Source organism: Amblyomma mixtum, chromosome 9, assembly GCF_055824585.1.
Source record: "Amblyomma mixtum isolate Tamu chromosome 9, ASM5582458v1, whole genome shotgun sequence".
Classification (NCBI taxonomy): Eukaryota; Metazoa; Arthropoda; class Arachnida; order Ixodida; family Ixodidae; genus Amblyomma; species Amblyomma mixtum.
In genome coordinates, this window is record NC_143020.1 from 47813629 (window position 1) to 47874576 (window position 60948).

Below are 60948 nucleotides of genomic sequence, written 5' to 3' on the forward strand. Positions count from 1 at the left end.
TTCTAGTGTACCCAAGGATTTTGGAAAGCAGAGCTGATGACGGTAGGCTACTGTTGCATATTCACGAGGGTCTAACGTTAACTCTAGAAAAGACTTCGATACTGGCTGAGGAATTTCTCATCACTTCATCAACTGGGTTCGACTCTGACGCAGTTGTTGTAAGTTCCCTCTTTTCAAAAGGCTACATAAAAAGCACTTTCTAAATGCATTTGTTTCGTATTTACGCAATACAGACTAAACTGCCATATTATTCTTAGAGATATGAGTGGCAAGGCAGGGCAAGTCTACTGGAGCGAGTCCTGAGCGGATCATCTCTGAAGCGGGCGCATTCCTTTGTCATCAGCGCCGCCAAATTGTTACTCTGTCTTCGCAAAGTACGTAAAGCCTGCACCCCTAACACCTGAAAAGTGATCATGTCCAACAATATCGGACAAACATTTTGAAAATCGGAAGATGGTATGATACCGCTATGATAATATTGGAGGTAATGGTCCATTGTTCTGGTATATGCAAAATATTTCTTTAAAGTGTAACCATTGATGGTATCGAGCAGTTGAAGACTTCCATAGAAAACCAATGGGGAATGCTTTTGATGATAGCAAAAACGTCAATGGAAAAAAAGTGCAAGACTGCCGCCGGATGATCTGAGGATATTATTGTTGTAGGGAATTCTTCCATATTGTGAAAACATTGCGTTAATAAATCGTTTCCCCCTCAAAAATGCCTTTGTATAGAATTTTTGGGTATGGTTTAAAACAAGGCAGCCGGAAACGCACTCTTTTTCTCTACTTTTTCCCCATCGTGCACCCAAAAATTGTGCTGTCAGTTCTCATTCGTAATAATATAAACCTTACTGCAGTCAGTGCAACCGGTAACACTACAAAATAGGAAGAAATTGTCATAAAATTTCTGATTTTTATAAAACTAGAATACAATTAAGAGATGCAGCTGAATTTTTTTTCTAAATAGCCAGTGAATTCCTACTCACATCTAATATTATTGGAAAATTACTCAACAAGTGAGATCAAGCAACATGGAATCTTATAGTTACGATATGACAGGGTTATCGGCAGGCAACTTACAAAAAGACGTAGGTTTGGCCACAAGTGTTTGTGATAAGTATTTTGCGCCGAGAGAGAAAGAGATGATCCACGCCGCGCCGTGACGATTCGGAAGACACCGCAAGCCTAGATTGACACTCCGATAGCTTTTGGCCTTATTGGTGTTGCCGCACTTGTGCTATGGTTTACTAAAATTTTCTCTGCATTGATGTCCATGGCTCCGCACATGCTTGACTGCCTCCATATTCTTGCCCCTAAAATATATGTTCCCCACTTTTCGTCTCAAAAGATACGCGCTTAAATATAAATCGCTTCATTTTAACACTAGGAGGAGCCTCTGATCTGTAGAACCCTTTATTCCTCCGTTACCTAGAAAGTTTCGCGTTTCGAGCGGAAAAGCCAATTCTCTTATCTTTCGTGGTTCAAGAAAGCACTGCCAATTCAAGCAGACAAGGGAAGCGAATTGAAGGGCTCGCTAATTGTTTGAGAGCAGACAGCAGCCACAGGAACCAATGAACATAAGAGATTTTTTCCTACCTTTCTTTTAATTTGTGACTTTGATCAATAGAATATCTCTTAATATTCGTTAATATTTTTTTTGCCTAACGATAATTCACTACAAAAGCCTACTGTCAATTATAACAAAAAACGAAATTTCCGGTCTAGGTGGGAATGGAAACTGGGCCGCCAGTGTGCCAGACGGCGACGTTGCAACTCTGCCAGGCACTTCGACGTTTGAATCTGAAAAAGTGGCGTCTAGTGGCTGACAGTTCTTGAAAACGTATCTTTGAGATATTTATTAAGGCCTGCATGAGTCATTATGAGCATGTTAATTAAAGATGTCGTAATCAATCGAGTACCAAATTTTCTGCATTTCTGGTAAACCTCCTCCATGACTGGCGTGTAATAGAAGCGCCATCATGTGGCACCCACTGAAAACCCCTTTCGTCATGTTCGGCGCTGGCCCAGCAGATGGCATAGGTGGGGGATCGCGCACACCTTTCGCATTTCCGCACGTAAGGAGACTTAAAGGGATACAAAGGTGGTTTTCGAATCAGCTAATTTTTTAAGGTTTTGAAGTAGTGGCATTGCTGATCACGTCTGTGAAATTATTTTTTCGATTTTTGATAAAATAGTGGCGCAATCACCATTTAAAAACGCGATGTTCAAATCTCCCGCGCCCTGCGTGAGTGTAGGAGAGGAGAACAGCGAAGAGGGAAACCTCGTCCATGTCGGCCAACGTGACGTCACGTTGAGGAGCCGGGGATACTTCGGCGCACCAGAGGGAGCTCTCAGCGCGCGTTGTTTCTCGTGCTGCGTGCGTTGTGACGTACAAAGCGTGTCAGCCGACCTTGAGAACAGATTCAGCACGAGGTACTACTCTGCGTTCGTGTCCATGAACAAATACGGCCGAGACTGTGTCGTCTTCCACTGTTTTTCGCAAGATCATTAGCTCGCAGCGCAAGCGCTCGCTGCTGTGACAAAGAATTCAAGCTGACCAAAGCAAGCCTACTCTGCTCGAAGCACTTTCGTAAGAGCGGCTACATGCAGAGCTGGTCCCTAATGTGACCTCTGGAGATTTGTGTCGAAAAGGCGCGGCTGAACCATGACACAGTTCCTTCGATTTTCTCGCGCATGAGAGGCGTGTCACCATTTCGAAGAAGCGCCTCTTTTAAAAGTAGGAACATGCTCACTTAGCCCCTAAAGAAACCTTATAAACGCTTAAGCATCTGTCGCTCTCCTCAGCTTAGGTTATGGCCAGACCACCTGAGGCGTGCTGAGCAAGGCTCGGTTAGTGATTTTATACTCGGTTTGACGTGTCCAAGCAAGCAAGCAACCAGGCAAGGAGAGCAAAGCACAATAAAGCAAAGCAAGCAAGCATCGAAGCTGTTCATATGCCCATCTCGTTTAATCGTAGCTAAGCGATTAAAATGAAAGCGTTCGACGTTGATTTCGGATGCAAATTTATGAGAGAAATGAATGCCAACCGAGTTTTTGGAAAAAAAACACCGCAACCTTACTCGGTTTCTTCATCAAGTTGTGGCAGCGGGCGAGTTGCAGCTAGTTTGGCTTTTAAATACACATATAGTTGGCAACTACTTCACTGAACCTAAACTGCAAATGTAGGAAGGGCGAACGTTTCCGAGGCAGCGATTAATATTTTCTGGCATGTGCTGAACGCGCCACGAGTGAAGCAGCAGCCTTGTGCGCGTATTTGGCTTGGTTTCCAGCGCACAATGATTGCATCACTATACTGTGGTCACATGCCTCGCAGTGCTTGCCCACTGCGCTTCGCAAATTTTGACATCAACTTTGCGCTCCTTCATCGTTTCCTTGAAATACTTTCTTGCCCCAACCTACAACGGCCGGTACTGAGAACAGGATTTTTTGTACACAGTGCTTTGGGCCTTTTCTTTAGGATGAAGCTCTTCCGGGCGAGCCAGGCGGCGTCCGGTGGCGGTAATTGACTTGAGTATTGTTCGCACCCCTTCCTGTCCGAGAATACGAACCGAGGTTGTCCTGGCACCTTTTACGCATGGTCTGCATCGCGTCTTTGACGCTGGCGTATGCTTGTGCTATGCGTAGAATTTTTTGCTTGTGTCTTTTTTGGTTTCAAGCGATACGTGGAATGAGCAAACTGTAGTATCCTTTTCTTCAGAGGTCAGTAAAGAAAAATAGTCGCCGTAATCGCTTTTACAACGACACGGAAAGCTGCGATCTGCACTCAACGCAGCCCCGGATCCGCATCGGCAGCATATCCAGTCCTCAAAGTGACGTCACGACCTCTCTTGACCAATCATGGGCGTCGGCGCGCCGCGCGGCGTGCCCCGCGGCACAGGCCGCATATTTCGGCTAAAAAAGGCAATTCGCGTTTGTTTTTGCCTTATTTCGATGCCATATTCCAGTATACAGCATGAAAAAGTATAGGACGCCGCTGCCAGCCTGATTTTCAAAAAAAATGCTTCAGTCTCCCTTTAAGTGCACTGCAGTGCTCATCAAGGCAGTGTGTGAAATTGAGTCTTCCGATCCAGATTTAGTTGCATGAAGTCGTCTAGGCTGGCCGAAAGCGTGAAAACGAGGCGAGAAAGGCTAAGCGAGCGGCAGAGATGCCCGAAGAACGAGATGAAAGTCTCGCGAAGAGACGCCGCCAAGCTGCTGAACGAAAACGACGGCGTGTCACTGCCAGAATGTCAATAGACAAAACTGCTTTCGCTGCGTATATTCTGGCCTAGCTGAGCTAAGCCATTGCCAATTTTTGTCATCACCGTTTGTGCAATGAAAATTTCCTTTGTGCACCATTACCAGTCTTCGCCTGCATGCATCTTTTTGGGTTATTTGTGCTACTTGGCTCCCCACATTGCTATTAAACTTTCTAGAGTTACTCGTTTTTTCATTGCTTTCTAAATGCTTTGTTCTCCTGCACTGCTCTTGTTCTCATTGTAGAAGGATGGATAACTGGGCGAGTTTGTACTGATACATCGTGAGAGGGAACAGCGCGAACAAAACGACAGACAAAGCAAGAGGACACAAAGACGAGCGCTGACTCGAAACTGAATTTTTTTTTCACGTGATTTTGATGTATATATGTTTTAGTTTTCAATAAAAAATTCAGTTTCGAGTCAGCGCTCGTCTTTGTGTCCTCTTGCTTCGTCTGTCATTTTGTTCGCGCTGTTCCATCCCACGATGTCTTGTTCTCATAGCTGTTTCTTTTTCTACACCGTTTTCGTTCCTCTTCATCTTGAAGCCCATAGGCATCGACTTTCTTCTCTTGCTAGTTGCTCGCCTCTTCTTAAATTTCCTTTCTCTTTTCTCAAGTCGCCTTTAAAGACTACATTAAAGAAAAAAGTCGTTGCGTTATGATGCGCAGCATGTGGTATCCTGAGAATAGATCGCTAGTTGAATATTTCTCTCTGACCCCATCCCCCCACCCCCTAGTTCCGGACAAGGCCGCACTGCATTCCTACGCCACCTGATGATGAACTTCTGGCGCCCGCATGCATTACGACGCGGTTCGAAACTTGGAGGACGGGGGCGGGGGGGGGGGGGGAAGGGGCTCAGTTACTTATGACCTCGAGAGTACATTGAAAACAAATTGTATCTTTACTACTATGAGAATCAGTTCCTAAAGTGAGGCCCTTCAAGATTTACATCTTCCTTTTCTTTAACAGCTATATGGCGGGGAGCTGGAAAAGAACTTGTACCACGACACGGACCGTCAGTCCGCTCTTGCTATTAAGATAGTGGACGGGGCTTTAGAAATCGTGAGTATTTCTTTTTTGATGGAGTTATATTTCTGAAAGCAAAAGAGTGGATGAATAAAAATTTCCAAAGCCGAAGTGTGGCTGTCTCTGCTATTGCTGACTAAAGCCCAGCTCGAACAGCCAATGCTTAGTCTATAATGCGTGCATGCTGCCTTCCCTTTATTTCATAGTGTTGACCACTTTTTTCTCAACAAACAGTTGCATAATGTAGAAATGAGCAAACTTGTGTTGTCCTATTCCTGCATTAACTCAACAATAACACAGGCTCGACACTTTTTTATATCAATGCAAAAACTAAATATGAGGTTTCGCATACTTTATCACTCCGGAGGAAAAAGTGAGGCATTACTTGCGAAAGCCGAGTCCCTGGGTGTACTATTGCACTCAATATCAGCAATAAAGTAGGAGCTGTGGCCGGAGATCAATTCTTGAAGCATTACCAGCTCAGCTCTGCTGGAAATTTGTGCACTTACCCGTTGATGCTAAGAACTATGTCCACTCAATATTTGTGCGACTTCAGTTCCCTGTATAAGGGCCCATTATTTTACTATGAAGTTGAATCCTGCGCCGCCTCATTCCAGACACGTTGCAAATCATATTGAAGGCGATAGTACAACAGCTAGTCCGGTTTAGCCCGTAGTGGCACAGGTGCCCATTTGTATTGTCCTGCGTCACTTTCGCTCGTTCCAACATGTGTGCTTTATGAACCAACTAGCCGAGCATTTTACTCTAAAGCCACCAGCGGGGCGGGCAGGTCTTTTTTTATTTTGGTTTGTTTCTCGCCCTTTCTTGCTCATCTAATGAAAAGAGGTTCCTGTACCTTCATGATATACCCTAAGCTAAAAAAGTGGCTCAAAGTGGTCCTCTTTTTTTTTCAGCGGGGCATGCTTAATCATCAACTCCGGATTGCTCCAGTTGTCTCTTCCGAACGGTCACATGGTGCTGCTCTGCACGAAGTTGTTGAAATCAGAGACCGAACAGACTTTTTGTCAGATGAATGTAAGCAAGTTGATCTTCGCAACTGTCTTTGCTTGTTGACAACAATATAACTGCAATACAGTAGCTTTTCTTTTGTGCTCAAGTTTGCTCACCCAAGGACCACAATATTTCAACAGCTAAACAGTTCACTACTAAATTTGTTCCTCTCTAGAACACGTCTGAGCAGACAGGAGACTAGACAAGAAGTCTCCCGCTTTTTGATGACGTTCCGGCAGCCAATCAATCCGACACACACACCGAACGTGTTCTTCATTGCATTTATATAGACACTGCAGACCAAGGTGTGAAAAGCGTCGCACCGAACACCTCCCCAGGTTGCACAGAACGCGTGTACAGAGACAGTAATATGTACCTGAAGAGGTAGGCCACCGCTCGCACCCCTTATATATCACCGGTAAACCCATGTGCAGGACTAGGCAGTTGCACTGGCAACGTAAAGTGTGAACACAACACAGTCGACCCTGTATAACTCAACGATATAGAAAACATTGAGCACTACATGTACTTTATTCCCCATCACTTGTAAATATAGCAACACTAACCACTTTTTGCTCACCCTAGCGTCACCTACATCCACACCGGTGACATGCAATGGAGGCGTTTAAATAAAGCGAACTCGATTATGGATCAGTGCACCCGAGATTCACTGCCTTATTACGCCCTCGTTCTCACACATATCGATACAGCATCCCGGTTGGCCGAGCTACATAAAGTACCTCAACATCATAACCACAAGTATGTCCGCATGAACTTAACTTAGCACTCGGGTAAGAACTAAGGGTTCCCACAATTATGGAGGAAGAAAAACTAGGAGGGAGCGTGACGTCACGCGCTCAGCCTCTGAGAGCCATCTTCCTCTGACGCCGCGGCCGAGGGCCCTCTTGCGCCCTGACTCTTAGGAAATAGGCCCTCCACAGTTACCACACTTCCAACCAGCCTGGGTCGTGGTGCTTTTTAGTGAACGTCCGTACTCCGATGTAACGCAGAAGCGCAGCGCCACACAGGGAAAGGGCGAAACCGAAACCGAAATGCGGCTAAGAGCTACCCCTGTCTTGTCACGTGAGGGCCTATTTCTCATGATGCTTTCCATTATAGTTTGTTAGGACTAGGCTTCAAGATTATGACGTCATGCTCTCTCCTAGTTTTTTTTTCCTCCATTCCAACAATCCACCAGCAGTCATGACATTGGCCTTATGCAATAGCGGTAAAGATGCAGTCAATTAAATCAAAGACTCAGGTGGAGCAATTGCCCACATGCCACTCTAAGGCTAATCCCACCTGTACATTTATGCCGCCACCACACGAACCTCCTAACCACGAAGACTCTTCGCATTCTCTACATATTGTAGTTTAAAGATGCTGCCCTCAGCAACAAACAACACGTTACCGTCGCCTCCATATTAACTGTAACTTGTAATTTTCAAGAAGGTGGTTGAGAAAATATTCACAACGACACTCAAGTAACTACACTGACTGGCCGAACCTATTTTATCGCATGCATGAAGGTATCAGCAGACTTCTACAGGTCCGCAGAACGTACAAAATTAATATTTCTGCACCGTCGTCGGAAAGGCGCACGCTACAGGAGATTGGTTAAGGTTTTTGTGGAAAGGAAATGGCGCAGTATCTGTCTCGCCTGAAGCGCGCCGCGTAAAGGAAAAGGATAAAGGAGGGAGTGAAAGAAGAAAAGAAGTGCCGTAGTGGAGGGCTCCGGAATAATTTCGACCACCTGGGGATTTATAACGTGCACTGACATCGCACAGCACACGGGCGCCTTTTCGCGTTTAGCGTCCAATTAACCGCCTTCTTAGCCACATATAACTTCTGATATGTTCGCTCGAGTGATTTATGGGTGCCTCTGGATTGGAAAGCACTCGCAGACTGTGAATAGGTCTTCGGAGCAATAGCGCTTCAACGTTGTGAATAGTTGTGGCCCGACTTTTCAGTGTTTCCTGCCAACGTGGTCAGGAACTCTACTGAGCTTGTGGCCTTCCAGTGTTCCATTCACTTCAACCCCTTTTCCTCTTCTTTTTCGTTTCCTGTCGTTGTTAACTGCTCTTAATAGGCAGATTCAAACTACTGTGTCAATATTATTCTTGCTCACATGTGGGTAAAAATTACATATCGGTAAAACTTCATATTTCAAAAAACTACTAATACTCAATTGCTTTAATTTGAGTTCTTGCCAGGGCACTACTCAGTTTTAGTAGTTAGCGTCAGAGATTACCGACCACGATGCTCAGGCGGTGGGAGTGTAATGTGTACAAAAGGCTGTACGCAAGCAAGCGGTGCCACTCAAGTAAGCTCGTATACTTGCCCTTAACGTTGTTATGATATGCTCAGCTTTAAAATGCAAAAACCATGAGCATGCAGAAATATGAATTCCAATGAAATACAATTTCCTCACTGATATAACTTAATTTATTTATTTTACTTATTTATTGATACCTCAAATGCCCCTGCTAGGGTGTTACATAAGGGATGTTTCGTTACACCATGTTGATTGCTTCAATGAATGCCTTGAAGCTAGCGTCATTAGTGTGGTGAACTTCGTCGGCACGAAGGCGATTCCAGTCCTTGGCTGTCTGGGGAAAGAAAGTGTTAAGATGTGCAGTAGTAGGTGGGGATGGAAGGTAAACGGCTTTGTCTTTATTAATACCATCAGAAAGGCGGTGCGCTGGTGTCATAACTGAACTTCCTTGCGGCGAGTGACAAAATATATTAAAGAGAGATAGTCTACCAATTACGGCAAAAATAAGGTCTACAGATGCATACACATGCATCATTTTGATTACACGCAATCTGAATAAACGAGCCAAAGGCGTTTCATAATGCATGACGAGGCCTCGAATTCTTAGTGAATACACATAGCGCAAACTCTAGCTACATGGTAACTGAGAAATTTTCCACAGCCCGTTGACTACCTATTCCGAATAAACTATAATGCACATTAGTAATACGCATTCGGACAACGCCGCGGTGGTTAAGTGGTTATGGCACTCGGCTGCTGGCCCGAAAGACGTGGGCTCGATCCCGGCCACGGCGGCTGAATTTCTAGAGGCCCGTGTGCGGTACGATGTCAGTGCACGTTAAAGAACCCCAGGTGGTCCAGATTTCCGAGCCTTTCACTACGGCGCCCCTCATAGCCCTAGTCAATTTAGGACGTTAAACCCTAATAAACCAAACCTAGTATGCATTCATAACCGGATCAATCTGCAAAAACTAGTTACGTTTTCGCAGTTTCTCGGAATAAATCTTTGTGTTAGAGCCACATAAACAAAATACCGCTCTTCAGAGACGACCAACCTAACCCTTATAGAGCTCATATTTTAACCAAAAGGCATAATAAGCCTTGTTTTTTATTCCAATGGTTGAGTGACTTCTATGACTACAGCGCAACGAACGGGACAAGAAGATGGACACAGGCAGAGACAAAACACAGCCTGTGTTCTTCTTGTCCCGTACGTTGCGCTGTAGTCATGGAATATCGGAACCAACTCGTCCAAAAACTTACCTTGTCAGATTAGTGACTTCAACACACAATTCTAAGACGTTGTGAGTCATGCTTAGGAGTTCTTCGCAATAAACAGCCGTAAACCCATATCCAGCCACTTAATAGATCGGCCTTAGAAAACGAGATTTGCATTCGTAACATTTCATTTTTTCTTGTACGAAATATTATGTTTTTTTTCGTGGTTTTAAGATATAGCTGGTTTTGATAGACCCAAAAGTAGAGCTCTAGACGCCATGTATTATCTGGAGTCATTACACTTATCAGGCAAATTCGATTCAAAATTATGCTTCCATCATCTTAGTGTATAAAATGAATGTGAAGTTGCAATAATAGAATCTGAAGTCAGAATATCATTGCGCATTATTTTTAACACTGCTACGGATGATGAAAACTTTGCTCAGTTTTCAACCAAGATGACAAACTCTAAACTGTTATTTTACCTTATTTTCATTTTTTTTTATCGCACCGTCTATCAGAAGAAATGGAAAAGGCCGAAGTCCAAGGAGAAAACGACTTTTATCCAGAAGACGGTGAAGATTTAATAAATCTTACTTGGCGGTTTAAATTTTGGTGAGAAAATATAATGCTGCTGTAGCTTCGTGAACCGCATATGTGATGCATTTTTCGTGTTCATAGCAAAAAATAAATACAGCAGACTTGTGTTGGTGTGACTATTTAAGTTCTATAAGCTAGATATTTAGCTCCGCACAGTGACAAAAGGAAGACTTTAGTTTTAAGAAAACCAGTCAGATCACTGACCCGTTTTATTGGTTTTTATTTTTGCACCACAATATCTAGGTGGCGAAACGGGCCCCGCCGTAGTTACGAATGAAAACAGCGTATATTACGCGAGCTTTCCTATTTTCTTATTGTCCTTCATTTTTATACAAATAATGCGCATGACGACACTACGTTTGCATGGTTTGCACAATTACTTAACTCGTCTTTAAACTCACCGTAAAAGGACAAAAAAATAGGTCGCCATGAAAAATTACACTGTTAATCTTTTGCGAAATTTTCTGTGACCCCCACTTATATTCAAATCATTGCTACATATTTGCGAAAGACTACCGAAGGAAAATATGAATCGGGGCATAGAAGGCCAAAGGCAATCGCAACTAAAAAATGGCATTGAATTAAACATAATCATTTCAAATAAGTCATGAACAAAATGTTGCATATGTGTATCTTGACTACACCAAAGTTGCATTGCCATAGTAAACACAATTCTTAGTTTGGCAACACGTCGCAATCGACATAGGACAATAGCATAGTGCTGCAACGACCACGAAACATCGCAACGAATAAGTAAAGAGTGTTGAAACCCAAAAGAAGCGATGATATTTTTTTCCTCTGCCACAAAGAAAGGATCAACAGAACAATCCCCTACCAACTTCGCAAACAAATCTTTGCAAGTAAAGCTCTGTGCCAGAAGTATCTCTAAGCATTTGCGACAGTGTTTCGCATTTGTGACTGACTTCACACGTTCTGTGCAATACATACTCTAGTGCTCCTTAACGTGTTGCTTACTAGATCGGCCCATCAGAAAAACTTTTTTAATGTACGCTGCTGATTAGAACCAGTTGCTTGCAACCGATAGCCATGGAGTGCCTATTATTAACCATAAAAACTGTATCATAAATCCGAGCCTGAACGTTTTGCGGGCAACGCAGAAAAAGAAGCTTTTGTTTTCCTGGGAGCGTAATTTCTCTAGCACTGCTCTAGAGAGGTTCGAAAGGGTTTCATGGGATTTGTTCTCATGGGAAATGACAGGTGAACCATTAGACCAGCATCGAGATGCTTCGGAAACTACTTACAGGGTGTGTCAAAGGCTCTAAAGTGACAGTAAATGCACCACTATACGAGGAAAAAGCAGATGTTATGACCTGGTAACGCGTGACGCAGACTGTAAAAGTGGTCACACAGATGCCACGCTGACAGCTTTAAATATCGCAACCAAGTAAAAGTAGTCTTCCTTAGGTTACTTCATCATCATCATCATCCAGGCTACACCCACTGCAGGGCAAAGGCCTTTCCCATGTCTGTTGCGAAACCGAAACCGAAACAAGACCGTCCCAAGTCGGAAGTCAAGACAAGCCAAGCAAGCTGGGAAAGAGAAACAAAGGAGTGCCCCTTGGGGCGGCAGTCGTGTCATGTAACCTGGAATAAACTGATGTCGTTTGCACCCGCTGAACGAAGTTGTCTATTTTTAACGAACGCGACATAATATAAGCTGGTGCCGAAACCCGGGATATACCCCGAGACCTAACGAAGACGACTACCTGGATGCGACGGCAACGAATAACGAAGAAAAAGCCCATTTCTACTCCAAAGCCGCCGCCCAGTGCTACCGAGTGCAGCGACATAGACAGACACAAAGCGAAGAGATCGGCTGTCCAATCACAGGTGACTAGACTCATTACGGAAATTGACTCCTGCATGAAAAGCCGCACGGGCAACGAGAAGGAACTCAGTGTCTTTTTGGCAAGAATCAGCTCTCTGCAGACCCGTCTAAACGAAGCTAACGCCGCTGTCTAGGCGCTATTGCCAGCGAAAGAAGCGGAGCAGGACTATATCGAAACCATCGAGTATGACGACAAGATCGTTACATACATTGCGAAGCTCCAAGCGGAGATTCAAGAAATCCAAGGAAAGAGGCAGCCGAAAGAAGAGCCATCACCGAGCAACGACGCAGGCGCGGCAACCACGACCTGCCAGGTGAAGCTTCCAAAATTAGAGCTCGTAAAATTTGACGGCAAAGATGTGTCCTGGCAAGAATTTTGGGAACAGTACGAGCAAATGATTCACAAGAACGATCGGCTGACGACCTTGGACAAGTTCGGGTACCTAAAATCGGTTGTGACTGGCGAAGCAGCAAGAACGATCAAGGGCCTTCCCCCCACATCGCAGTTCTATGACGACGCCATCTTGCTGCTGAAAAGACGCTTCGGCGGTGAGGACGCCATCGTGCAAGCGCACATGCGAAAGCTCTTGGACCTTGAGCCTGTGCGAAACGCCGAAGACATACGGTCCCTCCGACGGTTGTACGATGCCCTCGTCTCTCACCTCCGCGGGCTGGAGGCGCTCGGCCAGAAACAGGAGACGTACGGCACGCTCCTCTACCCCGTGGTACAGCGCGCCCTGCCGAAAGAAATATTGCTCGAGTTTCACCGAGCCGTGGCGAGGGAGGAACCCTCCGAAACGTCAACACAGAACACGGAACGAACTGGATCTGCGCTGAGGAGCGACGACGCACCGGGGCAGCCAAAAGAAACAGCTACAAAAGGTACTCCGTCTTTATTCACGAAGTTACTTGACTTTTTGAGGATTGAAGTGCAAAGCCGCGAGAATCTGGTTGCTCAGCAAGGTACTGGCAAGAAGCACCAGGTGTCAATGCTGAAGACGTTAAGCCCAACTGGGAGTTACAAGAAGAGCATCGGAACGAAATTCAAATCATCAGCTGCTGTGCTGCAGCAGTCAGCAAGAACAGATCACTGTTTTCTTTGCAAGGAGAATAACCCCGAATCCGCTTCCTGCCATGCTGGCATTTCTCTAGAAGAAAAGAAGAAAATGCGACGTTTGGGAAGACGCTGCTTCCGCTGCATGAAACCAAATCACCGTTCTAACGAGTGCAGAAGCAGCATTAAATGCGGTTACTGTGCAGGGCGGCATGCGACAACAATGTGCGACCCAGAATTTACTCATCCGAAAGTCCAGGCAAATGCAACCGATGTGACAACAGTCCCAGTGAATTTGCAATCTACCGTGAAAGAAACTCGCAAACGAGAAGTACTGCTACAAACGGCAACGGCGTTGTGTGCCGGTGAAACGAAAGCGGTGTACTTACGAGCGCTCTTTGACGGCGGAAGCCAACGTTCATTCATCACGAAGCGAGCCTCAGAAAAACTCGGGTGTCGAGTTCTCGGAACAGAAACGTTGAAAGTTGGCGTGTTCGGTGGACACCAGTCGGAACGAGACTTTAACAGAGTGCTGGTGTCGCTAACCGCACGAAACAAGAAGATTCAACCGATCGAAGTTCTTGAGACGGACATCATATGTGAACAACGAATCCCGATTCCTGAACACAGGACCAAGGAACTACTTGGACCTTTGGCTGCGGCCGACAGGACCTGCGATAACGAAAGAGGTGACATCGACCTCCTCATCGGAGCAGAGCATTACTGGGAATTTGTAACTGGAAGAAGCAAGCAGCTAGACGGAAAACTCCGAGCAGTCGAGACTGCCTTTGGGTGGTGCATTCAAGGACCTGTAGGGATAAACATGGTTGACTCACAGCAAATGCAAACCATCGCCCTTCGAATATCATTGGCCGAGAGTGAGACCATGAACTGCTTGGAACGTTTCTGGACCCTGGAGTCTATCGGAGTCACGGATAACGACGACTGTATTGGGCGACAGCTACTCGAATCTTTCGAAGACATTATCAGGCGTAGTGGATCTCGATACGAGGTAGCCCTTCCCTGGAAGCAAAACATAGATCTAAGTGACAACAAGGGGACTGCGGAAAAACGCCTGTCCCAACTGACAAACCATCTTCGAAGAAATCCAGAATTTCTGGAAGCCTACGACGCAGTCATCAGACAGTATTGCATGGAAGACATAGCTGAGCCAGTAGTAGAAAAAGAAGAACAAGGAAAACTGATCTACTACATGCCTCATCAGCCGGTGTTCCGAGAAACGAGCAATACCACAAGACTGCGAGTGTTTTTCGATGCTTCTTCGCATGGACAGAAGTTAAAGTCATTGAATCAAAACCTCGAGAGTGGTCCGAATTTGACAGCCGACCTTGTCGCACTGCTACTGAATTTCAGGAGCAACAGAATCGCCTTGGTGGCAGATATTGAAAAGGCATTCTTACAAATAGAGATAAGAGAGAACGACAGAGATGCATTGCGCTTTCTGTGGTACCATACGAAGCCAGGTAAGAGTGGACCAGCAGGCGAGGTGCAGACTTTGCGAATGAAGCGAGTTCCTTTCGGAACCACAGCGAGTCCTTTCTTGTTGACAGCAACTCTTCAGCATCACTTGAAGAATATGGAAGAAGAGTATCCGGACACACCATCACTGCTGGCGCATTCCTTGTATGTGGATGACCTCTTAACGGGAGCCGAAAACGAAGAGGGAGCCCTGAAGATCTACGAAGAAGCTAGGTCCATCTTCAGCGCGGCCTCTATGACACTCCACAAGTGGGCGTCCAACAACCAGGCATTGAACGACCGGTTTGCGACGGATGATTGTCAAGCAAGACACTTAGGATACCTCCCAGGGGTCCTTAAGGTGTTAGGACTGACGTGGAATCCCAGCACAGATAACCTCACCTTCACCCCACAGTCTATCGAGCTGCCGGAGCCAGGAACAAGTACTAAAAGGTCTGTTATGAAGACAACAGCAAGACTGTATGACCCACTTGGATGGCTAGCTCCATTCACAGTCCGGGCAAAGGCTTTTGTCACGCCGCAGCTAGCGTGCGTCGTGGTAAAGTGTGAGGAGTGTCGCGGAAAGGGAGCAGGGGAATGCGCAGACAAAAGGAGAAGGACTTAAAACGGCGTAGCGTGCGAGGGTCGCGCTTCTCTGCCCCAGCGAGTGGGGAATGGTTTCTTCTAGGAAGTCGGTCCGAAACCCGAGACGACGACAGGACGGCTGGGGGGGGACTGGCGCTGTTCTTGGTTTCGTTCTTGCTAGCTGGCCAGAGCGGCTAACAGTGGAGCGTGTGTTTTGAATCGTGTTTGTTTCCTTCTGTTGTAATAGCTTTTAGTTAGCCATGGCTGCTTACAGCGAGGTGTGTGTTTTATATTGTTTACTTGTCTTTTGCCTTGTGACCTCTTACTTCTAAACGACGGCGGGAAAGTCGTCGATTGGCTAAAAAGTAAGTTTTGGCGGGAGGATTGTTTATTGGCGGAGGATGGAGTTTTTGGCGGGAATGTGACGAGATGGGTGCGCGCGAAGGAGAGCGCCGAGGTTGGGTGTGTGGCAGCCGGACAGATCGGTCGTGTGTGGCCGGTGGTGGTCCAGGGGCCGAAAGCGTAGAGTTGGAGACGCGAGTTAGTTGAGCGGCGGCCGGACGGGTTGGCCGTGTGGTGGCCAGCGGTGGTCCGGAGTCGTGGAAGTTTTGAGGTTTTATATTTAGTTAAAGTGGAGAGGCCGAAATCATTCGGCATATGTAAATAAGTTGTATATACATGTGTAATAAATAATTTCTTGAAGAAAGCCTTCCAAGTGCCTCACCATCCGAAGACCTGCACACCTGTCTAAACCCACCAGTCGCAAAGTACGTCCCCCGGGTCACTCACGAGACCCGCCCTCTACGACTCCGCATCAACATCGAAGGAGAGCAACATCAAAAACGTCAACGAGAGAGAGGGAAAAAAATTCGTGACTGGCGCAGCCGACAGGATTCGCAAGGGACCGCTGCTTTGCGACGGGAACGAGGAAGACAGAGGCAACGCAGGTTGAGAAGACATCGATTTGGTGAGCTCACAAGGAACGTTTGCCCTTGGGTGGCGAAGAGAAGTCGAAAACCGGACGTCAAGAAAGAAGAAAGAAGGCACAAGAGACAGCAGACGGATCTTCGAGGATCATCACCGATCATCGCAGCTTCGAGACCAGTGTAGGTGGGAAGAAGAATCGTGGACGCCAACAGAGGAAAGGAGGACGGACTTGAATTGAAGAGGACTTGAGAGTGTGGCGGCGTTGCGTAACAGGACTTGTGGCGTGTCAGCGTGAAGTTCATTGCGAGAGAACTCTGGAACTTGATGTGATTGACGACCTTTGAAGAGAAGGCGGCGAAGGAAAAACGGTGAGCGAACAGCGCTGCTCTCAAACTTTGTGCTTTATGCTTACGAGGGGAAAGAGTAAACTACTGTCGCCAGAGATGGATAGTAACATGACTGGGGAAATGAGCGAGACAAGCACGGAAAACGGCCAATCTGGACCCAATAGGCAAATTGATATAGAAATTGAGAAAATGAGGCTAGAGAGGGCCAAAATTGAGTTGGAGACAGAGAAATTACGCAGGCAAGGCACAGCTGATCTGTCAGAGGGGAAAGAAGCAGTAAAATACTCCACAATGCTGAGCAGTGTGCTACCTCGAATGCCGAAAGATGAGTCGCTTATTCCGGGGTGGTTTGATTCGGTGGAGATGCTGTTCCACTCCTTCAGAGTACCGGAAAGCGTGCAGTCTATCACCCTGATTCCATACCTCACTGACCGCATGCGATCGATGGCGATGCAAAGTGGAACAAAGGAGATACTTGAGTACAAACTGCTAAAGGAGGTAATTTTGAGGGAGTTGCGATTAAGCCCGGCGGAATATAAAAGGATGTTTGACACAGCTAAGAAAGGACCGCAAGAATCATGGCGCCAATTCGGCTACCGACTACGCAGCTATTACTCTTATTACATCAGCAGCAGAAAAGTGACCGAAATTGAGGAGCTGATGGAATTGGTAGTGGTGGACAAACTGAAAGAGGTCTTGTCTAACGACGCGCTCCGACAGATAGCTCTTCAAGAAAACAAAAAGTGGTTGAAAATCGATGGACTTACAGAGGTAGTCGAGGCTGTGGAGAGCAGCCGAGGGAAATCATTTGGGGCTGGCGTTCCGCGCATGAGTACGGCCCGCTGCGAAGGATGTAGAAAAGAGAGGGAGGCCGGGGCGTCGCAACTTCGCGGGGAAGAACCCATGGAGGTGAAGTATGCGCCATTTAGAGCACATACGATGACACGCCAGTGTTACCGTTGTGGCCGACTAGGTCACATGTCTAGGGAGTGTCGGGAAACTGAGGTAAAAATCGGAAACAGAGATATGGGTGTCCGCAATGTTGCTACGGAGGGGCATTCTGCCGGCAGGGAATGGGAGCAGGATAGGGGAAAGAACCCAGCGTCACCCCTCTGTTACCGCTGTGGCCGTTTAGGGCATATGGCCCGAGAATGCCAAGAGACGGAGGTCAGGAAGATTACAGCCAGAGTGATAGAAGTAACCCCTCACAGCGCTGAAATTCTGTGCCAGAATCGGGAGCCAAAAGCCAGCACTCACTTCACGGAGACGCATAAGGTGGGCGATGTCTCCCTCTGTTCTGGGGAATCAATAATCTTGGCACGAGTGGATTCGGGCGCGGACATCACCGTGGTCAGGAGGTCACTACTGCCGCAGGAAAGGGTAGATCCTCGAGGCAAAGTCGCATTGAAGGGTGCCTTCGGACACCAGATTGAGGCTGAGCTCGCGTGTGTGCCGCTGAGAGTCGATCCGGGGGGCTTACCCGTGGGCATCTTGTGCGCAGTGACAGAGGAGCTGGCGAGCGAGATTGACTGCTTGGTAACAGTGAATGATTATAATGAACTGGTAAAGCAGAAGGAACCCCTGAGCACGAAACATGAGTGCAGCGATGTTCGAGGCTCGCCTTGGTGGACTGTTGTTGCGGTTGCTTTCCTTTTTATTTGCATTCGTGATTTTTGTATCATTAACCTTCACTTGAAAAATGTAATCTTGTGGCGTATGGTGTGGTGTGTAGAAGTGTACCTTGCTTTCATGTACTTGCATGCCTGTATTCTTTTTCGGAGTGTATCTCGGAGTGTATCTCGGGGGGAAGCTTTAGTGCTTTCTCGCACTAGAGAGAGAGGCGGCGGCTTGAGGCAGCCTAAAGGAGAAGCATGCTTTGTTCGGAACTGGCGAAAAAAAAAAAAAAAGGTCGGGGGAAAGAATTGAGAAAAAGGGGGGAGGTGTCACGCCGCAGCTAGCGTGCGTCGTGGTAAAGTGTGAGGAGTGTCGCGGAAAGGGAGCAGGGGAATGCGCAGACAAAAGGAGAAGGACTTAAAACGGCGTAGCGTGCGAGGGTCGCGCTTCTCTGCCCCAGCGAGTGGGGAATGGTTTCTTCTAGGAAGTCGGTCCGAAACCCGAGACGACGACAGGACGGCTGGGGGGGGACTGGCGCTGTTCTTGGTTTCGTTCTTGCTAGCTGGCCAGAGCGGCTAACAGTGGAGCGTGTGTTTTGAATCGTGTTTGTTTCCTTCTGTTGTAATAGCTTTTAGTTAGCCATGGCTGCTTACAGCGAGGTGTGTGTTTTATATTGTTTACTTGTCTTTTGCCTTGTGACCTCTTACTTCTAAACGACGGCGGGAAAGTCGTCGATTGGCTAAAAAGTAAGTTTTGGCGGGAGGATTGTTTATTGGCGGAGGATGGAGTTTTTGGCGGGAATGTGACGAGATGGGTGCGCGCGAAGGAGAGCGCCGAGGTTGGGTGTGTGGCAGCCGGACAGATCGGTCGTGTGTGGCCGGTGGTGGTCCAGGGGCCGAAAGCGTAGAGTTGGAGACGCGAGTTAGTTGAGCGGCGGCCGGACGGGTTGGCCGTGTGGTGGCCAGCGGTGGTCCGGAGTCGTGGAAGTTTTGAGGTTTTATATTTAGTTAAAGTGGAGAGGCCGAAATCATTCGGCATATGTAAATAAGTTGTATATACATGTGTAATAAATAATTTCTTGAAGAAAGCCTTCCAAGTGCCTCACCATCCGAAGACCTGCACACCTGTCTAAACCCACCAGTCGCAAAGTACGTCCCCCGGGTCACTCACGAGACCCGCCCTCTACGACTCCGCATCAACATCAAGGAGAACAACATCAACAACGCACTAGAGAGAGAGGGAGAAAATTCGTGACTGCTTTATTCCAAGAGCTGTGGCAAAGAAACGTGGAATGGGATGACATCCTACCAGAGGATCTGGACGCAAAATGGATGCGGTGGTGCGAGGAACTAACCGAATTGAAAAGAGTTCAAGTGCAACGCTGCTACAAAGCAGGCACAGTCGAACCTGCCATCAAAACAGTCCTCCACGTATTTGCTGACGCCAGCCCAGTGGCATACGGGGCGGTGGCCTACATCTGCGTAACAGATGCGGATGGCATCGCAACTTCGAGCATCCTCATTAGCAAGTCGAGGGTCGCCCCGATCAAGGAACTCACTCTTCCGAGACTCGAATTGATGGCGTGTCTCTTAGCGGCCAGACTGAGTCGATACATCCTGAAAAGCCTAAAGGAACCACCACAAGTGACACATTTCTGGACCGACTCGGCAATCGCATTGCACTGGATCACGGGAGAGCCCTCGCAATGGAAACAGTTCGTGAGGAATCGCGTAACAGAAATTCAGCGTCTTACCGACACCTCAGCATGGAGACATTGTCCCGGATCCGAGAATCCGGCGGATCTCATGACCAGGGGAGTGACAGCAGATCAGCTTGTTGAGAGTTCCACCTGGTGGGAAGGAACGCCCTGGATGAAGGCGACTGAAAACAATTGGCCACGCTTCTCTCAACCAAGGAACATTCCGACAGTGGACGAAGAAAAGCGAATTGTGGAAGTCCTTCATACAACAAGCTCCACTGAAGTTCCGAAGCTGTTAGACCCAGATCGATACTGCAATGCAACAAAACTCTTCCGAGTGACAGCTTGGATATTACGATATGTCAACAAGCTGCGACATCTGAGCACTAACAAAGGATCACTGACGGCAGTTGAACTGGATGATGCCGAGAAATACTGGATACGACAAGCTCAGCGAGAAGACCTGAAGAGGGAAATTGAGTGCGCGAAAAAAGGAGATCGCTTCCCAGCGGACTCGCCCTTGAGGGACACTCCAGTGTTTGTTGACAACGACGGTATTCTACGTATAAGCGGCAGACTTCAACAGAGTGGCAAGCCGTACAACGAACGCCATCCAATTGTACTGTCGAGGCGACATCACCTAGCCGAATTGCTCGTGCGTCAAGCTCATCTCCAAGTACTTCACGGGGGAGCACGGGATACTTTGGTACAGTTGAGAGAGAAGTACCATGTTGTACGAGCCCGCCAGCTGGTAAAAAGAATCATCAAAGGGTGCATAACCTGCCAACGCTACAATGCACGTCCAGCATCGGAAGTGACTGCACCGCTTCCACATGATCGAGTGACCCAGGCTCAACCATTTGAGGTCACAGGGGTGGACTTTGCAGGGCCACTTCTAGTAAAAGGAGAAAACTCGCTGTACAAGTCCTATATCACGCTGTTCACCTGTGCCGTGACACGGGCAGTTCACTTAGAGCTTGCGAGAGACATGACCGCGGAGTCGTTCTTGATGACCTTCAGACGTTTCATCTCAAGAAGAGGTGTACCCAGAGTCATCTACAGTGACAACGCGCTTTCCTTCAAGAAAGCCAACCGAGATCTTTTATACCTCTGGAACTCTATCCGGAAACCGGAGGTTCTTGACTACTTTGCAAAGACACGAATCGAATGGAAGTTCATAGTAGAGCGCGCCCCCTGGTGGGGTGGCTTTTATGAGCGACTCGTCGGATCAACCAAACTTGCGCTCAAGAAAGTTATCGCTGCCAAGTTTCTGTCCTTCGACGAGCTAGCAACGACCTTGGCCGAAATTGAAGCTGTCTTGAATTCAAGACCTCTAACTCATGTATACGACGGACCGGAAGAACCGGAACCTCTTTGCCCTTCCTTCTTCTTGACAGGAAGACGCCTCACGTCGCTGCCTAGCGTGGGGAAAAACGAAGATGACCAAATCAACATATCCCTTCAGAGACTGGACCCGACGCCAACAGACCACAGAAGCTTTCTGGCGTAGGTGGACCAGAGAGTATCTTGAGGAACTGCGAAATGTGCAGAGTCAGAACCAACGTCAGGGAAAAGCGATCAAGGAAGGTGACTTGATTCTTCTTCGTGACAGTCTTCAACCACGGCAGCCGTGGAAAACCGCAAGGATTGATAAACTGTTTCCTGGAAGAGACGGGAAGGTGCGATCATGCCTTCTGAGACTACCTGGAGGATCAACCCTCAAGGGACCAATCCAACTCGTGTATCCTCTAGAGTTAACGTAAAAGGAAAAAATGACTGAAGCCATTTTCGGGGGGGAATGTGTTGCGAAACCGAAACCGAAACAAGACCGTCCCAAGTCGGAAGTCAAGACAAGCCAAGCAAGCTGGGAAAGAGAAACAAAGGAGTCCCCTTGGGGCGGCAGTCGTGTCATGTAACCTGTCATGTAACCTGGAATGTCGTTTGCACCCGCTGAACGAAGTTGTCTATTTTTAACGAACGCGACAATGTCTTTACAATTAACCATCTCCTTCGCCAGATGCGGCCACCCTATTCCCGCACACTTCATAATCTCATCCGCCCACCTAATTTACTGCCGCCCCCTGCTACACGTACCTTCTCTTGGAATCCACTCCGTTATCCTTAAGGACCAGCGGTTATCTTGCCTTCACACTACATGCCCCAACCTTGCCCATTTCTTCCTCTTGATTTCGACTAAGACATCATTAACCGGCCTTTTTTCCCTTACCCACTCCACCCGCTCTCAATTTGGTAACGTTACACCGATAATTTTTCTTTCCATAGCTCGCTGCGTTTTCCTTAACTTAATCTGAACCCTCTTCGATACCCTCCATGTGTCTGCATTTCTGACGCATACGTGAGTACCCGTAAGATGGAGCTGTGGCATGTTTTTCAGATATCGGTAAAGAGCCATTCATGATCAGCGGGAACGAGTCATATGCGCTCCTCCCCGTTTGTATTCTTCGAGTTATTTCCCTATCATGATCCGGATCAGCGGTCGCTACCTTTTCTAAGTGGACATATTTCCTTACTACTTCTAGCACTTCGCTACCAACTGCGAACTGCTAATCCCTTGCTATACAGTGGAACATTACTTTGGTTTTCTGCATATTAACTTTTAGACCCATCGATCTGCTCCGCCTGTGTAACTCATAGGCCATTCTTTGTAGTTAATGTCTTAAGTCACTTAGCAAGGCAATGTCATCAGCGAATCGCAGATTACTTAGCTATTCTTCATTAACTTCTACCCCAACACTTCCCAATTCAGGCCTCGGAATGCTTGAATACCTCCTGTAAACAGGCGGTGAATAGCACTGGCGAGATCGTGTCTCCCTGCCTTACATCTATCCTTATTGAAATTTTATTGCTGACTGCATCGAGGACTGTCGTAGCTGTGCAATAGTTACAAATATTTTCCAATATTTTCACATAACACTCCTCTACACCCTGCTTCCTTAATGCCTGCATGACAGCTGAGGTTTCCACTGAGTCAAATGCTTTCTCGTAATCAACGCAAGCTATATATATGGGTTAGTGATATTCAGCGCATTTTTATATCACCTGATTGATAGTGTGAATATGGTCTATTGTAGAATATTCTTTACGAACGCCTGCGTGGTCATTTGGGCTCCTTAGTTGCTTTAAGAGCATACAAGGCTCCGCCAGACATCAGTCGTTTGTTCCTTGCGTGTGGTCTCAGAAATACTGTGACAAAAAGTGGATAAAAAAGCAAGATGACTAAGGAAGAAACCACTCTACGTATGTCAGTTGTTATCAGCACTGAGAGGCTAACCGACAAAATATCAAGTTTGTAACATATAAAAAACGGCTTCATCTCATTATACTACAGGCTAAAAATATAATTGTCAACATAATATAGTTTTTTGGGAAACATAAAAAGTATAGATGGTATTATAGGAAAAAATTCGAAACATGACTTATTCCTCGAAGACGGAATTAGTTTTTAAAAACCAGAAGCGTCAGACCAGATGCAGATAACTGCTCCACCAATTGTTCCACAATATTTGCTGCACCCGTTTTATTGTTAATGGTTGTCCTTCACAAACCGTCTCCATTTTTCCCCGTAAACAGGGGTGCCATTACTCTACATACAGCCGCTATCTATCAGCATTCTGCAGAAGTTTTTGTATTCCAGATACCTACGTATAATTGCGTATGCAAATCATCTAGCGTTTTTCAGCGCAAAGAGGCCCAGCCTGGATAAAGTTGTTTAATAAACTGAGCAGTTGAGCCCCTTTCCGTGTGCCCAAATGGACCGTTCAAAAAGTTGAGGTATTTGCTTTGGACTGTGGGGATCTACGACAGTCGACTATCCTGCCATGGCAACGAGTCGTGTACCACATAACTACATTGACGTCCCATTAGGCCAGTGCAGGCACAGTTAGGGCTATTGTACATATCTCGCATCGGCATCACAGCGCTATACACAGACGCTTGTCCCATACGGCCTGTGAAAATTCGTCAGCGCTAACGACTGCAACACGTTTATGTAAACAAAAACTTTTTCTGTATGGTAGATTTTTCACTCTGCCAGGATTTCTGTGCAGTGCTTCCCCAGAGCTTTGGCAACTATTACGGGGTTACTGCAAGGAACTCAAGCGGTGTAATTATCTTTCCTGACCTGTCACTTCTAGTTGGTTAGGTTTATTTCATATTTATGTGCTGCAGATCGCTTCCCGCTCTATGTGTTCGCACGACACTTCTCTTCCAAGATTTATTGTGTGTTTGAAGACAAATATAGTTGTTTTCGCCCACAGTTAATTTGCCCTCTAACTTTTGTGACCGTCATTAAGGTGTTTTTTTTTTTATGAAGCAGGTATCTTTTTCTGGGTGTTTTCCCTCCTCTTGTTTGCCACTCAATGTGCTTTGCATTGCAGGGACATGGTGTACGCGTATATTCATGGGTGCAAAAAATGCTAATTTCACTGTGCAGTAAGACTTTCTTGTACGAGCTGCAAACGAAAACATTGCCCGTGAAGACTTGGCATTGCCCGTGAAGAGCAATTCTGTGTCAGCTGTGAACTCACTGCCTGATTGATGTTCCTGAAACAACTGAACTTTGCTTCATCAATTGCAAGGGAGCAATTCTGTTCCGGGATATCATACAACGGACCTCAAAGAGCGAATTTATTTTTGTGCTACTCATACCATTCGATACTTTAAGGGCGTGCGATATGTGGATGAACATCTTAATATTTTTTCCTGCTGGAGAACAGAGCTTATTCAGAACCAGAATGATGGACCGACGCTGTGCATAAATTGTTTCCACGAAATCTCATTTCGTCCAAATGATTGTTCCTCTGATGAGATTACAGGTAGAGGCAGACATTAAATCGGAGTGACTCTACATCTTGGTGGCTGCTCAGCGTTAACTCCCATCTAGTGCTGTGGTTGTCGTTTTTTTTTTAAGACGACTTTTGTGTCCTCGCTTAAAAGCTTTGTAAATAGTTCATGTAATGCAACATACTTGCTAATAGCCATCATTTTCTTTTAACTGCTATGAGAGCATATGTCGCACTTGCTATTAACATGCATCCCTTTCTCGAACAATTTAGTGGACCGAAACAACGAAATCCAAATGGCAAAGGACAACGAATCTTATTTACTTTACCAAGACGATTTTTCACCTTCGTCTCCGGGTAAGAATTTCTAAATAGCTGTAATAGAATAAGGAAGGAATTACTGATTGAATACACCCAAGGGCAGCCAGACGGCTGTAGTGTGTTCAGCAGTCTCATGTACACAAAGCCTTGCCTTTGCTCGGCTCATACTTCCACTTCAAATATAAAAACCTCCCGCTTCATGCACAGTTCCTTGAAACCAGTAGCGAGGGGCTCGATGCTCAGAACTGAATCTCGGATCAGATTCAGTGCATAGTCTTCTCCAAAAGCCAAGGGCAGTGAGAAGAATATCTAGATCGACCCGAAGCTACCGCTTTTTGCGCTCCAAGTACTAACAATTCGAACCTCTATCCACATAGGTGGAAGTAGAGACATTCGATAGATGGTTGCAGCCAAAGAAAAAATACATATAAAAATTCCCTGACTACACCGCCTGTTGTACAACGCGCCATTCGTGTGAAGTACTCGAAGTCTCGAGTCACGTACCTGGAATTCTATGGGAACGAGAAAAAAAAAACGAATAACAAAAGTAGCGTTCACGTAGGGCGACACAGCGTCACCCTCAGTTGGGTTCTCTCGACTTGTGTGCTCTTGTGCTTTTTTTTACTTCTAAAATTTAAAGCAATATGTACCGATGGAGTCAATGGGAGTTCTGGAATTATGGCAAAAGCAGAGACAGTGATCAAGCGAATTTCTAAATGTAGGTGCTCTCATTGTATACACTAACCCCCATCTGCTGATGTGCAGGATGCGCTTGCTATTACAAGGTATAACTGCCCTCAGCAAACCAATATTTTTGTTAAGGCATCAAGGCTACTGAAAGAAATTTTACGAACTGTTGTTGAACGATTTTTTTGAAGGCCGTTGCAATGTGCGGTGCAAGTTAAATCCGGTGTTCAATATGTCAGACACTCCTGGTGCGCAGGAAGTCAGGATCCGTTCAACAGCATTTACACCGCCTTATTGTTCTACACTTAAGTAGTTACAAACCGGAATTGCTCTTGAAGTGAAGTTAGTGAACCGCAGCAGGCGCTCCTTGTACACTGGAACGTTTCCTCCCAACAGAAGGTGACGGGCAGCGGCGGCCTCATCGTTCAAAGATATATACTCTCTGCATGAAATCTTTAGATGCACGACATCTGTATCTATGTCGGTGGATACGAGATTATCGTAAATATGTCTTACTATATCCGCTCTCATTAACCTCACTGAAAACATGCCGCTCATCCAGACGCAGGATCGCTTACGTCTCAAAGCTGCGACGTCGAAGCTAAAGCCGCCAGAGATAACTGCAACAACTCCCGCGCAGTCTCCTCCTTTAATTTTGTATTGTGGGCACGCTTTGTTACGCGTGGACTCGCCTTCAAGCGGACCGCTTGTCTTCTACTGAGAGCGAGGAATGGTAAATTCAGCGCGCGAACGTGCAGGGCCCTGGCGCAACGCAATGAAAGAACCCGCCACGCCATCGGTCTTAAGCGTGATGTCCGCAATCACACCAATGCATGCTACGCACACTTCGGCTCTTTACATCAGCAAAAGCTCTACATGCACATTTTAGGCCACGAAAGCGTCCAACTGTTGGAGCGGGGCACAAGTAATTCGATGACGATTCTGGCATAGTAAGTCGAGGTGGAAAACTCTGATGACGCCACGTTCTTCAGACACGCCCAGATAAAATCAGAAAACATACTTGGCTTGGCTTGGCTTGGCTTATGAGGTTTAACGTCCCAAAGCGACTAAGGCTATGAGAGACGCTGTAGTGGAAGGCTCCGGAAATTTCGACCACCTGGGGTTCTTACCGTGCACTGACATCGCACAGTACACGGGCCTCTAGAATTTCTCCTCCAAAGAAATTCAACCGCCGCGGCTGGGATCGAACCCGCGTCTTTCGGGTCAGCAGCCGAGCACCATAGCCACTGAGCCACCGCGGCGGCAATCAGAAAAAAGAAAAACATCACAAAGAGCACTAAGCTAGGAAGAATATGCCATAAAAGCGGTGGACATTTCTTAGCGCGGAAATCAGACGTGGGGATAAGGGAATAAATCGGGCTTAGTACTACAAAAACACAGACACTAGAATACACACAAGAAAGCAACGCGCACAAAAAAAGGCAGGAGAAGGCGCAGGAGGTATAAGGGTAGCCTACAACATCGTGTGGACCTCTAAACATAATCATAGGTGGTATGTAAGGCAGATTTGACGACCACGAACACCAACAAAAATAGACAGCCTCGCACAATGAGTGCGCAAGGTCCCGCAATGCAAGGAAACTTCAGCATACAGAAATTTAAAAATACAAGACCTCATCTTGTAGGTAAGCACTTTTCTGAAAGTGGACTACAGCTATTTATAAACGCCAAGGAACCATATGGACTTATTGAATGACTGAACAGTCTCATCGCAACACACAAGGAAAGGAAACAGTAGCATAATACATACCACAAAGTTGTAACCTGGAGAATTATGAAAATATGAAGCATGAGATGTGCCGAGAAAATAATCTAATGAATATTTATAGATATAAATAACGCACTATCAGCCCTCTTCATTGAACAGCGATGAACAAATCAATTTTGTTCGCTTGGAATGATTAGGTGCCGGATTTCAAGACATTTGCTGGAGTCCGTGCATATCATGGAAAGTACACGCATGTGAATCATACATTCTCTGATGTCCTACTTCAGTTTGTGCCGCGTGAGAACAAGCCAATAAACCTAACAACGATAACGAGTTGCACCATGCATTGCATGACGTTCAAATCATTTGAGATGATCATGACTTATTCCAATCATGCCTTTCAATGGGCATTACATTCACATACCCTGGCATTTCATTCGTTCTTATTAGCTGAAGACACTGACGACAATCCAGTGACAATCGAGGACGAGAAAAATGCAACTAATGGTGAGTTTTTCTGAGAATGCAACTGCTCTTATACATCAGTACCAGTCAAAACAAGTGTGGCAAAGCGCAGCATTTGCGTGTGTAGCGTACCAGAGGCAACACCTCTACACCGGCTAATAACGACCGTTATTTGCTGAAATTTACCTTTATGACAGCTCGAAACGGTATAATGTCGTGAGAGCCAAGAACCTTGTGAGAAGTCAGTCAAACTTGTAAAATTCTCCTCCAGCCTCTCACTTTACTTGCTTCTCAAAGCGGCCCTACTGCCTGTAGCATACAATCTGCACACAAATTAGTGCATGAAAAGCGTCCACATAAAACCTGATTGAGGTTCACAACATTATGAAGTCTGAGCAGTATAAAGTCATACGCGAATCTCAGTTGTTTACAATACGAGCATTTTCAATCAAGCAAGACATTCACTGCGCATTCAAATATATAAGTAATCTGTTTCATTACACGCTTCTGTCTATTCTCCGAAAACGAATCTCTTTGCCCATGTGCTCCTTCTTGGTAGTATACGGTATGCAGAATAAGCCTGTTTGAGCCCTGTATCTAACAATAGCAAGAAGCTACTTTACACTCCATTTAAATAAAGCGAATAAAATTGTACATAGCCGAAGCTGGCCAGCCACCTGACCATGTGCGTTCCTCATGGTACAGGCTGTGTCTGCCGAGCCAATTGTGCTTGGGAAATTTGTGTGGCTGCTGGTCTGATGTCAGGAGCAATCTCCTCTGTATTCAGGACCTTTTCTGCCTGTATATGCATTCCCTCCGAGAGAGGCTTGCTTTCTGATCACAGGATCAACGTAATGGCACGCGAAGAAGATAAAGCAATGTGTGGCGGGTATCAGTTCGGCTGTTTAAGACGTTAGAGCAGTGCAAAGAAAAACCACCCTCATTCTCCCCGCTTTCCTTTTCGCACAGCTTGCTCTGCACATGCGCCCTGGTTATAACACCACGGGCATTGAACAGCGTGGCATTGCTTACGAAGTTACGTTTTACATGAAAATCTTTCTTCCAGGGCATATTCAAAAACTACATATTTATTAGGTGATGAGCAGCCAAAAAAAAAATAAAAGCAAAAATTCCCTTCCCGCACCGCACAACGGGGTTAAGCCAATTTAGATAAATATTGACAAACGAGGAAATTAAAACACTCCGCATAGCGGCATTTCCTCTAATCTGGCTTGAATGAAAGCGCTTCGTTTTGGTTTTCGCAGTCCCGAAGTTTGGCAGTTTTCTGCCCCTGGCATCGAAGAACTCATGAAAAAACACTTTGAGGCCTTACAACACCAGTATTACAAGCATCCAAGACGCAGCACGCTAACGCTTAAGTGTGGTGCTCACCATTGGCGAAGACACCTACCATGCTTGTAAACCTCTCACGCAGCGCAGCAGGAGACGTGGCTCTCTTTGCGTCCATTCTGCCTCCGCTCATTTCTGAGCCTCTCATAGCGGGGCGTCTGCTTCCTCGAAATCACTTGCATTCGAGTTGGTTCCCTGCTTCAGAAATGCCAATAGCTTTGGTGGTTGAAACAGCGAACTACTTGATACAGGGGTGCAGACTCATCATCGTCATCCACCTGACTACGCCCACTGTTCTTTACCAGCTGCGGCCATCGTATCCCCGCAGACTGCTTACTCTGATTGACATAGCTGACTTTCCGCCATTTCCTTCTGCGCTTGCCTTCTCTTGGAATTCCCTCCGTTACCCTCAAGGACCACCGGTTAACTTGCCTTCGCGGTACATGGCCTGCCCAAGCTCATCTCTTTCTCTGATTTTTGACTAGGATGTCATTAACGCGCGTTCTTTCCCTCACCCACTCTGCCCGCTTGCAGCCTCTTAATGTTACAGCTATCACTTTTCTTTCCATAGCTCGCTCCGTTGTCTTTAACTTAAGCTGAACCCTTTCCGTTAGCCTGCACGTTTCTGCCCCACAGCCGAGTACCGGTAAGACACAGCTGTTGTATACTTTTCTCCTGAAAAATGTCTTAAACTGCCATTCATTATCTAACAGAGCCTGCCATGTGCACACCACCCAATTTTTATTCTTTTTGTTATTTCCTTCTCGTAATCCGGATCAACGGCCACTACAAGCCCCAAGTAGACGTATTTCATTACCACTTCCAGCACCTCGCTACCCATTGTGAACTTCTGTTCACTTGCTAGACTGTTGAACATTACTTTGGTTATCTGCATGTCAACTTTAAAACCTTCAGTTCTGCTCTGCGTGTCTAACTCATCTATCGTGCTTTGAAGCTTATCTCATGAGTGACTTAGCCAGGCAAGTTCATCACCGAATCGCAATTTATTCAGGTATTCTCCAGTGACTCTTATTCCATAATGTTCCCAACCCAGGCCTCAGAACACCTCCTGTAAACCAGAGGTGAATAGCATTAGCGACAAGGCGTCTCCCTGCCTGACACCCATCTTTATAGGAATTGCATTGCTGCCTTTATGAAGGACAATAGTAGCTGTGCAGTTGTTATAGATATGGTCTAGTATTTTCACATAGGACTCTTCTACGCCCTGATGCCGCAATGCCTGCATGGCTGGTGAAGTGTACGCTTAATCAAATGCTTTCTTGTAATCCTTGAACGCTGTAATAGTGGCTGGTCATAGTCTGAGCATTTCCCTCTCACATTAGTGATAGTGCGATTACGGTCTATTGTCGAGTATCATTTGCGAAAGCCTGCCTGATTATTTGTTCATTGATGGCTAAGGTGTTCCTGATTTTATTTGCGATTAACTTAATAAATACCTTATGGGCAACGGAGAGTAAGCTGGTAGCTCGGTAATTTTTCAAGTCCTTGACATCTCCATTCTTATGAATTAAGATTATAGGTAATGTCAGCGTCCTTGCAAATTTCTGGTGCGCTCGAGGTTACAAGTCACTGCGTACGCATACGCGGTGCTTAGTTTTCCAGCACAATCTCCTCTCCGTCTTTCAAGAGATCTGCTCTTACCTGATGATGACCCGCTGTTTACCCCATTTGCGTTGCACCTAAGTCTTTCTTTATTGTGGGGATGTCGAATTGCTGTACGCTACTGTCCCTCTATTCTGACGTTCTGATTACATTATCGACTGTATAGATTTGTGTCGAATTATTCGGCTACGGGTGGTTCGGGTCCTAGACTAAAATTCCTTTATGGCTGAGACAAAAATATTTTTTTTCCTCAAGACAGCATGCATGACCTTGGTCAGTAGGTGCTTCCGGAAAAGTAGCGGGCACAGTACCACTGTGTTTTCGCTGTGCATTTTTTAGCGCGAATAAACTATTTCACACAATAAAATCAAACTACAAAGTTTGTGCGAAACTTGACCTTGAGATTGACCTTGGCCTGCCTGCATAAATAAAGAAATGGCTGGTGGTGCATCATTGCTTAGCACGAAATAATGTGCGGAAGCGCAGTTTTTCGCAGGTGGATACCATCGCCACGTACCTGAGAGCTCGTTGGAGCTGTCCACTGACTCAGAAAGCCAATTATGCGCGTCTCCAATTTTTGTCATCATCAATGTTAAATTACCCTGACTTTCGCGCATGATGGCCTAAGAAGCTTATGCGCCAGTAAACCCAACACAAACACAGAGACTATGTCAATGATAATTTATCCGGTGTACACTGACAGCCTATGTTCCAGTGCCGCGCTTGAGAAGCAGTGATGTCAGCGCCAAAGTGTATTTCTCTAGTGCAGTTTTTCTTCCATAGCGTTTTCCACGCCAACGCATGCAACGCACATCTCTCTGTCACTGCCGCCACATAGCTCATACATCGATTATTCGTTTAAAAGTAATATGGGCTGATAAAAAAGACGACGTGCAATGCACAGCTCGATAGCGTGTTGCAGTTTAGCGCGGGGCATGTTCGGCGGCGGCGATAGCCTAGTGCCCTCTCGCAGATGCCAGCGATCTGACCTGTTGGCGCCACTATGAGCTCGAATCCCAGTCGCGGGTATTTATTTGATTTCTTTCTATTTATTTATTTCACTTTGTCAAGAACCCACAAACATCGTGAGATCTTGCAATGCTCTGGGCTTACCCATTAGATTAGTGCTTTCGCACTAATAAATATTGCCGCACTGGGATTCGAACCCGTGGCGGCGCGAACAGATCACCTTCGCTGGTCACAGCACGAGAGCACAATGCTTGAGCCGCAGCCGATCGCACCTCGTACTAAACTGTAGCACACTGTTGTTGTTGTTGTTGTCCTCTAAATAATGCCGCGTACCCACTGCAGGAGATAGGCCAAGACAAAGGCGGCAACTGACAGGTGCTCAGAATGATAAAGAAGTAAATAAATTAGGGGAACAATAATGGTAATAATGATAATAATGATAATAATAATAATTAGGAAATGAAAGAAATTCAGATGTGTAATTGAAATAGGCTAAACAAAGCACACTGTCGCTGTGTGCACTGTACGTAATCGTCTTCATCAACTTCCATCTGTGGCGCGAACAGATCAGATAAGTTTAGCCCCGATCAGAGCCTAACCTGTCTGACATCGTCGTCAGACGTGCTGACGACGCAGAAAATCAAAATCATGAGCTGATCAGGTAAACACATGCTTTTGCATGTCTCCTCGGTTTAACTACGCTGAAACTGTAGCAAGTTTTTTTAATACGTACGGCTCTCTACTTAGCATCGGAAGCGACTCCACGCACAAGCATCAAATCTTTGCATGATCATTTTCTTGCAAGGGCACTCCGCTTATGTGTTCTAAAAAGCGACCATTCGCACTTACCCAAAACTTAATTCTTTTTTGCAGGAACAGAAGCTCAGAGACCACAAAAGCATCCCATGAAGTTCACTGTCGAAACCTGCTTTGTTTTAGACAATGAATATGAGTCTCCATTTGAAACAATGGACCAGCTTATAGAGTACCTTGCTGTTGTGCTAAATGCGGTAGGTACCTCTCTTTTTATTCACAAAGTATGTTATAACTGCCCCTCGTTTCGCTAAACATTTCTGCTATTTATATTTCGGCTCTGTTTGGGCATGTCTTGATGCTGTAGGTAACACAAGAAGGTTCTCAAACATTGACCGCCGTCACCTTTCGATGAGGGTAGCAACCCCTAAGATGCATAAGTCACAACGAAACCTTCATATTCCCCTCCCTTTGTCTGCTTAATACTTTATTAGTGGTGGCATTCGACGCCGTCGCAATGCAGATAAAATGAGTAAACTAAGTTTCATTTATCGCTTGATTCTGAAAGGCTTTTGGGTGCGTGGTTGTATTGGAATAATCATGTCTGAATTCTCAAACAGAAATGGTTTAACAGAAACCTCGTAGTGTTTTTTTCCTGAAACTCTTTTCTTCTTTTGAGTGAAGGTAGCCCTCAGGTTCCTCGACATGACTCAGCCGAAGCTACGGTTCCAACTTAACAGAGTCATAAGAAATATGGTAAGTATTTGTTCTAAAAATTCAAATTGTCAACCTCGCCGGCAGTCAGCTTGCTCGGGCGGTAGTCTTGCAAATGCTACAGAAAGCTTCAGCTTGCTGACAGCGCTCAAAATCATTTCAAGTTTAAACTTGTGAAGATGGCTGCATAAAACAGTTCACTATTCTGGTGCGAGCTCAGACCTCGCATTTATTTTTTTACTGGCGCTAGTTTTTACGGGCAGAGGTGCAAGCGAGCTGGTTGTTCACACAGAAGCTCGTGGGAAAACAAGCTAACCAATCTTTGAGATTTTTTTTTTTTCATGAACTTCAGTGGGAAGTAAGAGCTTGCTGCCATCTCTGTCCGAAAATTTTCAGTAACCTAGTTTCGCAAAAATGGTTTCTCCCTTGATAAAGTAACGGTACTCTTCGTGTTCTGTAGGAACCGTTCTTAAAGCTTAAACATGTGCTAACAAAAGCGGTACGCGTTGAGTCATATACGCATAGTATCAACGTTAACCTCTTTTTAGATAACGCTGAGAATGACGAATCAAAGAAATGCAAACTGTGTCGCTTTGCATGTTTTTTTTTAAGTAGGCGTATTCAGGAAAACCTATTTTCTAGCGGATCGTCACATAGTCTTGTACATTCAACTTTTTTTGTCGAATAGTGTCTTCGCTGTGTATTGGTATTATTTTTATAGCCTTCCTATTTCTCGGTTTTTACATTTAAAAAGTACTCTTACGACTATTATTTCTATTCTAGAGTGACATTATCATCAACAGGACGGATAATGGGGTGGACGTGGAGGCGACGTTGGATAACATGAAAGAACTCGCCGGTCAAGGCGCTTTTAATCACTGTGATATTGCAGTCTTCCTGACAAGGTATGGCTGCTCCGCCTAAAACATTGCCACTGGCGCTTGGTATTAGCGCAAGAAATTGTTGAATGCAGTTTTAAGAAAACTGCGACTTCTGTACATAACACCACCAATGCCTAAACGCCGTTGCGGCTGGCTTTGTTAGCAGGTTACAAGAAAAATATATCTGCGAAACAAGGAATGCGACCTGCACAGACCAATCCTCACAGTTAGGACACGGAGACTATGCTGTTTCCCAGACTCTCTTATCTCACCCCATTCTCTCAGTCCCTCTCCCCATACATGGTCCACCCAGTTGACGGCCCCCAGTGAGGACAGCAAGCCATGGTCCTGTTCGCAATCGTTATTCTAGGCGTCTATATTAAGACGGCCAATAAAGACGTCTTCCTCCTCCTTCTTCGCAGGTGGCATTGAAATATAGATTATAACTGCTGTCAGCCTTTATGGCCCTATACAAGTGTTGACTGTATTGACACTTGGCGCCTGTGCTTGTTAGGGAACGCGAGGGAGACCGTTAAAGGGCAGGTGGGATTGGTCTTAGGGTCATATGTCGGCATTTCCTCCACATGCGTCGAATTGTGTAAACAAAATGCGGCAGTTTCCTTTCATTTGTGCAGGTTTTTTATCATTCTTTTTTATCAGTCTTTAAGGACAGGAAAATACGGCCTTTGCATGTGGATTGTATACCGTGGCAGACAGTATTTTTGTTGTAACAGATAGTTAACATACTTATCGTTTGCTGTTACTACCTCATTAACTTTTTAATTTGTGGCTTTACGGCATTGCAAAATAGGCAGACTTGAATGTCAAGGCGACCACAGATTTTAAAGCTGATGAGTCGGCACTGTGGGTAGTTATGTGAAAAAAGAAAGTGCCTGTATGCGCGCAAAACGTGCCGATGCAAAAAGAGATGTGCGACAGACGCAGGAAGTTATTTAGCCACACCACAAGGGGGGGGGGGGGGGGGGATTTTGGTACACGAAAGAAATCCGCACGCATTCTAAATCATGACAGATGTGCTCCTGAATCGTAGCGTTCCCCGTTAACTGCTCGCGACTCGGCCACTTTGCAAGGCGTGCTTAATTCAGTCCCATGCCACATGGGGTTCCACGGCGTACGTTCCTGATGATTAAAACGTAACAGGAATTAGTGATGAAATAACAGCGCAAGGAACGGGACGAAAACACGAAGGAAGAAGACACAGACACGGGCGCTGACTAACAACTGAAATTTTATTTCGAAGCAGGACACATATATAAAGTGCAAAGAGGGGGGTGTGTCCAAGGCAATCCTGCACAATCACCGAAACAGTGTAGTCACGTCCAAGGGTAAAAACGATAAAAAGGTGAAAAAGCCGAAAGAAAGACATAAGCGATAAAACCACGGTGTAAGAGGCCGGGACGGAAGTAAAAGTGATGAAAACGATGAAAACGGATATGCACATAGCCAAAAGGCAAAAAAACAGCGTTAAACTAACGGTGAAAAACGGGACTAAAATCGCGGCACAAGGTGATTAACAAAAAAGACAGAGAGGGGCATTTAGGAACAGGATTAAGCATTTACCCTGCCCCTAAGAAAGTCCAATTCTTTTTGCGACAGGCGCAGGGAGGGTGCACTCACACATTGTTCCTTTGCGTTGTGGATTTCGAATGCTTCTACGATTTCCCTGGATATCCTATCCCGTCCTCTGGCAAGAATTGTGCAGCGATTGAAATCTGGGTAACAGGTTTCGTCCGGATCATTACGTTTGCACTTTTTGCAGTGCTTGGCAAGGTGCCCAGAAATTGCAATATTGTCTACATTATTCCTGTGCTCTTGAAGCCTAATGTTGAGGCACCTGCCTGTTTGGCCAATGTATCTCTTCCCACAGGATACGGGCAGAGAGTAGACGACGCCGGTTTTGCAGGGGACGAGTTGTTCCGAATGAGTCTGCCCACACCCACGGGCGATCAGAGGTTTGTTCACCTTCGGGCATAGGGCGGAAAGCTTGTTTGGCGCTGAAAAGACAACGTCAACCCCTGAACGTTTCGCGACCTTTTTGAGGCGGTGGCTGACCTCATGAATGTAGGGCATTACGACCACTCTTCTATTCTCCCTGTTGGACGCCTCCTGCGCGTCATGTCGTCCTTGTTTCTTGGCGACGGACCCGGCCACGGACACCAGAAAGTTCAGGGGATATCCGGCGGTTGACAGGCGCTCGACCTGGTTGCTGAAACTATCCTGGAAATGATGTTCACAGGACTTCTGAAGCGCATTTTGAAAGCAGAGTCTTACTATCCCTCTCTTAACGAGTTTTGTATGGGCAGACATAAAAGGCAGAATAGGTTTTTTACCCCTGGGCTGATAGGACCAGCAGGTATGCTGGTTAGAGAAATGCAGTCGCAAGTCCAGAAATCTGATTGAGCATTCATGCGGTGTTTCATGCGTCAAAGCCAGAGGAATACATTGGCCAAACATAGAAAGAATTTCGGATACCATAGGATTAAATGCTTCGTGGCTGCAATTCAAAAGGACGAGATAGTCATCCACGTAACGAAAAATTTTTGCTAGGCACGTATCAGCGATCCTGTCATTCAACATCCTATCGTATCTAGCAAGGAAGAGTTCGCTTAGGATAGGTGCTACGCAAGAGCCTATGGAGACACCTTGCAGACACCCAGGGAGAATAGAAGACTGGTCGTAATGCCCTACGTTCATGAGGTCAGCCACCGCCTCAAAAAGGTCGCGAAACGTTCAGGGGTTGACGTTGTCTTTTCAGCGCCAAACAAGCTTTCCGCCCTATGCCCGAAGGTGAACAAACCTCTGATCGCCCGTGGGTGTGGGCAGACTCATTCGGAACAACTCGTCCCCTGCAAAACCGGCGTCGTCTACTCTCTGCCCGTATCCTGTGGGAAGAGATACATTGGCCAAACAGGCAGGTGCCTCAACATTAGGCTTCAAGAGCACAGGAATAATGTAGACAATATTGCAATTTCTGGGCACCTTGCCAAGCACTGCAAAAAGTGCAAACGTAATGATCCGGACGAAACCTGTTACCCAGATTTCAATCGCTGCACAATTCTTGCCAGAGGACGGGATAGGATATCCAGGGAAATCGTAGAAGCATTCGAAATCCACAACGCAAAGGAACAATGTGTGAGTGCACCCTCCCTGCGCCTGTCGCAAAAAGAATTGGACTTTCTTAGGGGCAGGGTAAATGCTTAATCCTGTTCCTAAATGCCCCTCTCTGCCTTTTTTGTTCATCACCTTGTGCCGCGATTTTAGTCCCGTTTTTCACCGTTAGTTTAACGCTGTTTTTTTGCCTTTTGGCTATGTGCATATCCGTTTTCATCGTTTTCATCACTTTTACTTCCGTCCCGTCCTCTTACACCGTGGTTTTATCGCTTTTGTCTTTCTTTCGGCTTTTTCACCTTTTTATCGTTTTTACCCTTGGACGTGACCACACTGTTTCGGTGATTGTGCAGGATCGCCTTGGACACACCCCCCTCTTTGTACTTTATATATGTGTCGTGCTTCGAAATAAAATTTCAGTTGTTAGTCAGCGCCCGTGTCTGTGTCTTCTTCCTTCGTGTTTTCGTCCCGTTCCTTGCGCTGTTATTTCATCATGGATTACCAACTAGCCCGGCATCTTGCACTTCTGATAGGAATTAGTAACGAACAACCTCACCAGTCACTTTAAGTGGGCAGGCACGCCGGCGCATTTTCGCTGTGCTATGCTGCCGCGCTGAGCACAGTAGGTCTCGCCGTTTTTTTGGTGAAACACTGCAGCGTTTCTCTTGCGTTTCCCCTGTGCACTCAGTACGCAGCCTCAGTTTTTAAGTGCGATATGCTTTTGGTGAAGCTGACAGGAGAGGCACGGTTGGGCATGACGTCCAAAGAACGTTGCGACATTTTTGGGCCCTTAGACGAACAGCCGTGCCTGTGAAACGCGGCTATACAACTTCCGGCGGATCTCGCGCGTTGGTTGCGGTGTCGGCTCGTTTTCCGCGAACGACTTCGCCTTCAATATCTGGAGCCACAACGCCGACGTAGAAGTTGCAGAAATCAAATTCCCCTTTGATTGTGAACGCTTCTAATTTCGCCCAATAATATTGTACCCTAAAACCAAAAAATAAAAAGTTCGTTCGTTGATAACAAAAAACTAATCAGCTTATAACTCGTACTACCTTGGAAATCTTGTCCGCCATGCCGTACAGTCCTGTTGCACAACTACCATTCTCATAACCTTCTGTGTTTTTAAAGATTATTTTTTGATGTTACCATAAAAACAACCCCTATCATTCATCGCACGATTTGATAAGGCAATCATCCCCCGTTCCCGTAATGCTGACAACTACACTGTGTAAAGTCAACCTGCTTCCATGAGCATCCTCATCAGCCTGACTAAACCCATTGGAGAGTACAGGCCTCTCCAATATCTGTACAATTACCCCGGTCTTGTGCCAGCTGCGGCCACGTTATCCCCGCAAACTTCCCGATCTTATCTCCCCACCCAAGTTTCTGGCTCCGGCCGCTAAGTTTGGCTTCTCTTAAAGTCCAGACCGCTACCCTTAAAGACCATCCGTTATCTTGCCTCAGCATTACATGCACTGCCCAAGCCCATTTCGCATTCTTCACTTCGACTAGGATGTCATTAACTTGCGTTTTATCTCTGACTCATCCTGGTGTTTTTTCGTAACCTAACGCTACATCAGTCATTTTTCTTTTTATACCCCGATGCGCTGTCCACAATTTAAGTTAGGACTTCTCGTTTGCCTTCATAAGTCTGGCCCATACCAGCCACAGAAAACTGAGATATAAAGTGCCACTGAAAACGCTAAAAACGTTGTACAACAGCGGAGGTGACAAGACACCTGACACGCGAGCACATCAGCAATGCTTATGAAACTTACGGGCATGAAAGGCACCGCGAAAAGACAGTGCGGGCACAGAAGAGCGGGCATGCTCGGCGCTGAAGCCGGGCTTGTCTGCGGGCCTTTGCGTTCGCCTTCCCATTTTCGCGCTACGTTCCGTTCGCATGCAGTCAGACCAGCAAGCGCAAGCCAAAATTTCAGCTGTTCAGACCATGGAAGTCACGTGCATATGAACATGGATGTACTAGCAAACCTGAAGAGTGAAACTCTGCAACATAAGTGAACCCTATCCTCTATTTGTGACCAGCTATCCTAAGACGAAAAGCACGCCGGGTTACTTCTTATGAAACTTATACAGTTGTGCGAAAAGCAAGTCTTCAAAAACGAATTGAAAAAATAGCCTGGCTAAATACAGAGCTGAATATGAACAATGTAAGAAAAAAAATTATATTAATATGAAGCGAATTAAGAACAAATCGACTGTTCATCTTCAATATCCTTGTACAAAAATTTTTCATTTTGAAACATATTAAGTTATTGTTATGGAAGTATTGAAGGTAATGGTCCATTTTTCCGATCTGTAGCAGAATTTGTCTTTTAATGTATTTCCATCGCAAGCATAGAGCGCTTAAAACTGCCTTAGAAAACCAGTATGGAACGCTTTTGACAATAGTAAAAATGTTAATAGCAAAACAATGCAAGCCTGTCCACAGCAGATGGGCAGACACATTGATTGTAGTAATAAAACCTCACAATATATGATAAAATTGAGTTCATAAACTCTGTCCTTTTCTAAAATGCTTTTGTTCATAATTGTTTGGTATGTTTACAAAATTTGCAACTTGTGGAAATTTTTGGCACAAAATAATAAACGCAAGACAGCGAAGCGCTGGCTGCGGCACTGCAGTACGGCTTTATAGCTTATGACTTTATATCTATAGCTCTGAAAAGGAGAAACCCTGACCTCCATTGTATGCAAGACGAAGTCAAGATATCATCTCAACCAAAAGCAAGCCATACATACCCGCAAGTACCTTACGGTACCACAGACAACATCGAATAAACAACAGCCATTCTCAATAGATGAGAGCGGTAGCAGCTGCTTGTGAGCCAAGCCTTCCCAAGTCGTATATCAAGGCACGGCTTCTTCTACCTGCCTGAGCAATGCCGTGTACCCAATATTGGAGGCCATCTAAGCTCATTATAAACATCACCAGGCAACTGACCGCGTCATTACACTATCCATTCATCCTGCACATCCTGGCCACGGCAAAAACCACCAACGATTTAGTAACGGCTTCTATGCACAAACTGTCAAGCAATAGAAATGTGAAATAGAAAAGTTAAGTCGCATCAGTTTTCTCGTGCGTGATCAGGAGCTCCTGAGTACGTTTCGTCAGTTCCACTTACGCGCACAGTGTGGGAGGGTGTATGGCAAAGGTTCACAGGTGACTGAGCGCTAGCGTAGAATAACAACGGCAACTTACAATGAAGATGATGGAGTACAGAAAAAGAGCTAAGAAACCAAAGCGACAGTGTAAAGGAAATAAATCAGGAAGAAAGATAGCTTTAAAAGCACTGACGCGTTAACTTGCGGTGGCTGGCTCTCCATGTGTGAGCGCTGCTCGTGTTATAAAATATGTTTGTTTAAAGAATACTTAGAAACCCTCCTTCTCTGAATGCATACGATATAGGCGCCTATTCTTTCAGTGACTATTGATAGAGAAATTAACAATACGGTGCTGGTGATATTTTCACATATAGACCGGAAACGGAAGCGTAAAAATGACTTCCTTAATGCAGTTCGGTGATTGGATGATGGTTATTCGGCAAGGGTTCATAAATGTATTATGAATGCTTTTTATTGATTTTATGAAAAACAGCTGTAAACTTGTATATTTTTCTTTTGTTTAGCGATGACCTAGTGCTTGTAGGAAATAACACAATAGGAAGCGACGTTGATGGTAAGTTAAAATTTCGGTTTATATTGGCACTTTCCGGGATCCATTAATTTTTCACAAAAATATTTGCTTTTGCCAGTCAAAAACGACGTGTTGTCACCTAATGAAATTTGCCACCATTTTATAAGAATGAGATTATAGTATCCATGAACCTTCCCTGGTTGCAACAGGTACAGCCTTTGTCAAAAGTTTGGAGCCCATGCGGTTTGCTTCTGAAGCACACTGTCTGGTTCGTAATGCATCTCCAGGGCTCCAAATTTGCTGAACGTAAGAAGATTTCTGGTCCTGCCTCCTACAATGGGTAGGACTACCACAAATATTACAGGAGTCCCACTGCGAGGCTTAGAAGCCAACCCCTGGGCTCTAAACTTTTGACAAAGACTGTACCTCTCGAAAACAAAAGCAGTTATTACAGAGATAGAAACTGAGCATCCCAAAGAACTTCCTTGAGTTCTTTGATCTGAATCGATCAATCATAAACTATTGCCTCACATATTTTCTGTGAAATCTGCCGCAGTTCTTCTTCCTGTTATAATATCAGAAGTATACCGTATATGTAGCAGCATACTATGCCACGTCAAAGAAAAAAATAGAATATTATGGCGCATGAAAGTTAACTTCGGAAGAAACTCATTACAGCCAGTTGCTACACGGGGAAGTTTAACTTTGTGGGTCGTCAGTGTCCTTGCTCACATCTGCAACATTACATTCTCAGTATTTTTACGGCATCACAGAAATCGATACACAAAAAGAGGGGCCATTGGCGATTACTTTATGGGGACTTCCAACGTCAAAAAAGCAATATGATAGTGAAATAAAGCCCAGAACTTTCCACAATTGCAGCTTACATGTATGTAAATGTAAAGTTCTAAAGAAAATACTAACATATTGAAGGCAAACTTCTGTAAACGCAACATAAGAATCTTTATATTAGGGTTAACGGCAGTACTAACTCCTCCGTTCGATATCCTCCCTTGCCTTGGTTCTGAATCGCCCGTTTGCTGGCACTGCTGGTGCATGCTATTACCTGTTATGACTGACCAGTGATGCGTAGGATTATGATACCTGTCATGACTGACAAGTTGCGAAGGCTTGTGATAATGATGTTGTAAAATATTTATTCAGTCAAACAAAAAAGTTGGTCTCATCCGGGTAGGGAGCGTGAGTTCAGGGCTCCTGAAGCGGATTTTGTCGGCCTGGCCCGACTACGTACATTTTGCCGCATTCTTCTCCCTTGAACTAATTAAAATGCAGACCATCAGATTAGCCCCATTTGCAAGCAAGTTTCAGATTGTAGTACGGAATATCGGGAGCTGTTCACAAAAGTCACGAGGAGCCGACAAGGCTCCAATTACCTCAAGGTTGGACTAGTATAAGTACCCTTGATATAACAGCTACACACTTCGACTCGCCCTGAATGTAATAAATAGTGACAACTCGAAAAAAATGAAACAGAAGTTCCAACATAATTTTTGTGCAATGTGAGAACAACCCAGGCATTTCAAACTGAGAAATATCCCATAATATCCACTTTGGAGCCCTTAGGAGAACGTGCGCAGACACCAAAATTGGGCTTGCTTAGCCGATGCCCCATAGGCCCTATATCGTTTTCGGAAGAGCCAACAGAATCCACCTGCCGCATTATGCCTGCAGAGTCCCTCTTTCGTACTGACAAAGACAGTCTGTATGCTGATCTGGGTCGATGCAGCAAAACTTTCGGCAAGCCCAAATGGCTCCCATTACACAATAACGCCGTTGTTTTTGCATTAGCTGTGGCGGTGCTCTACGACCCATCCGATAATTCGCTACATTGTCGGAAGAATTTTTATGCTGGCACTTACTCTCGCGCCTAGATAGACCACAGGTGTTTTTTGTGATGAAAGATGCAGTAATGAAATACCTGAGCTGTTTTCTCAGTACAAAAAAAACAGGACACAGTGCCGGTGTGATTCTTTTGCTACTTAAAAAATCAATATTTCAGGTATGGCTTTTGTTGGTGGCGTTTGCCGACCTGAGAAAGTAGCAGTTGTAGAAGATAGCCCACCCACCTATGAAGGCGTTGGGCGACTAAGTCATGAGATCGCACATATGTAAGTACTCAAAACCTCTTCCATTAAACAAGCAATAACAACACCTAAATAAACACAGTTTCCAGTATAATATGCTGACAATGTGTTCACAGCATACGGCTTAGTGTAGACGCCTGCTCCTGCTCCAGAGAAATAGCTTGCATTACAGATCTCCAACAAAAATTACTAGGGGCGTCCAAAGTGTAATCTTTGAAATCCGAATCAACTACGAATAGCGCATATTTGTTATAAATGAAAAGCGAATAGTGCAGCTTTATTCGAATTCGACTCAAGTAATAACAGAACCGAATTGAATGCAAATTAAACAATTTTACAAATATACGATACATGTGCAAATATTCATGCAAAAGTATTCGTGCGAAACAATGCAGCAGCAGCGACAGCAGTGCGCTACTCGGTACTGATCACCACTAGGAGCCATATAGCACTAAGCTAGTACAGCATATTAATTATATCGCCGTGAGCCATGCAAAACGAAAAACTTCCATTTGTTGCTGATTACGGCACTAAATTAACTAGTGCCTCGTCTGAGCAGATGCGAGGTTCGAGGCATTACGATAAGGCATGGCCTCCGAGATCGAGCCTCAAGGCAATGCTTAGCTCAACTTCCAGAGCACGGCCAAGTCGCCCAAATTTTGAAGCGATATGAATGGCACCATACGAATAAACCGAGTCGCCGAGCCGACTCCCTTTCACCGTGAAGATCGACCGCATCAGCATTCTGGGCGGCGTCGGAGTGCTCTTAGCTTTTAAAGTAGTCAAATAAGACTACGGCATGCTTAGTTCAACCTCCGTGCTAACTATTTGAAAGGAATTCCAGAGCCCGAGTTTTGACTCGATTCTCTTCTAATAACTTCGCACGTGCACTGTTCAATTCCTGAAGCGAATCAAATATGCGAAAATTTCATTCGTTATTTAAAAAGTTTGAGTAATCGCCCGCACCTAGAAATTACTATCCCGGTCTATACTGCGGACTGGCGGAAAGGTGGGCTGGTCGCTCATTGTACGTTTCGGCGGTAATCTTCAAATAATTTGTCTTTAAGCTAATAGCATTCTCAGAGAAGAACGAAATCTGGTCGTCTCCATAACTCTTTGTGCTTGCAGAATAAAGGAGGCGGCGCAGAATACTGAAAAAATTGTTTAAGCAAGATGCGAAGTTCCCTAAGCATGCAAAGTTGTTAGGTTTCCTCAGATAACACCCCACATATCTCAATTAAATACTGGTGAATTCGACGAACAGACAGCAGAACTGGGAGGAGTGTATTGGAATCAAGGAGTCGAAGCCCGCAACGCTAATATCCTCACATTTGCCAGTGGACGAAAATGGCAGAATGGTAAAGGAAGGATAACGTTTTTAAAGCGCAGGCTCGTCATTTTTCTCCAGTTCCTTCTATATCGAGCGGCGTGGACAGAGTCAATTAATTTTATTTCTTTCTACAGCTTCAGCCCAACACCATACTATACCTGAACTCTGCGCACTGTGAAGTGTCACGAGCACTGACCATACTATGGATTACATCACTCAGTACAGACTTGTGTCTGCGCCTTACGTATGAGCTGCATCGAATAGTTTAAAATACAAGAACAACTGCACTCGTCTCCTCCAGATCTCTCTACCAACGTCACGGTGTATTGTACGAGTATGTGTTGAGGCGAAATGAGTTATGTTGATCATTTTCAGGATATATACTCACTGCTACTTGTAGTTTGCATAAAATGTTTGAAGTCAAAATGTTCTCAACGCTCACACCTTTCGTGTCGAAATGTTTGACATCACTGAGAACAAGCTGTGTAACCAAAAGGGGGCCGCGAATGGGCATCTTCCAGCAAGCGTGCAACAGTACCTCATCTCTCTTTTTGCGATTAGTGTTGCAGTAAAACCAGGGAGATATTTGCCTGATGTTATCTTGTTAACAGTCTTTGCATCTTCGAATTGTATCGAGGCCTTTCACACGGCCTTTCACATAGCTCGAACCATTTCCACAAATTGAGCCAAATGCTAATTATTGCTAGTTGGTAACAAAAAAATACCTGAAATTTAGCAGCACTGCCGAATTATTTGTATCAGATTTTGAATGCAGCTACATTAGCCAGCGTAATATGAAGCTGATTCTTTTTTTCATTCCTCTTGAGCAACAAGGCTTAGAGGTGCAGGGCACCCTGGCGAAAGAGCACCGTGGCTAACGTATTTTGGTCTCCACGAGATTCGTTCCAAGACCCATATTTGCATGCATTTCACACCTTAAGTTTGGTACTACAGGAAGAAAAATCAAAAACAAAAATAAATGGTAAGGTAAATATGAACCTATAACAATTAGAGAAGCGGAGCTGAGAAACAGGCAAAGTAAAAGCGGGTACTCATTGTAAAATTAATAGGTGCCTACCGGCACTGGGAATCTACCCTACTATCTCCACATACAAGCCGTATGAAAAGAGCAATCATTTACCGCTGCAGTCACCGTGCGACATAGATCTGCCATGATGGTGTGGAAACCATGGCGCTAGGCGTCTTAAATTTATCCTTCTGTGATTTCTTCTGTACCCTAAAATCCCTAATTGATACCAACCTTCATTTGAAATGCCATTTTTGGACTGTTCTGGGCGCACTGTCGAACAACTTCGAAGTGATGTGGGAAGGTGTAGAAGCCATTGTAGCAAAGCCAAAAAGTCAATAAAAATCACGAACTTATCAGGCGTGTATTACAGGCGCAAGAGGCGTTTCTGGAGTTTTATGGGTATGGATTCACGCTTTAGGCACTTCCGCCAATCAGAGGCGCACTACGCTAGAGATGATAAATTAAAAGGAGACGGCTAGACAACGAGAAAGACTACAAAAATGCGACTTTTGCAACACTGGAACCTCGCTTGAAGAATTTTAGATGGTCTTAAGGCAATACATTCCTGAAAAAAAAACATTGTGAGCTCTGCAATCTTATAGACAGGTAGCCTGGTGCCCGCCACTGACTGGCATCAACATCACCATTGGCTTGGCCATTCCAGTCAAAAAAAGCGTCGTCCTTGGTGTACTAGTTCTCGAAAAAAGAGAGGTTATGAAGGATTTGCCGTGAGCGCTGCATGTGCTTTCGCTGCCAAAACATCAATTATGAAGAGGGTAGCTGCGCGTCTCGAATTTTTGCAACAAACATAGTTTCCTGCACATTCTGTGAGAGTAAACGCTCAAGAGCAGTTGATAACACTATGCTGATTACTCTTAGAACAACATCCATCTGTACCTTATGAGTGATTTGCACTACCTGGTTTGAAGCTCTCGTTGTTGGAACATTTCAGATTGGGAGCCAGCCATGATAACACCAGCGCACTTGACAAGTTTCCAGGCTATCCGGGATCGCAGAATTGTTCTTTGGAGGATGGATACTTGATGAGCTATTATGATCGCGGCAGAAAAAAGTACAGGCTATCCAACTGCTCCAAGGATCAAATACGGTTTATCTACAGGTAAAATATGCGATTTAGTTCGGGAACAATTCAGGTATATAGGTTTCGCTCTCGATTTCACTAACGAAGATATTCAGAAGGTGCACGCTCTGAAAGTGAGAAATTTTAGACGATCAGTGCTTTGATGCGGCACAGAACGCGTTAGTCTATATCTCCCCTCCGGGCGGAGTAGCCACAGCCGCTGGCAGACTCATACAGTGTGAGCGGTTCGTACCGTGTGAGCGCTTGGCGTTATCCAGTATGTCGATGACAGTGTGACACGCAGTGCACCCTCTACAATCTCCCCAACCCAATCCAACAATGACAATGTAACACGCCATACCATCTCTCCACTCTCCCTCAACTATCGCCTAAAAACCTCTCGGCATCTTCCTCCCCGTATGTAAATGTCATATCTGGTTTGATATGCACAAATCCAGATATGAAAAAATAGGGAATTGGGCATATAAGGTCTTATATGAATATACGGGCGTATATAGCCTGATATGCCCAATTCCCTATATACTATTATCTGAATAGTACTCATATAAGGAAATATATGTATATAAGGTCGTATATGTCCTGATATGCCCAATATCCTATATATCCATATCATGACTGAACTCATATATGACAATATATGAATATATCTGGCATATATGGCCTGATACGCCCTATTCCCTATATATTCATATCATGATTGAACTCATATATGGATATATCTGGCATATATGGCCTGATATGCCCAATTCCCTATATCCATATCATGATTGAACTCATATATGGATATATCTGGCATATATAGCCTGATATGCCCAATTCCCTATATATTCATATATGGATTGAACTTATATATGGAAATATATGTATATATGGTCCTTATATAGCCAGATATGTCCTATCCTTATATGACCATATCTGATGGAGCCCATATATGGGATTTCTATATATGGTCTTCATATACCCAGATACGGCCAAATCCGTATATAGCCATATCTGCGAACAGTCATATATGGATGAATATACTTATATGGGCCATATATGGCCAAATATAGATAACTCTGTATATGTCCATATTTGGCTGGAGCTTATATATGGAACTAGTTCTATATGCGAACATATATTGACAGATCTGCACATAACCTTATATACATTTGGTTAATTGTTGAGGGGAAATGTCTCCTAAGGCGGTGTAGACTTCTAATAAGGTAGTAATTACTTATTCGCATCCACCCAAGCACAGTCATACACCATGTCCCCAGACCAAGACGAATCTTTTTACGAAAGTGGAAAAGTTTCTGTGGAAGCGCTGTGTTGCATCCCTTTGTAGCCGTGGGACTGCTTGGCGGAATGAAAATGAGTGATTACTCCCTTATTAAAACGTTATATGCTTTCATATGAAAATATATAATAAATGGCAGCCTACGCATATGTGCTCACATACGGTGAGATCTACCGAAGGAGACGGTACAAAAAAAACTGAAGAAATCCAAAGATTTGCGGCGCGCTTCATCTTCAATCTCTGCAAGCACTTAGGCTCCCCTTCTCCTATGTTGCAGGCTGCTGTTTTGGAACCACACCAGCATCACAGCCAGTATAACTATTCTCATTCGAGTTCTGTACTGCTCGCTCTCAGTGCTTGCCTGCAACAGCGACGCGGCCTTCTATAAATTAGCCAATAAAGAGTGAACCTGGGGCGTGGCGTCTCCAACCAGTGATGGAGGGCGGCCAAACAAAAGATGTAATGAAATTAGCCACAATCATTGCAGAATGCTCTCATACATATGCCGTTATCGCCACATGCCGACGTAAGCGACTGTGCAGTACGTCCTTACCGCTACTACTTCAGATATGTAATACAGCTTGGATTGTTGACGTAGATTTTTATTTTAAAACTTTGAGAGATAAGTGGTGCTGTGTAGGGGGTTATACAGGATGGTTAACATTATGTGAGCGATACACCTGATTTAATAGACGATTAATTAACTAACATTAACTAATGAACATTTTATTTTGATTCTAAGGGGCCATATTATGTTGCGAAATTAAAAGCCGTCATCGTAAAAGGTGAGCCCAGTTTATAGCTTTTTTTAATCGGTATAGCGGTTTGAAATATCGAGCGCCAGATTTTACGCATTTCAAAGCTCGCTGAGTTGGTTTACCCGCATTGAAAATGCATAAAACTGTCCGTCACTTTTTTATGCATCAAACACGGACGCCGTTTGTGCGTTTTATGATGTAGAAAACGTTTATTTGAATTCGGCGACGATACGACGCACAGCGTCGCGTTTATGAATATGCGAAGCGGACAAGGCAATTCACCGAGCTTGCAAGTGTGTATGATCAGTATTTCGAACCACATTAACGATTACGAAAATTTTAAAGCTAAGCTTATCTTTTTTATTGACGGCCTTCAGTTTCGCGATACAGACTTACGCCCCAAAATCATAATTGTAAAAGCTGATTAGTTGAGCATAATTAATCATTTTTCTGATTATTGAGCTCCATTACGTACATAATGCCCGTCTTGCTGTACGGTCCCCCTTCACTGACCACACCGACATCTCTCTCGCACTTTTTAAAATAATAACCTGTAAACGTTAAAAATTGCCATCCAATATAACTCTAAGTACTGCTTTAAATTGAAAAACTACTCAATTTTATGGTGCTCTACAGCTCCTGATAATCATATAGCATAGGTATATACCTCTCCCCAAAGTAACACAATTACCACACAGAAATTGCGCAGGAAGTTTTATTGGGGTCCATTTAATGCTCTGGTGGTTCTATAGTTCGGCATGCTTCTTAACGTCGATGCTTTTCTTTCTCGCTCCTCATTTCGCTGAGTTTAGTGCCCACGGCCAGCAACAGCAGTTTTCCGGAGAGCTCCCGCCCCTTCTTGGTCGGCAGGGCCGTTGTGTAGGCTGCGTGGGAGATACTTTACACCGATCATGATAAAAATCTGCGCAGAACTTGTGCACATGGCCACAGTAGCATAAGTCGAAGAATTATGCACTGAATCCGAGACACCCTACTGTAAAATACATTCTGGGATATTAAAAGCTTAGTCTCATGCTTTTTTTTTCGGGCTTTACCATTAAAGTTTCCTGGCACAACCACGAACGGAAACAGGCATACGCCAATTGTTTCTGAAACACGTTCGTTCGCACTAACCACCCGAAATAAAACGCGTACCAGCTCTTAATTCCACTGCTCCTGCTTAGCTGTAGAGCGCAAGCCTTGTGGCAAATGTAATGGGGTCATTGTAACCTAATTAGATACGCAGAACGCCGCAATGCTGATCCCGGGTTAAAATAGAATTAGCACTATTACTTACGACCACGAAAACGGTTCAGTTCCTGATACGTGCATATGACAGAATCCATGACAGGTTGTTGTCTACGTCTCGATACTTTGAAAATACATCACTAACTAGGCCCGCAATGGGCTTAGCGAGGTTAGTCCTTCATGTTTTTTGCGTTACACAATTCATGTCATGCGCTTGAACTACCGCTGGCAGGAACGCAACTCGGTGGCGGTAAAAAATTCGCTACTGAAAAATGAGAGATTACTCTCCGACTGCGCATAGCCCAGCTTACAAATAAATCATGCATTATGATACCATTTAGCTGAAAGGGACACTGAGGAGAAATTGAAGTTGGCTTGTATCGACAGAATACCAGCTCCTGATTACAAAAACGCCACTCATACTGACAACAAAGCTCTTGTAACGTAGAAAAGAGCAAGAACCAAAATACAGGTATCGCCGCCACAGGCCAAACTCGCAAGTACAAGCGTGATGAGATCATAGGACAAAACAGTGTTGCTAGAACGAATGGTTCTAGCAACACCAGGAACCGAGAAACCATGCATCACTGAGGCGCAGCCAATGCATGCGCAAATCTCCTTGACGTCGCCAGATGGCGCCACGTGCCCGGCTGCTACGCGCGCTCCTGAAGCATCGGGACAAATCAGCGCCTGTTTTCCGGCGGTAGGCGGGCTCCCGGTATTCCGCTAGCGGTAACAAGGTACACGGTATGCTAAAGGTGTCTATTTGCGAGAACTTCGTTGACGACTTCGAGAACGAGATCCATCGTAACGCTGGCAAAACGCTAGTGCAAACGTAATCGAAGCGACTGTAGCGACGGCCGCAATAGCCGATAGATGCCTTCAACGTGCGGCCGGCGGTAGCTTTCTTTTCGGCTGCTGGTAGGCCGCACTGCTGGCAGCCAGAAATCACGGAGTCTGCGTTACGTCATGTGCACGTCATGTTTCACGTCTCTTAGTCCTGTGTCGTCATAGACGAATCCCAAGTTTGAATCAGAGCGGCGGGAAAAACTTTTTCAACTTCGAATCCAGATTTCTTAGAAATAAATGCATCTTTCGCTGCCGGCCAAGTGGCAACAAAGCCATGACATGCCGAACTATCGGATTTTACTATAAAAAAAATATTAATAGTGCTCTCCTCAGTGTCCCTTTAATTTGTAGCCCTATCAACGAAAACTGCCGACAGCATTGACAAAGGTAAACAACAAAGCAATACGTGAAAAACAGTAAATGATTGTCCACGCTTACCTGAAATATTGATGATTGCAGGTTCACAGAAATCTTGGTCTTTCCCACTCACTTGCACCCTGGACCCTTCCGATGGCTCATCATCCCATGCATGCTTGGCGCAGATCATTTTAACGACGTCAAAAGTGTCTTCTTCCTCAAAACGCACAAGTGTGGCGCTGTACCATGATTTCAAGGGGAAAACAAGTGGATGCAACAACGGGTATAACCGGAAATTGCCCGCCCGGCAGGAAAGTGCGGAGCACACTGCAGAGTCCGGCTTCTATCTGTGTGCAACCGACCGCCAGTCAATGGTGGCGACACCAATGTCATCCTTAACAGCGTCACTAGCAACTGCTGCTCCTTGCACCCACCACTCAAGATGAGCCGTGCAACAACATCGCTATGCTTGCTGTGCTGGAAATGGCACGGTAAACAAAAACATGAAGAACTGGAGAAGTGAATAAAAAGGTAGCCGCAAAAACAAGAAATAAAAAAGAGGTCTCTGCCGGCGACAACACGGGGATCACAAGTGAACTCAAAAACAGACAGTGACGCACAAAGTTCAGCACGGGCGCACTGCAGGTCCCAGTTAAAAGAGCCCTTTCCCTCCGACAACCGACATCTGACCGGGTGATAACCATAACCGGGCAGACCGGTTATCCCTCCCATTGTGTAGCTGCGCGTAGCGCGGTTTCTCTTGAAAAATGCCAGTTTTGCACGTTTTGTACGTGTTGCAAATCTGCACAGCGCGTGCTTTTTTCCTCCTGCTTTAACGCTGACAAAGAAAAAAACTTCTAGGAGAATTCTAGGAAGAGAAGCAGCTTCGCTACTACCTTCCTGCCCTTCCGGTCACCCCCCCCCCTCCCCCCCCCCGAGTTCCCCTTTCAAAGGCCCAGTCGGAGACTGGAGAGAGCCACGACGGTCTTGCGAGACAGGGAAAAGCGGACTAGTGTACAAAGCGACTAGCGCGTTCAAGGACCTCGAAAGAACAATTAGTGAAATTATGTGAATTATGTGAAACCGGGCGACTTGTCCCCAAACAGTGGCGCCCCCACCGAAAACAGCGGCCGCGACTGTAAACTCCGCCAGGACATGCTCACCCATTGTCGGCGGCGCGACGGGGCTGGCCGCACCTCTCTTTGCGCTTTGCATCAAGCGGCCGTGAAAATGGAATGAACTCAAGACTTCCAGAAGAGATCGTGTGAGGTCGCCAGGGACGCGGCGATGTAGGCTACTATATTGCCTTCGTCTGCTGAGGGCAAAAGCGTTAAACAAACTCACCGCACAGACAATAGAAAAGATGTCAACTGCCTGACTAAATACTAATTAGCACTGACAGCAATGCTACGAGGAACTTATAATTAGAAAATGTGTAAAATGTTCTTTTAGACGAAATGCTCAGGGCACGAAGGCAGGCTTCAGCAATTGCCTCATTATAGTGAGCACTTATTGCAAGTAACATCCACTGGAAAACGGCGAATGTGGTGGAGAGCACCGTCGCCATCAAAAGCTAAAAAACGCCTCTGCCGCCGCGGTTATCGTGTAGGACCCGTGTATATGTATGTGAGTACTGGCAGACACGAAAAAAAGTAGATATCGTGAGTGGAGAGAGCAGTGTGAGGGAACGTAATATTCGTGAGGGGTCGTCTAGCCACTGGTCGCATAGGTAAAGATCCTAGTTTATTACTCTGGCCTCCGACATTAACCGGAAATGTTTGGACGAAAACGGAGTGTTTCGCGAGCAACCGGACAGGCTCTAACGGAAGTGTCGAAGTATGTAGAATGATCTGTTGAGAAGCAATCCTTCTTGTGCGATGAACATTTTGCACAGCAAGCAGATGTGCAAGTTGGACACGCACAAAATAATAATTTTAAGTGGAATCAGGATTATAAGGAGTGGAGCGAAGTGAAGCCGCCGCCATTAAAACGTCACGTTCGAGTGCGCCCCTGCAGGCCATGACGTTGGAAACAAAACATCTTGTAGAAAGTAATGCGTACTCGGGCCTCAGCACCCAGCAACCCCTATCACTCGGGCAAAAGCTGAGACTGCTTCCAATGCTCGCCACGTTTCAGCTCAAATGAGGAAGATAGTCTCATTGGCATTGTCCAGCAGCTGTACTCTCAGCGGCATACAACATTTCAGGCGCACTGAAACCTCGACACAAATGGCTGACGAAGCAGAATTTGAAGGCTTCCCAAAGAAGAAGCTGCCACTTCCTCACCGGAACGCGTACGATACGTCATCATCAGCACCATTACTACTAATGACTAGTAAAGCGAAATGTGTAGTCTTGATGAAAAGTTTTCAGCCTCGCAGTCTTCTAATGAGCCCTATTGCGGAGCGCTCCAGGATTCCTCGAAGACCAAAAGGCTTTGAAAGTTTAGGGGAAGGGTTGTTATCCCATAGGAGAAGTTTACCACTTGTGTCTTGCCTGGAATGCTACACTACACGGCTGTAATAAAACTCTATGTCCTGACGACTTTTGATGCGGTGTCTGCAAGCTATACTGCTGACGCAGATGTTTCGCACCACTTTGTGCGACCACATACACACCTGTTGTGTCCAAATAGGACGATGACGCCGCTTACTCCAAATAATTTGCATGGATAGCTCTAGTTTCAGACGAGCTCTGGGTGATTACGGCTTTTGCTTTGATTGGTTATCCGAAAATGTTAACACCCTATTTATTTTTATTAAAAAATGCGATTTAGGTGTGCTAGGATGATGAGTACGCCCCCAGCGCATAAGTGACTTTTGTCGGTTTTACAATGTAAGCCGCAGCCGACGCGACATGGTTTCTGTCTTTTGTTACGACCCATCAGCGGCAATTTCGGCGGGTCGTTCAACTTGACCCCACGATCACCTCACAGAAAAGGTTGACTTTCTGGGAAGTGGCCAATGAGGCTCTTCCCACACTCGGTTCGGCGAAAACGACCTCCCCTTCGAGAAGCAACCTTCGACAGGAAAAAAAAAGGGTGTCCCTCGTCTTAAAACAAAACCCGGAACGAATCAGAGGAAGCCTGCGCAGCTGCGGCTGTGACGTCAACAGGCCACACCTGTGTTCGATGGAAGCGAGCGGCCGACACTATGCTATAGTAATGCGGACTTAGCATCTTCCTCGCCAGTTCCCACGTGCGGGCTCTCAACAGGTGTCTTGGCCAGCTGCGTCTGTGACGTCATCTTGCCACACCTGTGTTTGATGGACGCGAGCGGCCAACTCCGTGCTACAGTGGTGCGGACTTAGCTTCGTCCTCGCCAGTTCCCACGTGCGGGCTCTCAACAGGTGTCTTAGTTGGCTGTGCTAGTGCGGATCTTTTGTATCGCGATGTATTGTCGCCTGGTGAAAGGGCGGAGCCTTGGGCTATATAACCTGCGATCAAAGTGAGCACGAACGCTCTGGACCTTCGGGAATAGGTTCATCCAGTGTGGCTCTGAACCTTGGGTAATAGGTTCATCCATTGGCTCTGGTCCCTGGGTAAAAGGCTCATCCAGACGCTCGACGCTATGAACTCTTAACTTTTGAGTCCTTGCTCTTCTTTTTGTAAATAAGTGCCTTAGTTTCTTGCCATTAAATCTGCTGTTTTTCTAATCTCCAACTTCGAAGCTTCAGACTGTTCCTCATCCTGTACGAGCCCCCTTGGAGACGCAATCAACAGGCCACGCTACCTCGAGCCGTAACAACTGGTGGCAGCGGTGGGATTCTGCTACCCTGAGTTATAACACTTTCCACTTGGCTGCAGGTGCCGCGAGACGTACGTGGAAAAATTTCCCTCTCTCCACTTTGCCACCTGTCGACCGTTGCAGGTGGTGGCTGCTGGCATCAACAGTACACGTACTGGCTGTTATGCTAGTGACCCACCCAGAGCTAGCGCAGTCCGCCTGCCAGCTCTAGAGGCGTGGCAGCTGACAGTTGGGGGCTTCCCCCGCAGACATCACGGCTTTTTCGCTATGGAGGTATCTAGTGCTAGCTCAATGAAAGCTTCTTTTCTTTTTTTCAGGAACATATCGCGGTCATGCATTGACGTCAGTCAAGAAGCTTGTTATTCGAGCGATGCATACCCTGGACAGAACATGACTCGCAAACAGTTTTGCCAACTAATGCACCTCGGTGAACCCACAGTAAAGCCACTAGAGGTACGTTTTTGTAACTGTGCGAAATTTTATTCAAGGCCACCGAAGTTGTTTTCGTTAGATAAGGTTTGAAACCTGGTTAATAAACTGTGCACAAATCTTACTGTTTTTTGAGAAGCCCAGATTCATTCAATTTAATGAACAAACCAAAGGTAAATGACAGCTAAAGAGATGTTGGTAAATTCATTGGCACTCTGAGCTTGGTAACTATTTCCTAAATAAATATTTTTGGCGTCTTACAGTGCCCATGAGATCTGATTTGATTGGTTCAGTTTTATGATACATAGGCAACTAAGGCCATCATGCGCCAAGCTCATCGCTTTGAGATCTAATGGGATGCCACAAATCATGAAGTGTTGTTTAAGCTGTCATGACTGTGATAAACATAAACAGTTAAGATTGCTCTTGCAAGCAATTGCATAAGATGAAAATAAAAACCATATCTGCGTTGCACACCATTTACGCCTTTTTCTTCAATAAATTAAAGCGCCTACCTGCCACCATTCCTGCTCCCATTCTCACCTCCTCCTGCCCTTTCCGCTTCACCCTCTACGGGGTTTCAACGCGGTCGCCACTCAGCCAAAAGTTTGAGACATAAATAGCCGTGATACAAAAGCCCCATCAGCAAAAAATGTCAAGCAACCTTGTGTGCAGACACGTTTGGGCAGTTCACGCGGCCATGCCTTTTCATATTTTTGTAGGCGCGCTTTTACAGCGCCGGCTATTTGTTTACTGCACCCCTGTTTTTGTAGTTCGAAAAACTGGCCTTCGATGAGCAAAAGCTGCCTAGCACTAAAGTGCGCATCAACATCGGTCGTCGTGGTTTCTGCCTTGTCTTGACGAAACCGCTCCGCAGATACTACAATATGGAATGGTATCGCAGTTATATCTTGTTAGTGTTAGGTCTGGAACCCATTTATTTTCGCTGTTTTATTCACCTACCACAGCTCGACCTATACTCTGCCCGGTTGCACTAGCTACTTCTCATGCCATTCCTCTTCCGCCTCTCTATCTTGTTCCTCTCCTCACTATTCCTACTACGTGTACTAAAGTGACAGCGCCAAACACCACTCAATCCTAGAAGCGATGTTTACAAGCGCTTTTTAAACAACCGAAATATTTTTTTAAATTATGTAATAAACGATTTGTGTATTTCTCTATTTAAACATGTTGATTTCTAAGTTCTTTTTCACCTGTTTATACCTGAAAGTTTCATCTCACTTCATGCAGAAATATTCAGAGGAACATAAGCAATGCCGTATCTTCTGCTGCTGGAAAGACGAAGAGCTTGGAAGTGTTTGTCGACCACACAGCATGGCTGAAGGGCTGAGATGTGCCCCCGGAAAGGTAAACATGAAGTCAGCGCTTAGGCATTTCTCTTGGACGAATCAAAGGTTGATAGTTAGTTTGTAGTCACAGTCACTTGCATATTTCTTGCCCTCCCACTAGCACTACCCTTACAAAAAAAAAATTTAGACTTTCTATAGACTGTCCATAGACTTCTGCCAATAAAGTCTATAGACGCTCTTTAGACAAAACTAAAACAGCAATAAAAATGTAATAAACAGTGTGTATACAATCTGTAGATTTGTGGCCATACACTTTTAGTAGACTTCTCTATCGACAGTCTGTAGAGTATGAATAGACCAAAAGAAATACCTATAGGAAGGCAATCGAGTATATAAGGAGTTTATAGACCATTTTTATAAGGGTAGAACTGAAAACAAAAGTTGTAACATGCAAGCTCTTCGGTTGTGTGCACCTACAGTCATGATATCCTGCAACAAGGCCGATATTCTCGTGAACACCTTCTCACCGAACTGCAGGTTCGTAACTGCGGAGCCCTTCCTTGGTTAAAACTCTACTTTGGAAGCCTAAATAAGAACGTTGGGCTAGTCGGTATTTCTTAAACATTTGTGAGTAAAAACCACTAATTAAAAAGACAAAGTAGCGCTAGCACAGCACATTCCACGGCGCATTACTGGACTGCTCTCACATGCATTAGTCGTGTTCCGGCTATTTACATCTTGGCCTACACGTATGTTATTTCTCATTTTTTTCAGACATGCAGACGTGGTGTCTGTGGATATCATGACTGGAAAAAAAGAAACCCACTGTCTGCACAGCTCTTGCGAAAATATTCTCCCTTGCTTTCACAGAATAAAGCATTTTAGCGGCATTTTATCTTGTATTTTACTGATTGCCTATTAGTGAAGGACAATACATGTATTTAATTTCAGTTAGGTGATCAGACAGTTGCGTTTCGGCTCGCGTTCCTCAGAGCTATCTTCACTGAGGATGCTCTCTGAGGGGGCAGTTCTTTTTATGTTATCCAGGAACAGCTTACCGCTTGGTGTATAATCGAACACAACACTGTACGCTGCGCACTGTATGTCGTATTAGGCGAATAAATTACTTCTGGAGCATTGCTTTCCTAGCAAAGGTTTCTCAAACTTCTTTAAGTGATGTTCAATACGGTAAATTCGAATTTATTACTAAAAATTAAACCAATCGAATCAATCTAATAGAATCAGGGAGAGGCTTTCGTATTCCACCGGTAAGGCCGAGATTTTTCGGCTTCTGTTAATCTGCCGAAACACGGGGCTACTCCATTTCCTAATGTCGACCTCCTCGCTATTTGTGTCACTTGGCAAATTGTTAGAGTTTTATAAACCATCATCAACAGCCAGCTACCGCCAGATAAACATATCGCTTTCATTACTCGTAAAGATTTGCTCAAATATATTTTTTTCCTGCTCGCTATCGAGGTTTATAGCTCCTATCCCAGCAAACTTGTTCTCTTGCTTTTAAAGAATTTTCAGTATCCGCGATTTCTTGCTTAGATCTCGAGGTACTCTGTGTCGTTGTGCTTCCTTAGTGCCTTGTGTGTTGCTGATTGCTACAGTTGACTGCAGGAAGATGCGCGAGTTGGTGACTTATAAAACATGCCACCACCTTGCTTCTGCTCTGCCTTCGTTAATAACACCGTGCCAGGCTTATATGAGGTTAACATTTGTTTACACCTTTTATCTGGTCCTGCCATTGCCTGATTTGATCTGTGGCATGCATACATACTTATATAATATTCTCACTAGGCGTTAAAAACCAAGTTTAGAGATATCTACTTTTGGCCAAAAGCAATTAAGTGGTTGATGTTTTTCCCGTTTGGACTTCTCACTTAGTATATGCCTGTGGAAAATTAATTGAGAAAAAATAGTCCCCTATCGCTAAATTTTGTATTCTATAGGTTAAATTATGTGCGAAATGACATTCTCGTAAATAAACAGCCATTCATCAGGTATAACACAAGTGAGCTGTTAGTTTAATATTATACATGTCAACGGTAAAGCATACGCTGCAAGCTCCCGGGCTCTCTGCTGGTTGCAGCATACTCAACACTAGCGTGAAACATGTTTCACTCAATTAAGAAGAGCATTTAATTTGCCGGTACCATGTCCTCATGTTCCATCAACTCTTTCTTAAAAAAAATCAGTCAATGATTGCAGGTGTCATTGAAGATAAGATGTTGCCAGCCATGGCGCGAAGGCCTAGCACAATATGCCGTCATTCCTAAAACACTGCTGGCGGCTAAGCGGGAAAAAAAGTCAAATTCTGAAACCTTTTCTAGGCACTGCACTACGGAGTATATTTTTTTGGCACCTCGACAGTGGCTAACAGTGGCTAACTTGAGATGCTATACGGAAGAGGCACGTTGCTGCTGTTCAGGAGGAGGAAAATTGATAAGAGGCAGTTGAACTGCCACGGGCATAAATGTTTTTGCGAAGATTTCAACATAAGCAGGATTTTTTCGATTTATTTTGAGAGCTTACCGCATTGCACTAATTCTTCTATGAAATCTCACAATTTGAGAGGGCATTTTCTACGCTTGGTGAAATTTTCGTAAAAAAATTACACCGGTCAAGGACAAACAGAAAGAAGACTGGCAATGAATAGTTTATCTAGTACGAGATTTGTAAACAATATACAGTGCACTCAGCACAGGTTCCGTGCTCGACAGCATAGTCCACAGCTGTTGTTATGAACCGGCATGTTTATATAACGCGCGTTGCGGCCCATCACGTGTTCCAAAGCGACCATAACTGGGTTTTAACTCTAGCCCAATTCTCATCATTTATTTGAAGCCACACTGCAACGAGTTGCTACAAACCCTAATTCGGAAGGTCGAAAAAGAAACCCTTTGTGAAACCTTTCAGTTGGTTTTCGAATGCCTCGCGGAACATTCTCATTTGCCGTTCGTCAGTTGGGGTAAGATACAGAAGTTTTCACGTTATGAAAGTCGCGCTTTATTTAATGCATATCTGATGGTGAATTTGTTATGGCACAAGTCCATATGAGGTCAAAGAGCGCCGTGGTACAACGTGCTTTCGGCTACTGAAGTTGGCATCAAATACCCATTTCCCAAGCATTTCACCCTAAAGAAGCCGAGCAACAGGCGAGGGGAAACTTTGTACCCATTGCATCACCAGTGGGCAGCCGGTTGTGCTGGGAATTGAACCCCACAACTCCCGCTTGCGAGACGGATGCTAAAACCACTAGGCCGCCGCTGCGGCGTACTGCTTATTTGTTTCGGTTCTCCAACAAGTGGCTCTTTATAGCACTGACTATAATCATAAGTAGAATGGTCGCCAGAAGAAAGGTGTGCGTTAATTACGTGAAGGTAATGTAATTTGCATTCTTGAATAATGAATTTAGGGGGTGCGTTTATTAAACGAGTAAATACGATATATTAGCACCGTATCACAGCACAGATCTGAGACTGTGAGAGTTCCTGCGGGTTAAAGCGCTGAAAAAAAAGTTCTATGATGCAATAACCTCATAGAGGCTTCATCATAGAATACCATACAATATTTATGAAATTCTATGACATCTCTTTGATAACAGTATGATTATACAGGTGTGCATGACATTTGTAGGATAATTTTTTGTGACTTGTATGATAATTTACGATATTTGTATGACAAACTCTACGAGTTTATTACATAATACTTTTTCAGCAGGGAAGTCCTGGCCGGCCTAGTTAGGAACTGCTTGTTTGCGCGTGGCGCAGTATTGCAGGACTAAACCTAAAAAGGTCGGAACGACCAATGATCAACAACTTCTAATCTTCTGGCTATATTGGCGTTTAGATTTATACGTTGCAGTTCAATACCTCACTGCGCCGACAGCTACCATCACCCTTCCGTCCATCGCGGAGGTGCTAAATTCGGCTAGTTTGAAGGTGCTGTAATTTTGCTGGTTTCCTGAATGAGCTTGAGTCATAAATTAAACCCGTAGACAGGTTACTTCCTGCAGAAGCTTCATTTTACTTTGCCTAATGTACACTGCCCGCGCTTTTGCTCACAGTTATTCAGCAATAATTTAATGCGGAATTTTGCTACGACAACAAATATTAGCCTTCAGTTGTCTTTAACACACCGAAGAAGGGGCTTAAGGTCAAATATATTTTCTTACATGGGACGACCTTGCAGAAATAAAACTGAAACATGAATAATTTTTTATTTCAATGCCAGAGCACAACGTCTAGCCTTATATTGCTGGATTAAAGCTGGAGCCAAGCCGCACTGCGGATAGGGTCCTCTAATTCGAAGGTCCAATTCTCTACGAATGCTTCTGTTCTATAGTCGGTGAACACCACAGGGTGC

At 45.1% G+C, this 60948-nt stretch overlaps 1 protein-coding gene across 1 annotated transcript; it reads left to right on the forward strand.

Annotated features, from left to right (window-relative positions):
• Window positions 1–12635: 12635 nt before the first annotated feature.
• On the forward strand, window positions 12636–57459 carry LOC149328915 (uncharacterized). The gene is made up of 12 exons (XM_089559138.1): window positions 12636–13122; window positions 14866–15216; window positions 27935–27991; window positions 32765–32901; window positions 33329–33400; window positions 34142–34263; window positions 41025–41074; window positions 43053–43161; window positions 46450–46617; window positions 55153–55288; window positions 56516–56632; window positions 57349–57459. The coding sequence occupies exons 1-12, from the start codon at window positions 12636–12638 to the stop codon at window positions 57457–57459; spliced, it is 1917 nt and encodes a 638-aa protein (XP_089415264.1).
• Window positions 57460–60948: the final 3489 nt, after the last annotated feature.

Excerpts from the sequence above, each read along its gene's own strand:
- LOC149328915 (XM_089559138.1), top strand. The coding sequence starts at position 12,636 with ATGATTCACAAGAACGATCGGCTGACGACCTTGGACAAGTTCGGGTAC. Across the intron at positions 15,217-27,934 it reads GCTGCCGGAGCCAGGAACAA|CTGAAGACACTGACGACAAT; the intron begins GTACTAAAAGGT and ends CGTTCTTATTAG. Across the intron at positions 32,902-33,328 it reads TTGCTGTTGTGCTAAATGCG|GTAGCCCTCAGGTTCCTCGA; the intron begins GTAGGTACCTCT and ends TTTTGAGTGAAG.